The sequence below is a fragment of the Spea bombifrons genome, chromosome 4, assembly GCF_027358695.1.
Source record: "Spea bombifrons isolate aSpeBom1 chromosome 4, aSpeBom1.2.pri, whole genome shotgun sequence".
NCBI lineage: Eukaryota > Metazoa > Chordata > Amphibia > Anura > Pelobatidae > Spea > Spea bombifrons.
In genome coordinates, this window is record NC_071090.1 from 93467920 (window position 1) to 93531356 (window position 63437).

At 42.6% G+C, this 63437-nt stretch overlaps 3 protein-coding genes across 5 annotated transcripts; 1 reads left to right on the forward strand and 2 right to left on the reverse strand.

Moving 5' to 3' along the window:
• Nucleotides 1–4141: 4141 nt before the first annotated feature.
• On the reverse strand, nucleotides 4142–14263 carry CTDSPL2 (CTD small phosphatase like 2). The gene is made up of 13 exons (XM_053463206.1): nucleotides 14110–14263; nucleotides 7993–8209; nucleotides 7561–7699; nucleotides 7238–7387; nucleotides 6937–7152; nucleotides 6728–6806; nucleotides 6382–6493; nucleotides 6216–6302; nucleotides 6067–6129; nucleotides 5842–5921; nucleotides 5580–5706; nucleotides 5070–5165; nucleotides 4142–4215 (listed from the first exon to the last, which is right to left on the reverse strand). Exons 2-13 carry the CDS (start codon nucleotides 8185–8187, stop codon nucleotides 4150–4152), a joined length of 1410 nt encoding a protein of 469 aa, XP_053319181.1. The 5' UTR covers nucleotides 8188–8209; nucleotides 14110–14263; the 3' UTR covers nucleotides 4142–4149.
• Nucleotides 14264–16562: 2299 nt separating this feature from the next.
• Nucleotides 16563–27015, reverse strand: GOLM2 (golgi membrane protein 2). Of its 3 annotated transcripts, none has more exons than XM_053464515.1 (10): nucleotides 26554–27015; nucleotides 24069–24123; nucleotides 23588–23690; nucleotides 23421–23499; nucleotides 21312–21447; nucleotides 20581–20661; nucleotides 20397–20498; nucleotides 20133–20267; nucleotides 18560–18724; nucleotides 16563–17848 (listed from the first exon to the last, which is right to left on the reverse strand). In XM_053464515.1, exons 1-10 carry the CDS (start codon nucleotides 26878–26880, stop codon nucleotides 17781–17783), a joined length of 1251 nt encoding a protein of 416 aa, XP_053320490.1. In that variant the 5' UTR covers nucleotides 26881–27015; the 3' UTR covers nucleotides 16563–17780. The 3 variants fall into 3 exon arrangements, with proteins under 3 accessions (XP_053320490.1, XP_053320489.1, XP_053320492.1); XM_053464514.1 differs by having other exon boundaries at nucleotides 16563–17851; nucleotides 26554–27014; XM_053464517.1 differs by lacking the exon at nucleotides 18560–18724 and having other exon boundaries at nucleotides 16563–17851.
• Nucleotides 27016–33099: 6084 nt separating this feature from the next.
• On the forward strand, nucleotides 33100–60224 carry FRMD5 (FERM domain containing 5). The gene is made up of 14 exons (XM_053464696.1): nucleotides 33100–33223; nucleotides 44220–44324; nucleotides 47822–47864; nucleotides 48387–48465; nucleotides 49136–49233; nucleotides 49749–49872; nucleotides 51166–51253; nucleotides 51826–51914; nucleotides 53414–53477; nucleotides 54402–54493; nucleotides 55054–55128; nucleotides 55410–55478; nucleotides 55835–55941; nucleotides 59083–60224. Exons 1-14 carry the CDS (start codon nucleotides 33119–33121, stop codon nucleotides 59628–59630), a joined length of 1686 nt encoding a protein of 561 aa, XP_053320671.1. The 5' UTR covers nucleotides 33100–33118; the 3' UTR covers nucleotides 59631–60224.
• The last annotated feature ends 3213 nt before the right edge of the window (nucleotides 60225–63437 follow it).

Genomic DNA, 63437 nt, shown 5'->3' on the forward strand with positions numbered 1-63437 from the left:
GTCCTCCTACTTCTAACGGAAGAGACGCTGCTCGCGACCGGTAAGCAGCATGGCCCCAGACATTTTTTTGGGGTCTGATTAGAAGACGACCCCGATTATAAGACGAGGGGTATTTTTCAGAGCATTTGCCGTCTTATAATCGAGCAAATACGGTATACAGCTGTTCTGATCGGCCCCAGAGTCTGCACCAGCACGGAGCAAGGAGCTCTCCAAACAGGTCAGGGACAACATAGTGGAGAAGTACCATCCCACAGTGAAGCATGGAGGTAGCAGCACCATGCTGTGGGAATATTTCCTTCAGCAAGGACTGGGAAACTGGTAAGGAAGGAATGATGGCGCAAAATACAGGGAGATTCTTGAGGAAAACTTATTTCAGACTCCCAGAGATTTTAGATTGGGATGGAGGTTCACCTTCCAGCAGGACAATGACCCTAAGCATTCTGCTAAAGCAACACTCGAGTGGTTTAAGGGGAAACATTTAAATGTCTTAGAATGGCCTAGTCAAAGCTCAAACCTCAATCCAATTGAGAATCTGCGTTATGACTTAAAGATTGCTGAACACCAGTAGAACCCATCAAACTTCAAGGAGCAGTTTTGCCTTGAAGAATGGGCAAAAATCCCAGTGACTAGATGTGCCAAGCTTATAGAGACTTAACCCATGAGACTTGCAGATGTAATTGCTGCAAAAGGGGGCTCTAGAAAGTATCGACTCTGGGGGGGTTACTAGTTATGCACTTTTTTTTTCAAAGTGGTCAGCCTGCTGTGTAAATAAAATTATAAACTCCCATCAAATTCATTTTAAGTCCAGGTTGTAATGCAACAAAATGACGGAAACTGGATCAGTTTAATTTCAACACTATTATTGTAGAGCACAAAAACAAAGAAAACTGCATTGTATAGAACTGTGGTGAATTTCATAAAAGTTCTCAAAGCTTAGGTGCTCGTCGTTGAGGGCTGTGTGACTCCATTTTTAGGGATACTCCTGTCTAAGGTTCTTATACATTTCAGAGCAAGGTACAGTCTACATACAATGCACAAGAGCTACAACAGTATATTTATTGACAATATCACTGGCCGTAAGATACTGCTGGCTAAGCAAACACCATGCTTGTGAGTGGAAGGTTATGTATCTGTACCAAAGCAGGAAAAAGGAGTAGAACATTAAGATACCATATTTGCTTGATTATAAGGTGACCCTGATTATAAGATGACCCCCCAAAATCTGAATATTAATTTAAGGAAAAAGAGAAAAAGCCTGAATATAAGACGACCCTATAGGAAAAAAAAAAGTTTTACCAGTAAATGTTAATTCACGTAAACCATTTTTTTCCCATGGATGCAGACAACCCCCACTGCTAACTGCACCTCCTTCCGGCTGCAGTGGAAGTTGCCTATGCGAATCGCGTAGACGTGTACACGCTGCCCCGGCTACACACCGGGGAGTCAGAAGCACCGGTAAGTTGGGTGGGGGGCATAAGACAGGAGGATCCAGGTCCCCTCCAGCACTGCGGGGATCTGGATCTGAGTCTCATAGTCAGACCTATTTGAGGCCTGATTATAAGACAACCCCGATTATAAGATGAGGGGTCTTTTTTCTGAGCATTTGCTCTGAAAAAAACTTGTCTTATAAATCGAGCAAATACGGTATATCCTTGATTCTTATCTCAATTATCTCTCATTAAACTTAAAGGCTGTAGATTTCTAGTATAAATAATAAAGGTTTTCGTAGTTTCCCCACAGGGGTTAACTTCACAGCTGATCCTGCTGATAACTAGTTTTAGAGCACATATGATGGATGTCATTGTCTTTCCAGTGTTTTAAGGGAACAGACTGCAGATAAAAACATGATCTGAACTATGCCTTTAGGCTCAGCTTAAATAATAAGGCAGGAGGACATTGTTGTGGCAACAACTAGGATCAGTTTTGTAACAAACTCTGATTTCTCCCAAGGTAATTAGTGCAGCAGAAGATATAGAAACGCATCTCTAACACTAGCACCATGGTAGAGAGATATGTTCCCATGCTTACTGCATGATTTTAATAATGGGTTCTTTTGACTCGATGATGCTTGTGAGACAAGGTAACCTTAGGGATACAATAATAATGTTATTAGGTTACAATTGGATACAAATCTTAAGACACTTTTCTCTAAGGAGAGAAGAGCCCTAGAATTCCTGATCATGTTCACACAGAAAACCAAGGTAAGACCTCGATAGAAAGACAAGTGTTTGTCAAGGTTTCCATGCAGCTGTTATCCAACACGCACATAATGTCCACAAACATACACACACAGTACCTATACTGTCAATTCAGGACAATGCATAAAATAACCTAATGTTCTCAGCAGCCTGTATTAGCTGTGGTATTACTGGGTTTCCAAAGGAATTTACACCTGTTAGAATACCTACAAGGAGATATTGATCGCAGCTGTTGGGTAGAAGGTCCAGCCATAGACATGAACGCAAAATCAGATTAAAAAGGTAAATGTCATGAATTTTATTGCCAGTTTTGTTTTGGCCAAGAAGAACCTGCAGGTTAAATATCTTGTGTCCATTTACAAAAATGTTATATATATATATATTTTTATTTTTTTTTACAAAATCTCTCCTGACCTGTCCGATTCTCTTTCACAAAACATACATATTCCACCAAGTTCATCTGCACGTCAAAGAAAACAGCTCACTTAAAAATCCATTATCTGATATCACACCAGTAACACGCCGATCATTTATGGAATAAGACAGCCACCAGCAGGAAAGGTTAAAATCTTCATTAATACACTGAAAATATGACAGAACTCATGCTTTTTCTTTAAAATCAAAAATACAAAAATTAAATGTTTTCCTAAAAACTTACTAAAAAAAACCTCCTTACTTTAAGGAGTGACTTGAAAATGAATCCATGTGTAATTTATACAATAAATGGCATACAGTTAAACAGGTAATATACATAGAAACAAAAGGATGGAACAGCCTCCTCTGTAGAGCTCTTTTAATTTCCAATACTGTACTCTCTGAACAAGCTTACAAAATACAAACCTCTTTAGAAAGAAGAAAAAAAAAGTGCCATCTCTTCCATCTGAAAGCGAGCGCACAGCCAAACATTTACAGGTACACCCGCCAGAGAAAGACGTTCCAGCCCCATCCACTCCTACAACTCTTTATGTAGGGACAGAAGACCACATCATACAAAAATACCCATCCTTCAAGGAGCTGCATCAGTACCAGAGCTGTGGATGGGGAGGGCTGTGTGTACGCACATGCACCTAAATATATATATATGTATATATCGGTCGGTGTATGGGTGGTCTTCATGTACTGACAGAGCCAGTAAGGAGAGTAAGTGAGTTCAGAGTTTCTGCTCCCATTATCAGTTAGACATAAGCCCACCGTATACCCAGCTGTGTTCAGGAATACCCCCAATTTGTAAGGAGCCCGATGAAAGTACACCCCTCTGTCTCTTTACACAACCTCACATACCCATGTGTTTCAACTTTTTCTAAGAGTTAAAAGAAAAAAGTACTAGGATTGTTACAGATGATATAAAATATATATGTATATATATATATATGTGTGTGTGTATTTCTAAAATGGAGCTTACATGGATTGAACCTTTTGTCTTAAAAAAAACAAAAATACAAATATACATTATGCAAGCAGAAAAATAAGAACAGCCAAATATATAATACACAAAAGAAAATAAATTGATAAAAATAAGTTTGGCTACTACAAGAAACCGAAGCAACTGAAATACACGGAATGGATAATGTAAATCTAAACTAATATGGATTGATGCGTAGGAGGCTGAATCCAAAAACACGAGCAAAGCGCTCACTGGCCGTTCCGGTTGACATGGACGGGCTAATAGAAAGGATAGCATGTGCCCTGCGGCTCCAGACAGCACAGGGTCTCTCAGAAGTGAATTCCTGGGAGTATGAAAGCTGCCTGGCGGCGTAACGTCACACCAGTCACAACATGTCACTGTGAAACCGTTCCTTTTTCTTCCCCTACACAGCAAAGAAAAGAAATGCCTTTTGCAGTTATGGCAAATGGTTGTGTACATGTCCTGGGGTCCGGCAGCTCAGCTCCCTGCAGGCATCCGATCGTCGCCCTAGTCAAGGGGGATCCTGCAGGGTCACTGCTTTCCTTTTTAGTCTGGGGGCAAGCAGTCATGCAAGCGGAATCTGTCTCTGATGTGAGGTCGGACATCTTCATTCTGCAGAGGGGAGGGAAAATAAACCACTTAAAAGAAGAACCTGAAATACCATAAAAACAGATTCAAATTCGATACCTACGCCAAGGAAGGATGCAGCAACAGTTGGCCACACATATATAAACTAGCTTCTCCAAGTGTTTTATAAAACATGCGTAGGAAAACACAAGTTAACGTATAGCACTGGAAACAATATGCACGCTCGGTTTGGAAAACATGGACAAATACTGGGCTATCTTCCCACTATCCACGTAAATTCTCTTTCCTGTACTTGGAATATAACTCCTGTTTTTTTGTTTTACTTCTGTGGTCTACCCTGCCCCCTCAGCTATATATTTTTTTTAATCCTCATTATATTATTATATATCTATCTATCTATATAGATATATATCTATATATATATCTATCTTTGCATTCTGCATAGTATACCCAGCAAGCGTTTTAATAGTCTCTTCAGTATGCGCCCCTTGGTTATGGCGCATAGAGTGTCTATTATGTGAACTGGATTCCGGTTTCCATGTCTGTTCCAGGATTAGTTACGCTTCAGTCCCTTTGAGTAACTCAATCTTCAGGCATTTTCTCATCATTGCTGTCATTCTATTCTAAAAGGTCTCTATTTCTTGTTGCTCACTACACCTCCATCATCCTCGTTTCCAAGGAGTATAATTTTTCATTCAAGTTCAGTATTTAAGAACAAATTTAGCAAAATGCAGATGCAGCTCAATCCTGGATAAAATGATGAATGGGTATGTGTACGCAGAGTGACAGATCTCACTTTCTTACAGTGAATTATTGACAGCAGTGCTTCAACATTTTACACGTATTTCCTGTTAAGTAGAAGAAAAGATCAAACTCACCAGTTCTACAAGCTTTTCCAGGAAAGGGACAAGCTTCAGTAGCTCCTGGTCATTCTTATCCATGAACCAGCTCTCAATGGGTATCCCGTTTGAAAGCTGAGAAAAGAAGAGTTGCCATTTGTACAGACAACACTAAAAGCTTTAGGAGATGCCAAAATATTCTGCACCTTTACAAAAAAACTCTTAATAGCCAACCAACTAGCTGTCTAGCATCCATCCCAAGAGTGTGGGCCACCCAACAAAACCCTACACCGTAAAGAGCACGAGCCTTTAAAGTAAGCCTCTGGGAGCTGATCGCTGGTTTTTAATGTCCCAGTAAAGAGAGCTCACATAGCAGTTTATAGCATAAACCCATCTGAGTTCTTTCCCCACATATCATGTATACAGTCCTGTAAAAGAAATCATGAAGAAATCTCTTTGCAATTTACTAATCTATTTTGTATGGTAAGAATAAAAGGATTAAACATTTTATTTCAAATGGGTGTGCACATAACCATTTTAACGTCTCACCTGGTATGCAAAGGCTTGTGGTGAGTTATCAATGATGATTGTTTTAGAGAGATCCCTTCCGAGGATGTTAAGGTCCTTAATATAGTTCCCTTGGACACATACACAGTGCTCACGGAAAAGCCTGTGCCTATGGATAAGAATGCAGGGGAAAAAATAAATAAAATGGGAAAGTATATTGAATCCATAAAATTTAAGCAATATATATGATATATATTAAAAAAATTAAACGAACATAAAAAATATCCAAAAAACAAAAAATTACCTGACTAGTCGCTTCTTGGGATCCAATATATTCAATAATTTGTCTGCATAGACTTTCTTTGATGCAGTAAAGAGGATTATCTGTTAATATGTGGAACAAAACCATGAAAGGCACCTGTTTATTCATATAATACACAAGTCCATATTCTGGAACATTTTCAAAACTACTACTATTAAAACTCATTTGATAAACATCCTTTCAGAGGCGTATCGGATCTCAACATACCTCATAAATCTGAGACATACGCTCCAAGAACTCACGGAAAAAAGGTCTTAACCGCACGTAGACCTAAAACAAACAATAAAAAAAAATGTTTAAAGGCAACAGAGACAAACCTGTCCAAACAGGGCTGAATGTGTCCTTTGCGACATTACCTGGTAAATGACATCCTGGAATAAAACGGGGAACGTGAGGGCTGCATCTTCCAGTTCGTTGAGACTGCAATGCACCAGCGTTTCATCCTGCACGGGACAAACAAGGAGTTACACAAGAGTCCACAAGTGACCTGCCGCTCAACACTACTAAGGATAGTCCCATTACCAGGTCCAAGACAAGAGAGAACTCGGGGGTGCTCCTGGTTTTCAGAGGGAGGGCAGGCTTCCGATTGAGTTGTTCTTCAGTCAGGGGTGGGACATGCTTGATAAAGTAGTATCTGTGAGGAGACATCACATGAAGCTTATCGTAGGAAGTAAATAAGGGGCCGACATGCACCTCTAGGACTGAAGCATGTTTACATCTATGAAATGATTCTGTTACTCTAACAAGTATCAGCTGTTTAGCGTAGGAAATGCTATCCTTGTTAATTATTTTATTTTAAAATACCACTTTACACATTTTTCAAAATTGGTTTTTATACGCAAATTTCTCCCACAAAATAAAGACTCACGGATCAAAGACTTCCCAATCCTCCTCATAAGCAGCCTCTGCATGTGCTGACGAGTAGCCACTGTCGGGGGACACTGGGGCTACAAAAAAAAAAATAATATATATATATATGTATATATACACTTTAATGACCAGAAATAAAAACATTCAATTATTCACTTGGTGGAAATCCTAAATGTTACAGAAGGCAAAACTGAAGAATCTCATTACCTGTAAGAGGTGGTAGGTCTCTCTCAGGGGGTTCCTCTGCCCCCTCCAGCCAGCTGCTGCCAGTATTACGAACAGGTGCCCCTTGGCTGGGGTAGGAAGCCCCGTTAGTTGATGTGGTGGTGCTGGTGCTAATCTCATCCACCTGCTCCATATCTAGCTGCTTCACAATCTCCTCTGCTTCCACCGCTTGTCCTGGGGAGTCCGACCCAGACGTGCCTAAAAACATGGGAAATTGCAACGTCATAAGCTCTTTAGAAAAGATACTGGATGGTATATCAAGGCCTTGTGCGGAGAAACTAACCATTTTTATTTGCTGGTGAAAAGAAGTTGAAGACAGGAGAGAATATGGTCCCCAGCAAGGTGGTCCTTGGGGGGCTGGCTGTGCTGGATAGGTCCTCCAATTTCCCATTCTGTTTTACGTGCTGACTTGTCACCTCGTAACCTCCGGCTTCTAAGAGAATCAAGGGATAACCTAAATAACATTCTACAAGCGAAATATCAAACGTGCACCTTTTAAAGAAAAAGATCCAGAAATAAGAAAGGGCTAAAATCCCACTGACAGGAGCAGGGTAGACACGGGGTTTACACAGGAGCAAAATTTCTTCTTAAAATACCGAGCCTTACCCCCATTGACTTGGCTTTTCCTCCGGACACGTGCAATCGGCTTGCTTGGCTTGTCACCAGTACGTGGAGTTGAGGTGATGAGGTTGTTATCAAGGTCACGCTCCACCCTGCTTCTCTTTGGAGGGTTCTCTCTATCCTCCTAATTGCGTAAATATAAAACATTACTCCATGGCAGCTGAGTGTTACCCTTTACATCTCCATTTGGTTTCCCACAGGAAATACACCTCGCTGCTAAGGTAGATGCATGCTTCATGTTGCTAATCAAAGCAATTAGCTGGGAAATCCAGAAAAGTATTGTCATTTGCATCAGACAAGCGAATCGGCAGAAACTAACGTGCGGCTGCTACAGTGTTTTCCATAACATTATCACTTAATAGAAAATTACGGAGTAAAATTAGCATTTTAAGCCTACAGTTCTTATGTACAGCCTACCTTGGGTGTGTTGCCTTTGATGAAATTTTTCAAGGTGGACAGCAAGCCGGTTTCTGGTTTGGACAGCTTATCTGGTACCAGAGGGGAGCTCTCCTCTTCCTCCTCCTCTTCCGAGTGCTTCCTCTTGCTGCGTGCAGTGCGTCCGGCGGCCCCGTGACTGCTGCGCGGAGACCCCTTCCGCGTCCTTAGCCTCATCTTTACGAATGCCACATAAAAGCTTAGGAAACAAGATGAGAGCGGAAAATCAATAGATTGAGTAAATGAAACGGCACATTTTTAAAGGGGACCTCTATGCTTGGTATGAATTTGGGGATTGCCTGACATCTTCAACCAATATATGTCCTAAAGTCTGCTTATCTTGTAAAGACCTTGGATGAAACACACTAGCGGAGCCACTTGTTCCACGTTTGTCTTGATGGCAGGTTGGTCTTTAAGCCCGGGTGTTTATTGAATTCTGCACCCCGTCACCAGCGGGGAGACACGCAGCATGGCGCCGACCGCCAGAAGGTGGACAGCAACCACCAGGAGTACCACTACGTTTTACTCCATCAAAGTGCCTCACTCATTTATTATTTATTGTTTTATATAGTGCCATCAAATTCCATAGCGCTGTACAATGGGTAGACAGGACAAAAGTAGTATGTAACATATGACGTACAGAAACAGGTGAGGAGGGCCCTGCTTACACGGCAGCACATCATACTAATTTAAACATGTAGAAATGTGAAGAAAGGGACATATGATCTAACTCAGGGGCCGGGGTACACGAGAAACAAGTGAAAAACCGAGGAAGAAGAGCCAGATGTTTGCGTCCACACGCAGTGATATGAGGATTCAGATAAGAACGAGCTTCTCGTCTAGTTACATTAACCTATAGAACTAGTCCGTATGCCATTTACACTCACCAACCGTATTATAGATTATGAATAGACCAGGGCCAACCTAACACGAGAGCCGTCTAATATCAGCCATTCAATCACAACATCCTACATTATCTATACATATTTCTTCTATGCATTAGTTATGAAAAATACTATAAAACAAATAAAAATGATACACAGGATGACTAACAGTATGTGGACACCCAGCCACCATCACATCTACATGAGCTTGTTGGACATCCCATTCCAAAACACGGGCATCGATACAGAGGAACTCAAGGGGCATGAAACATAAGAGCAAAGAGGCGGCAGGGGACTTTAGCTTTAAAAGTCGTATATAGAAGTGCTTCCTGGGACACCGGAGCGTCCGTTTACGGGGTCAAAATTAATTTCCTGAACTTATGGCTTAGTGAAAACAAAGCACACCATCATAGTCATGTAAATGGACGCCAAAATCACAAAACAAGCCACAGCCTCCCGCCACATCCCGGCGATCGCCGCAAGGCACATTCTAATAAAGTACGCTGCCAGCGGCACTCCACGCTCCGCCACATACTAAAAGAGCGTCCTGGAGCTGCTCTATTATACTACATTTCCAACAATGGTAGATAACCGTAAGATAAGACAAAAGGAGTGTTGGGATGGGAAGGGTATGTAAACAGGACAGAGAGCAGCCATAGAAAGTGCAGAATTTTATCCAGTCGCTTAATCCCCTGACGGCAACAGAGAGCGGGTTTGTGATTTATTTCAACCATCATTCTTTTTGGTGTTCAGTGTAACGGTTTAAGTTAATATATATAAAACATATACAGCACATGTATTCCTATAACAAAAAGTTTATTAGACGTATTAAAACAGGACTGATTTTTCACCCGTTTGGTGATGCTGCAGAGTACGACGATATCCCACATATATAGGTTTATCAGAAAGGGCCAAACGATCACTTTAACCCTTTTAACGAGGGTGTTTTGTGGCCAAAAACAGCATTTTTACACTAGGTTTCCGTGGTTCTTTTTCTGTGTCATGCACCCACACAATTTATATATTTTTCCATGGACAAATACATCTTTCTCATGATACTATTTTCAGTTGTAGACTCCAACATTTAGTAAGAATAACCAAATATTTTACACTATGAAAAAGGCCCCTAAACCAGTTAAGTTGGCAAAATACATTAATGTAAGTGTCTTTTTTTTTTTTTTTAATTCAAGCAAGGTTTTTTACAAAGTTTTACAAAAAAAAACCTTTTGGAAGTTACAGGGCACACTTTTTTGGTGAAGCCCATGTCTCATTTGGGACTGATTAGCAGTGGAGTGAAGACAAGCCAGGGTATTTCCCTAGGAACATTTGGACACTTATCATGCAACCCCCTGGTCAGCAATCCCTGGCAAAGAGAGTCGCAAAGTAAATTTCCAGTGGTTTTCTTTTTTTTTTCAACCAAACTTTCGATGGATTGTTTTATTTTTGGGGATTGTTTGAACAGAGTAGATGCAACTGCAGAGAAGCCCACCAAAATATATTCAGCTGCATCTACAGACTTACCGAAATACCCCATATGTAGGTTTTTGTATATATATTTAAATCTACTGGGTGCCCATTTCACTGCGAAACAGCCCACAGAATAGGGCAAGGTAGGCACACAGAAAATAAAGGGTTAATCAGTAAACTATACAGTTTAGATAAGATACATTTTCACAGGTATGCCAGCCTTTTGCACTCTTGTGCCCCTGCTTTTGTGGGTGACAACACCCATCAGCAGCTTGATTTTGCATGATGGGAGTTGTATTCCACAAAAGCAGGAGTGCGAAAGAAGCAGAAGGCTGGGACCAGCTGGTTTACGGGAGCGCAGGCCGCTATTTTCTTCATGATGATCCATGCCGTCCTGAATGGTTTTAGTGCAGCTTTTTTCATGACGACATGGAATATCATGAAGGTTTTAAGGGGTTAATGCTACACTATTGTTTTTAAAACCTGCCGAGGGGTTAAAGGTTTTGTTGTAGATCTTTAGTTGAAGTGCATTAGGTGTTTGGGCCCTTTTTTTTATACTTTAAGCAGCCAATCAGCGGCAAAAATAGTCCACAAAAGGATACAGGGAGCTGCAGCTTCTCCATAAGAACATTTTTGTTACTTTTTTATATTTCAAAGACTGCATATTAAAATATTTATAGTACTTTAATACACATTACCTTTTGGCATGGCTGTATGGGTCATGAACTGTGAACAGTGACAGATGCTGTAATGTTATTTAATTCTTCTCGTTAATACTTTTGAATAGCAGGATAATACAGATTACCCAAAAAGGGCAGTCACCCCATCGGTTTTTATACAGGCAACAGGGAAGCAGATTGGAGTATATTAACTAAACTGTGCTTGACAGGAAAAGTTTGCCAGAGAAGCAGCTCCCGTTGAGACTTCACAGTCCAATGTCTGCGAGCTTTGGTTGGCCATGTATTAGTCTCATCAGTGAGATTATTTAGGTCCCGCCACTAATTGGACTTTGCTCTATAAGGGACGACTCAGCCCTTCTTACAGGGGAAGCTTGCCGGGGAAGGCTCCTTACCATCCATAATAAATTCACAGCAAGCTGAAACCATCATCAGCTCCTGCTTTAACTTAATAAACCCAGACGGGCGTTTTATTGCCCCGGGCCCTCTCAGCAAGGTCCATTCAATAATAGAGATTTTCCCTCGTGTTTGGGCTCTACCATGGAAAGGGGGGTTATAACGATTACACCATAAAACAATGCTGTAGAGGACAGCTCCTTTCACCTGATCTCTTCATATCGGCCATTGCGCCAAAGGTTATCGAAAGGACTCCTTCTAGAGCTAGGCGACTACCAATGTCACTTCAAAGACCTGGTAGCTGCTTCCTCTGGACACATCTCTAACCTACAAAGAACAGATTGGTCTCCAGGAGAAGAAGCAGCACAGACAATACAGACTGCACACAGCAGCACAGATAAGGGGTTAAGAGCTGCCAGCTGCTGTAGGTGTGTAAAGAAGGCAGATTAAAACCCTAAAAACAGAAAAGTATAGCTAGAAGGTTCAGTGATGGCTTCAGAGAATATAACTGGAGGATATTAACTGGGCCAGTCTCTGTATTTTTTTTATTTTCACGTTTAATAAGTTATTCAAAATACACCCTGCTGATTACATGGATCTATGCTGATCTAGCCACGCAGAGCTTTTGTTCTCTTTTATAAATGTGGCAATAGGAGTTCTATATACTTATTCTCAAGTAAAGGTCACATGGGCTAGCTCAACATTCTTTCACTTTTCTATAGGTCACACACATACTGGGTGGTGGTGGATGTCTTCAGCACATACATCATGCTGGACAATCCAACTTCTGCTGCATCCCCCCCCCGTAACAAGGATTCCCCCCATCAGACACCTGTGTTATATCGCACGAGACCCGCCACCCCACATCATCACCGTGACCGGGTCTGTAGGATTGAGGAAACCGGCAGAACATTTACCAAGGCTTTTGTTTTCCGTGTGAAAAAAAACAGTACATCCATAGAGTTCAAATAAAGAAGTCGGTTGTAAAGTTTTAGGAGTCACAGCCACCAACTGCAGGGATCTGGTCCATTGATGTCCGGCAGATCCTACTCTCAATCTCCATGGCTTTAATTTTAACGTCCAGAGCTGTTTACATCTATAAACGCCAAATTTACAATATTTTGCCACAGGTGCAAATCAATAATGTGTGTTGATGCCACATCCAGGCAATTGCACAGTGGGGGCTATTGGAGAAGTTCTGGTGTAATGTAAAGCAGTCACTCAGAACATACGTGTTTCCATGGTGACTGCACCAGAATAGATCTTTCCATACATACCCCATTATCCTGGAGAAAGAGCCCTTAACAAACAATAATAAACTTTTATTTTATTATTCAAGAATATCAGAAGCTCCTTGAAAACACATACGGGAATCCTTATTTACAGCATCCTCTCTCCCGCTGATTTCTCGCAGTGCTAATTACTGCTGGTTACACGCGAAGTGAGTTCGGTGCCGTGTTTTAAACACGGCCTGATTACCAGCAGGGAAGTCAATCGGTTACCATGGTGATAAGACCACTTTTTACAAGTTGTACCAGGATGGGGTTCTTGAGCCACATGTGTCTGGTATACACCGCGCACAAGTTATTTTATTTTTAAACCATATTCCATGGTGTCCATCAACTGCATGAAAAAGGTAACGATATACACCTCATCGTGGTTCCCAAACGCCTGGTCAACCCCTTCCCGGGAATTGTAAAAGTTCAGTTCTTTTTGTAGGTTTAAAACACTTTAATAATATGGTTGAAAAGAAATCACTAGGAGTTATCAGAGTTTTGCAAAGAACTCTGGCAGCGGTTTAAGAATAAAAGGGTATTTAATGAAGGACGGTATATATATATATATATATATATATATATATATATATATATATATATATATATATATATATATATATATATGAACCGAGCCCGCCGTAGCTCATCATACAGACAGGTAATCGCTGTAAAAGGGCGTAAGGGCCAAACAGACACATGACCTCTAACCCCAAGGACCCGAAAGTAAGGAAAGAAGCCATTGTATGCTTCCAAGATCAAGGCCCTCTCCTCCTCCCGCTCCGGTATGTGTTCATGTGTGAACGTTAAGGCAATTTTAAATGGTTTGTGTTATATTTTCCCTGCCCCCCTTTGTAACAGCGCTACAGAATCTGCCGGTGCTATACAGCCACATGTAATGCATATTCGCGGTACATACAGCTAGTGTATATAATGCACAATCTCCCCGATACACGATTTCTTCACGATCTAAATGCACGGTTTTACACACGCCCCTCCCCCATGCCGCTATATACAATATCGGCGGGATATCACCGGGAGAAGCGCCGTTGTTTCTACGTATGGATATGGGGTCTATGTGCGCGATGTGTATACAATGCCTCCCACCTGGATGCGCGCATTCTATACATTCATGGGAATGCTGGCTGTGCGTATACACAAACACACCTGCCCCGGCCGCTCTATAATCGTATGGCCCCCTATCCTGACCGTATACACATATCCCTCGCATACACACCACGGGCGCATCTTATTTCTACGGGTATATATATACACATATATATATATTTATATATACACCTACATACAAACAGGGAGACAGACGGCTCCTGGTTTCCCTCCCTCCAACCGAGGCCTCTCCCGATCCGCGGCCTCCCTTTCCTACCGTGCCCAAACCCTTACCTGCACTTCCCCGGCGGCTTCCGGGTTCTTTATCCTAAGCTCCTTAGGTTGAATCCAAGCCCTCTGCGTCCCCAGGGGTCCGGCTTCCTTGGTATATCCGGGCCGCGGTCGCTAAATCCCGGGCGCCATTTCCCGCCGACCGAAGGAGCGCAGGACCCGGATACAGCGCAGCGCGCATGCGTCACCCAGCCAGAGGGAGGGGGAGTGAGGAATGAGAGGCTCAGAGTCCCAGTCTGTACTCGTTACGGGGCTCCCGCAGCGCGTTATTAACCCCCCCCGGCGGGAATACACAGAGCAGCGCGGCCACCTTAAAGGGTTAAAGCTATGTGTACGCTAGGTGAAGATGCGTGGAGGCTGTGGGGCGCGCATAGCCTCCGTTTACATACAATGGGGAGTGGTGAAGGCTTTAGGAAGGGTCCCTCTTTCCTCCCCTGATGTCCTTGTTTTCCAGGAGTTCGTTTGCTAGTTATGAGTGTAACGCGGTGTTTGTCACCCCATGACCTCAAAATTGTAAGCTTGCGAGCCGGGCTCTCTCCACCTAATGTATCGGTTTGTCTTAGTCTGTCAATTCTCGGCTTGTCATACCCCTTGAATTTATGTATTGTATTAAGCGCTGCATAAACTGTTGGCGCTATATAAATAAAAGATAACAATAAGCCCCGCATTATTCACTAAAGGGAGAGTTGTGGTTTCAGCTCCCCTGCTTCACTACGAAGGGGCATCCCTATCACGTTTCTCCAGCAGAAGGGCCGAGCTGGCCCTGTATAATTCAATGTGTAAGAATAGTTTATACATTATACAGGGCCTGCCAAGCTCTTCCTGCAGCACACAGTTACTGCTGTTGGCTCTTCATAATGTTTGGTGAAGTCAAGAAGCTGAAAGAAACTTTTTAGTGAATAAGGCCCCCCCCCCAAATAATCCCCTATTCACCCTCTAACCACAACCTTAAAACAGAAGTGGCCCTCCTCATTTCACCCTGCGTTTGAGGGAGGTGAAGGGCCCTGCGTTAGTGGCCATTGCTGCACTTTGGGTACTTTTATTACAAACTTGCTCATTGACCTTGAACCTTCTTTGAAGAGAATCAGCTTGGCTGTATTTAAATACACAGCGCTCTGCCCCAAACGCCCTCACCTTGCAGTCATGTATATTAACGTGCTTAGTACTTTAATATGCATTCATAACCAAAACAAAATCCACGTACCTGCTGAAAATGCTGTACCAGAAGCACACCGCTGCCTCAGCTCTCATTGGTTACATAAAGCAACTCAATGGCAGCACCCGATGTACGTGCGCGTTGGGCGTTTTGGTGGCTGGTACTTGCTGGCCAAGTAGTCTAAGGAGATGCGGTCAATGGAAGGGCAGGGAACCCCCATCAAATGTATAGAGGGGATTATTATGAATCCCTTTCTGTATTTGGACTAAAAATGTAATTATTGGGAAATGTACATCACAGCGCCTGACTTTTTTGATCGGCTATCATGGGCTTATCAGATTTTATTTTTTTCCACTGGATTCCTGGTGCTTCTTGGTTGAGGAGGACTGGCGACTTACTGGCACGCTTCTTTCTAATCCATCATTGACTGCATGCGGACACTAGTTGCACCCACCCATGGATTGTTGGGACTTTGGTTCTCGATCTGCACTCTGCGGCTGCTCCTGACATAACGCATGAAGTTGCCCAAAACATCAGGCCCTACAATATTATGGCGTCTCTCCTGGCCTTTCAAACGTACTGGAAGCATGAATGCAAGTATTACATATACAGATGAATAAACTGCTTGTTTTTTTGTTTTACACATTGCAACAAATATATAATTAAAAAAAAAATACAGATTAATAAGAAACATGTTATGCCTTTCCCCATCTCTGTAACTTGTAAAATAAATGATCATGCTCAGGGTGGCAGCTGTTTATTTGAGGAGGCTCCCAGTCTTTAGTTTCAGCATATACATTCCTGAACATGCGCATTATATACAGGGGGGGTAATCATACTCCGTATAACCACCCCACAGACTGATTAGGGTCTGAGTCCTTACATCAGGGAAATGAACAGACTTGAAGGGGTGAATGGTTCTTCTCTGCTAAATTCTATGTATGTGACGAGAAAGAAAATTATATCAAGTATGGATCCACCTATACTTCCCTATAGCATTATTAATCACGGGTAACATCCAAGCAAACAAAGCATACGAGTTGCATGGGATAACCGAGAGGATAAGAATAAGGGACATGTGAAGGGGGTTCTATTTAAGAGTCAAGAACCTTACACCTTCCTGAGCTATCACTTGACACGAGGGAAGACCCCATTCAGAACTTTGCTAGGGACAGATAAATTGTACAGTTCTATGTTAATCTGGTAGACAGTGGTTAACGGACATCCTTGACTTCCGTCATTTTATTCAAGGGGAAGTGTTCCACTTTGTAGTTATATACATACACACACACGCGTAACATTTTTTTTAACCACCTTTTTTTATTAAGCCTAGAAGGCCAGCTGCAGAGCCAGAACAAAACAACTTGGGTAGGAAAGGATCACCAAGGTTGTTTTTCATATTCTGGGCAGACAAATAAATTATAAAAACACAAATGGTAAACAGGGTCTCTGAATTTCAGAACTCAAATTGAAATACCCTTCATACGCAGTACTTAACCTAAAAAATGACAACCTAAAAAGCCTCAGATGAAGGCATCGGCTGCGCACCATCTAAGAACTCTATTCTTTAAACTCTGTGTACAATTAAATTCTGCCGGCAGGCAAACAAACCAATGTACATCACTGGGAAAATGAGAGCTATGCCAAGCTCTGAAATAATTAAGGTTTACATTATTTTCATTAATATCTCATTGCAATCCCCTACCACTGTTATTGACAAGGCGAAGATGACCCATCTTTGTTACCCATCTGCAGTGGAAGTCCATTCTGGAACGGCTTCTCTGGGTTATACAGTACAACTTGTGATTCCTTTCACACGTTACATATAATATACAAATATTTGCAACAAGAAAAAAACAAAAAAACAGTACTTGGCTATTCTGCACACTGAAGCTCTGACCCTGCTTAAGAGGGGGGGTGGGGAATATTTATGGCAGCCCTTCACCTCCCGCATTCAAACAGCCCTGCTACATGACTCAGGTTCTACATATGGCGTTTTGGAGCCATGAGGCAAAGTTCATTTAAGAACCATACAGTGTCCATATTGGATGGAAAGATGGAGTCATAATCATGGCTCATCACATTGGATCCAAGGCAGATTTTCCTTAAATCCATTATTCACAATATATATATCTGATTCGCCAGCTCACTCATTAAAAACTAGGAAGGAAGAAGGGAAAATTAAGTCCTGAATTCCCAACATGGGTTTCCTATTTACAGTCCCACTATACAGGCAGGAGTGTCAACTCCAAGCTTGGAGGAAAGCAACGCACTTCAGTCAGCACAGGCTGCCTAGGGTGGTATTTGTTAGACTAATTAATCCAGAGTTTTTCCAGCACAGGGTCTATCCATCCAACACCGAGAGAGGCGACAAGACAGTACAGATCCTTTCTTGCACCACTCCCATCAATAACTGTTCTTGGTCTTTGAGTTGCTTCTTATGGGACATACAATAGGCCATAGTGTCCCCAACATGTGGCACTTTTTAAACGGTCATTTGTTTGGTCCAGGCAGCTGGTTACAGGGTTTCACCAAAACGATCTTTTCGATATTCAGCAGCATCTCCCTGCCCATCATGGATATCATCTTCTACAAGAAAAAGAGCATTCTATAAAAGAAGCCTGGTAACCGCAATACTCAATAAAGGCATCACCATCTCTCATTACTTCACACATTAGAATATGCGTACCTTATGGCAAACTTATTTTTTAATATTTGATGTTGACAAATACGACTTTAGCTTAAGGAAAAGCCAGCAAGAAGGTCTCCACTTGCTGTGGGACTGCATAACCCTTGATGCTAAGTCTACAGCTGCCAGAGTATCATGGGAGTAGCAACATCACACCAGCTACAGATTGTCAACCCACATAAAACACTGATGTTACAGAGGAAGAGTACAGAGTGTCCAATACGTCTTGTTATTTCTACTTCAAGACTATCTAGTCCAAAAGGAATATATGATGGGTACAAACGTAATTTACAGCACCATACAAACACACAGGTTGGCAAAGTACAGAGTAGTCATGACAACGCACCATCATAAATTACCACTTCTAATATAAGAATAAGAAAACTATAATTAGCCCATCTAGGCATCATTACCCACAATAACATCTTCTGGAAAGGTTATAAAGAGTGAATATGTATCAAACTGGACGTAACTGGAACACTGACATGTTACAGCGTGACGTGATGTGTCCTAAAATCGTCTTGTTCTATTGTAAAAAGATCCTGCTCAACAAACACGATGGCGAATAAAGGGGGACTGTGTCATGCAGAGATGTAGCCCAAGCTCACCTTGCACATCTTCTCCCCCATCACCATCATCTTCCTCATTGTAAGCCAGCTCTGCCTGTTTGTCTGCCTCGTATTCTCCCACGTTCCCATCATCCCCGTTATAATCTGCCACTTTTGAACCATGCTGAGGATCTACAGGGGACTCATTCTCATCAAAGAACCGACCTGGGAAGTCGGGGTTGAAAGAAAGGAGCAGAAAAGATAAATAAAAGGAGGCAGATCAAGAGAAATAAGGAGATAAAACATGAAATATTAGCATAGTTTACAACAGAAGAGCCAAGAGGGTAATTCCAAAATTGTTGAAAAACAGATAACTATTAAAATAAAGATTCTTAGAATGCCTGATACAATGTATTTCATAGCAATGGTTTTAAACTGACACAGTTTGAGAAGACATCCAGGAGACTTGGCCTAATGTGTCTATGCATTTACCTAAGTGACACGTCCAGCTGAATTATATTGTATTCATGCTAATCTGTAGCACCGGAGTTGTGTTAATCTACGCAAATGAAGATTAAAGATGGCCCTCCCATGAGTTTACAAGAGATAGTCAGTAAAAACCTCTCACTGAGTAAGCAGGTAAGAAAAAATCATTGATGGGAAGACAAAGATATATTACACATATATGACCAGACTATTCAAAGAATTGGCACAATTCTGGACAAAGGGAGACATTTAGCGCAAACAGCACAAATATTCTGTTGGGTTCAATGATGATGATGACTTAAATTAAGCACTTTGTCCCAGAACTGCCCAACTTTACAAATATAGCTCAGAGAGCCACCATAAACAGAAGCATGAAAGAAAAGAAACACACCCGTCATCCCAGATCGGTACCACAGACCCCTAGACTGTCTAACCAACAGCAATGAACTTATGGTTATCCTACTACTGACTATACTCCATTAATTCCATCTGAAAAACTGGTGATTTGGGAAATGTATCCAGTTGCGTGGACAGTGGTGACATTGCGTGGCATTGCCTGTGTTGAGTTGTGGAAGATCCAGTGTAGAGCTATATATAACTATGTAATATAGATTAGAAGAGCATGCGGCCGCTAGAATATTTTATACAAAATACTAAGCTTTGGGCATTTTTATGAAAGAATTTCCTGATCTGAAGTCGGTTCCAATATAAAGTGTGTATAAAGAGATAATATATATATAGTAGATTGCAAATATATTGCATATGCAGTTCGTAAACATTTTTTGTGCACTGTTCTATAAAACATTCTTTTAAATGCAGGTTTCAAAATCTTAATATTCGATCTTTTTGGTAGGGTTTATGCAATTTGGGCAAATCGTAAGCATGAAACTGCATTGAAGCAGATGCACATGCTGTCGATCTCTATAATGTTTATGGACCGAAAACAAATTTAAATGGTGTAGATTGTAAGCTGTACTGTAGTGATTGTAGTAACACAACTCAAGATCCCTTGGTCCTACAAATAAAACATTAGTAGAAATAATAATAAAAAATATATATGAGACACACAAAAATGTACAACAGTCCCTGTCCCGTCACAATAAATTCAATCTAAAAACAAAGATCACAACACACAAGTCAAACTTACTTTGTTTAAGGTTAGGAAACTCTATTGCCTTTGGTTCTCTTGGACTTTGCTTGGGAACAAGTGGCTCAATGTTGAGGTCATTAACAGCCAGGGGAAGCCCAGACTCTTTCTTGAGAGCCGTTGGAATGTACTTTACTAGAAAGTAAGTGGGAACACGGGCATATTGATTTTACATACAAGCTCAAGGTGAAAGATGAAATAATAAAAAGCACAGAAAACAGATTGTGTTCTTAAAGCAAAGGATACATGCCGATATCCACATACCTTTGGACTCGGTAAAAGGGTTGGGTTGCATTGAGGGATGTTTCTCTGGTGCCTGCACTCCACCCTCATTGGAAAGCAAAGCTTTCTCCAACTTTACTCCAGCTGCACAAACAATTGAATGGTGCGTTAGTAACAGGTCGAAGCGTCTTCACTAAGCTCGTGACTTTTATGTGCCGACACTCACCAGTAGCTACAGTGTCTTCTTTAGCTGGGTCGCTGTCTTCTATCTCTGGCATTCCTGCATCACCATCAACTTTTACAGCATCTAAAGGACAAGATTGTTCGGGAGTTATTGCTATTATGCAGTTTACCCGCTTTGTTTCCCGAAAATATGTAGTTTGTGGATGCGAACAACGCCATCCAGCAATCTACAGTCCCATGGCTATCCACAAGTAGCAACTCATGCTCAAACAAAGCACAATGCCAGAAAGCGTTAGCAGTGATGGAGTCAAAAATAATGTCAAGCGGGTCTTCAAATTTCTAAAAACAAATATTCTACATAGTAAATCTTAATTTATTTCAGACAACTTGTTTAATTTAAAAAAAAAAAAAAAAAACCTGCTGAAGAGCTCAGACATTTTCCCCATAATCCAACCTCCGCTGCTAACCGCACCTCCTTGCGGCTGCAGCAGAAGTTGTCTACGCGAATCGTGTAAATGTCTACACGCTGCCCCGGCTACACACCAGAAGCACCGGTAAGTTGGGGGGGCATAACACAGGAGGATCCAGGTCCCCTGCAGCGCTGCGGGGGATCTGGATCTTAGTCTCATAGTCAGACCCATTTGAGGTCTGATTATAAGAAGACCCCGATTATAAGACGAGGGGTATTTTTCCAGAGCATTTGCTCTGGAAAGAAACTCGTCTTATAATCGAGCAAATAGGGTACATCTTATGTACTTCAGTCACAGCCCATACCTTTACTGTAGGCTAAGCGGTTGGCGGACGGGTCTTCTGCTTTGTTGTTTTGCTTCTCTATAGCTTCAGTGTGTACCTCGTTCTCAGCACCTTTGTCGACCAACACGTCTTTGCTAGATGTCTTCTCTAAGGTAGTCTACACAACACAATAATGGGTTGGCTGCTTATAGTGTTGTAACATTTCCAAACAAAAGCATTACTATAGAAGTTCAATAGATTCTACAGCCCAGAATTTGCCAAATCCAAGAAGTGAGTTGCCCCTGGAAGATACAAATCTACCAACCCATTTGGCACTCTAGTAATTTATAAAGAGGATCGATTGAAAGAGCGACTTCTTGTGCCATGTTATTTTTGCTCTCTAAAAGCAGACTGAACATAGCTGTGTTCTTACCCCATCGAATATCATGCACTCAAATTCCACAACTAGTAATACGTTTCTTGGCTCTTGATGTACAGTATGCATACTAAGTAACATACTTTAAGAAAGGCATGACATCATGTTCAATATGAATCATACAAATGTAAAGTATTATGGCTTAAGTCAGCAAAGGCCTATTTGAGGTCTGTACTAAAACCAATAAGCTCAAAATACATCATTAAAAGGTAGCTAGAAAACACATATTAAGGCAGAACACTGAAGCTAGACATCATATAGGATAAAAAATAACAGAATTAGACATATTATTGAGAAGAGGCTCAATGAGTATATAAGGATTTGAAACACGTAGCAGAATTATACTAAAGTGGGAAAATGGGCAGTCACATCCATTTTTCCCGTGACCCCCTGGACAAGCAGATGAGCGTGACAATCTACTACTCGAAACGACCAACGTCATTGAAAGGTGAGGTTATCGTTATGGGAGACTTTAATCTCCCTGATGTAGACTGAAAAATACGAACAGCTGCGTCAGCCAGGAGTAGAGACATCCTAAATTCCTTACAGGGACCGTGTCTAAAGCAGTTGGTAGAGGAGCCAACGATGAAAGAAGCTGTGCTGGATTTAGTATTTACTAATGGAGACCCGATTTCAGATGTCACTGTAGGAGAGCGTTTGGGCTCCAGCGATCATCAATCAGTATGGTGTAATATGAGGAGAGAGGTTACATTGCACAACACTAAAACCAAGAAAACTTGGTTTTTCCCAAAAATGGAGAGACTGGTAGACGAGTCTTTGATGGTCTGGACATCTTTTGATGGAGTCCAGGAGAGATGGAGCAATGGCAGAACAAGAGGTCATGGTCTAAAGCATGAAGGCCAGAGGCTTAGATGCAATGTAAGGAAGTTCTACTTTACTCAGAAGGTAGTAGATAAATGGAAAAGTCTCCCAGGAGCAGTATTTTATGTCATTAATATCCCTAATACAGTGGTGGTGGCTAATACAGCGAGGGGATTTAAACAAGCATGGGATAGACATAAAGCTTTCCTCACTATAGGTCCTGACCAAAGACTGATAGGGGTTTAAACCCCTTATATCAGGAAAAACGTTGAGACTAGATGTTCCAAATAGTTCTTATCTGCCGTCAAATTCCACGTTTCTATGTTAGAATAACTTTTCACTTTAAGTAAGAACTGGGCAACAATATAAAAAGCAGCCCCGTCACTGACCTCCCCTATTACTCTGCATGTCTGGGTACGCAAGAGCACACAGGGACCGGGAGAGTCCTTCCACCTACCATACAGGTTCAGGGGTAAACCTGGTGGTGCTACACATCTTTTCACATCTGGACAAACATCTATTTAAGCAAAAACTTTGTTGAACAAGACTTTTAGCACAATCTCCAAAGTGTTAACAGAGGACCATTGATCAAATTCTTTGTTCCTTGGCTGCACATCCAGGTGACCCTGCCTGGACCATACCTGTTCTGGTGGGGATTGCCATGTATGGCTAACTGCCCTATGTAATTTCACCTCTAAAACAACTGCTCCACCTTTATTCCGCACACCCACTCAAATCTTACCGTGGAAATGATTAACTTCACAGGATAACATTGTAATGTTATACATCGGGCATGTCGTGAATACATAAAATATTAAAAAAAAACTTTTTTCCTCTTCTAGACCCTCCCAGACAAGAATTCACCCCCCCCATGCTGTTTTATTGCCACTCACCTTCTCTTCCACCTGGATTTTCTTAAGGCTGTTCTCATACTCCCGTTTCTGATCCGCAAGCTGCTGTGTACACTGCTGACTGATATGGAGATCACAATTAGAGGAAAGGCTCGTTCCAGTAACTAGTTTTCCCAGCCATTGTTAGACTCCCAGTAACAATGCTCTACCTCTGTTCCTGTAGCATCTTCTGAAGTAACGTGTTGTTACGTTTAAATTCATGTAGCTGATCCTCTTGACGAAGGAACTCCTGTCGCAGCTCAGCGAGCTGTTCTGTAAAGAAGCGCAACGGGGATAATTACTAGAAGTTAGCGCTCGCCCTCAGAGTGCCGCAGCCAGCAAGCTCCACATCACAGATCGCTCGTATCATTCAAGTCCCACGGAAAAGAGTTCTCTCTCCTCGGGGATAAAGTACAGCACCGTATAAAGTAATACAGGTCCGACATTGACAACAATCTGGTTTTCTAAACCAACATTTTAAATATGACACCGGTAATGGCGGCAGTTCCCTTTTTTTTTTTTTAGAAGCACTTACTCACACATCTTGTTTTCAATCTGATTTATTCACAAAACACAAAGAACTGTAACAGAAGCTGAGATTCTCTTGTCACCCCTACGCTTCTATAAGATATATAAAAACATTCTACTTACCCTTTAAGTGATTGATGTCTACAATCTGACTGGATAAATTGGTCTGCAACTTGGCCTGAAAGAAAACAAGCGGCAACCTTATTCTTTCTGGGTAACACCCAACACAGTACCAGGAAAACATTTCATGTACAGCTCATAATACTAACAACAGTAACAGAAACCAATTCTAACAACAGGCATGTATGTGCATCGGACACGCATTAGGGTCTACCTCTCCACATCCAGCAATGAAGCAGCAGCCCTGGTGCTGCAGCTGCTGTCTTCTTCTGCGGTCAGACTATTGTTGCTGCTGATTAACTGTTAAAAGCAGCCAATCAGTGGCAGGAAAGCCATCCCACTGAACTGAACAGAAAAATCGAAAGGGACTACGTAGCTATCCTATGCAATACGGGGCACACGATGGCTGGAGTGTGCCATTAACATCAACTAAATCCTACACACAATAGTAAGAAGAAAAGCAGGGAAAGCTGGAAGCCCCACTTCTGCCACATCAGGAAAAGCCGGACATTTAAACTTGCTGGACTAGAAAAAGAAATAACTTTCCGAAGACAGTCGAGTCATAGGCGAAAGTAGGTTATTGCAAATTATTACTGAGCAAACCAAAGACGTGCAACAGACGTGAGAGACGCAGGAATCCAGAACCAGGGCGTTAAATTGGAGGAAGAGACACAGAAAAGAACATTAACCAAGATATGGGGCAATCAAACACAATATATGTCATTTTTCACTTAACTGGTAAATAAATATAAAATTGGGCTACTGAAAAACGTAAAATGTGCATACCTAGAGCCACACACCTAATTTCAAGGAAAATACTATGTGAACTAGGAGGCTCGGGGTCACGGCGCAATCATATTACACTGGTGATTAAGTCACATTGCCGCTTGAAAATAGGCATGTCCACTGATCCCTAATCATGAAACTTTAAACCCAGAAGTCACGTGTCTCCTAATTACCTAAAGTTCAAACAGAAAGCCAAGCTTGTCTGAAATGAGTAATGAGTAACGTATTTATTGGGAATCGCACGGATATCGTGTATGCAGCGTGACGAGCACCGTCACAAGGAAGTACATTTATTTACAACGCACCACGACCGGTCATCTGCTTCACAAACAACTTCTATAACATTAGTATAAAGAACACACGCAAAAAGCTCATAAAGCGGGGGTTAAAATCTACGGTAACGTGCAGCATAAAGGAGAGCTTGCACCGTATGGATACGTTGTTGTCCTGCGGATGTAAGGAATACGCACATAATATTTGTTGCAAAACGTTTCAAACACTAGCTTTATACTTTAGCTGTACGTATCGCTTACCCAGGATCCTCCGCTATTTGAGACGCTAATTCACCTGGAAAAAACAGCACTGATCGCATCACACGCGACGACATCACATAATACTGACGTACCATTAACTGCACACAAACGCAGGCACAATACACCAGAACATGAATGCATTCATGACAATACTCTGGCTTAACAAACAGTGACAGACACGGGTTGAGGCCAGTGCTGCTCCGCAGTGCCCAAAGTCACTGCTTTGGATGTCGGCTGAGGCCAGTGCTGCTCCGCAGTGCCCAAAGTCACTGCTTCGGATGTCACACTGGAAAAGTCAAGTTCTAAGAGATATCCATGAAATACTTTACGAACGTTTTCCTGCGCTTAGCACACACTGCTAGGCACCCTGACAACATAAACATGTCCCACTAATCAATATTTTTATTGATTTAGAGGTATGCCAAGCTCAGAGGACAGACATCAAAGTATGTGCAAAAATAGATATTTCCCCAAGCCTGAATTTAAGACAAACCCAGATGAGGGACAGATTACTGTTTGAGTCTTTCCATGATTTTTAGCGTACAGGCGGACTGGATGAGCCGAGCGGTTCCTATCCGCTGTCAGCTCTGTGTTTCGGTGAGTGGAGGTCTTCAATCAGTAGACTGCCCTGAGAAAGGACATCTGGGCAACAAAAAGCAGAGGGGGAGACAAAGCCCTTTTGTCTCGCCATTGACTTCCTGATGTTCTCTCTGACACCGAGGCAGCGGGTGATCGCGGAATCAAAGAGAGACGACAGCGACGGTTTTACGTTAACAAGCATCTTGTTTACTTAGAAGCGCTTGTAACCCGGAGCAAACAAACCTGTGTCCATCCCGGTCCATGTCTTCCTAAACAATAGACGGGATGAGCTAAACATAAAAGGCATCTGCGACTCTAACGCAGAATGATGCGATTTACACAATACAGACTGCATTATTAGTAATATTAGTATTATTAACATTATTAGTATTATTGGTATCATCCCAACGCTGGGCTCTACATATGGCTAAAACCCCATAGAAATGAAGCCACACACAGGGCGGCTCGCGCTGCCCGGATAATTTGGAAAGACTCCCCCGGCGGCCCGCATACTAGCATTTATCGCCTGCAATGTCCCGGCCGCTCCAACACACGGACCCCGCCGCCCCCCGCACCGCTGCCCGCCTCACCATGTCCAGTCCGCAGCGCTGAGCCTGCAGGTCCCGAGCCTGCAGTCTTTCCTCCAGGCTGTGGAACTCTCCCTGGCGCTGCTCCATCTGCCGCCGGTGACTGTCCGCCTGCATCATCATCTCCGAGTTGCGCTTCTCCAGCCTGCTCCGGGCCACCTCCGTGCGCTGCACCTGCGCCTGCAGCGCCATCAGCTCGTCATGCAGCGCGGCCTGCCGGGCGGACACACTCCAGTAGTTAAACGCCAAAAGGCCAATCACTGCCAGGAGGGCGACCAACACGAAGGGTGGCAAGCGGCCTGTACGCCGCGGAGCTCCGAAGCCCACCATGCCGGCCAAGACAGCCCCCGCACAGCGGCCTATCCAGCTCCGATCCCGGACTGTCTTTCACACAGCTGCCCGCTCCGGCGCAACCGAGCCTGCTGACAAGGAACGCGAAGAAGAGACCGAGCTGTCCAATAGGATTTTGGCACTCAGACCCCTGGTTTGGTGTGATTGGCCCGCCTCTCAGTAATGCCTACGCCTCACGGGAGGATTGAGGTGCGGAATAACTAAGGTTGGCTGAAGGGTGAAAGGGAAATGGGTTTTTCTATACGCATGCGCAATAGTGTTCCGCATTCGTTGTCATGGCCGCGTTCTTGTCTCCGGGGGGTGTGACCATTGGATCCGGTTGCTGTGGTGATGTCGTTGCTTGTTCCGGCTCTATGGATGACATCATCCTTTTTTAGGAATCTCTATTATTCTGTCTTATGTTGAACAGCTCTCTACAGGAAATGGATATTTTGACCAAGAGACAATATGGCCACCCAGGACATTCTTTAGAATATACACCATCGCCAACATTTTATATTTTTAAACAGAGGCACTTATTGTGTCCCGGACCACTGTGATTCAATACTTTGTAGACATGGCAACAAAGTGTTTTATGGGGAACATCCATATGCACCGCAAACTTTGACATGGACATCATGTCTGTTGGGGTGACCGCATTGGCCATATTTTCCAGGACGCGTATAATTTCCACATATTGCCCCCTGCGGTTTGTGAGATGTAACTCCTGCCCTTCATGATGCAGGATCCCAAACCCTATGTGTGCTGATCAGCTATATGTGTTCTACAAAACATGGCCAATGGGGTCACCTTAGCGTCTGCGTTTGGACATCTCCGAGTATTTTCAGTGTTGCCGTGTTAAGTATTAATTTTATTATGCATTAAGAAGGGAGTTTCTCCAGCAAAAAAAAAGGCTTGTTGGCCCTATATAATCCATAAGTAAACCAATGATAGTTCTTCAAGATCATTTGACTGAACTATGCACTATGCTAATAAAACCTGCCAAGGTTGGCCCTTTACAATATATATCGAGGTCAATGGGTTGAAACCACAGCTCTCCTACAGACCTATACTTGTGTAAACAGCTCCCTTTGGCTGTGCCTGGTTCCCAGACAACACCAGCTTCTCCCACTTCCGTTTCCCCTTAGCTCTAAAAGGGCCAAACCTCCCATCTCAGAGGAGTAACATCCGCCATTTTCTCTTCCGGGTTTAGTAGACTACTCCAGAACCCTCTTTTGTCACCTTAACCTTGTTTAATTGTTACTCTTTTGTTCGTCTAGCCCCCTTGAAAAGGCATAGCGGGATTCTGTAAACCCCCCTATGCTTTACCTCCAAATACCTATAGATCATGGTTTGAACCCTATTTAACTTATCATTCTTTAGAGATGGCCTAAACGGTCCATTAAAGCTCATAGTGCTAGAAACAATTAGTGTTAGAAACCATTATGTCTAACCTGCTCCTATGAAAATGTGAATAATACTATTACAGACTAAATGAAGGAATTCCTAAGTGTGGACAACCCTGAAACTTATCTGGGGTCATCTCATCTGATCACTCTAAAACGTTCCCTTTAAAGACTTTGGATTCATTGTTTTTTTCCAACCACTGGACATTAACTGGGTTAATTTTAAGGATGGTTAACCCCTGAGATGTTTCAGATGCCTGATCATTAAAGCTGAAGAATGCACATCTTTTTCATCATTGTAATTTAGCATCTGAACCTCTAGCTTTTGACATTGCGCATGTTGGACAATTGTATTTGTGTTACTTTGTGTAGTCATTTGCATACAGGACATCTTAGATCACTTCAGTAACTGTTTAGAGTGATCATTATGCGCACCCTTGTGAGTGCCAGTGTTCTGCTTTTAAAGTAACAAATCTTTAAGAAAGCTCCCGGACTAAAGCGTTCTTCAGAGGATGGTTGGCAAAAAAAAAAGACGCAGCAATTCAATCAGAATAACAAGAGACTGGTGCTTTGAGATTTAGAAAATGGGTATAATTAGCTGCTGTAATGAGGTCATATTTACAGGATGGAACGCTAGGAATCTCAGATCCGTACGGGTCAGAGACCATTTGTGTGTGTAATACAGAAACAAATTTACCAGGTGTGTTACCAGCTGACGTTGGGGGCATTCCTGCTGACATTTCTGGAAACACCCCCATTAAAAGGTTTGAGGACAGTGACTGGGTAGCTACACAGACAGGTGGCACAGGAGCAGGTATTCAGGTAGTGTAGCCGTGGGTTTAAGAGTACTCGTAGTTATAGACAGCTGGAATCAGACACGGTAGTGGCAGCCGAGACATCCAATCCAGAGCACTATGAACATAACAAAGCCAAGGCCATGCACCATTTTGGACCACATATGGCACACATGTTTACACACACTTGCACTAACACATACTTACACAAACTTACACAGGCACATACATACTTATGCTAACACCCGTACACATATACACCCATGCTGACACACACCTACACATATACAATCATGCGCACTCATGTTAATACACACTACCTGTGACAGATACACACCTACACACTCATGCTAACATACTCACATAACTCACCCACTCCCTCACCCCTTTAACTTGCAGCTGAAGGTACATTGTGTACAAGCAGCTTTGTTTTCACCCTGGGGTGAAACCCAGGTCCCGTCTCCTTGCTTCATGACCTGCCCCATGGCAGATGGCATACCGAGAAAAATCGGCAGCATTACATAAATCCTGGTATGCTGAAAGTTAGGGCAGTGATTAATTTCAAAAGCACTTGATATGCTACTGGTAGCGAGAATCACTTTACACTAATTTTACTTAAATGGTTATAGAGCCAAAGCATATTCTGCAGCAGTGTATAATGAGGCAACTATTTATGTTAGAAAGATCTTTAGGAAGCAGAATACTGTATTTTATTATGCTATTTACATAGACTTTCATATGGTTTTTAGGACTGTAGAGCTAGTAAAGACAGACGCTCACAATCAGGCCATCTGGCACACTGGGCTAATGCTTGGTGGGCTACTCTCCGAGAAAGCCCAGATCGGGTGCTGCAGTATGCAACTGCTGGCTCGGTATGCCCACCAGCCTTAAAGTGCCAGTCCAGCTCATTATGCCCAGTCCCACCATCCTCATTCAAACCCAATTTTGACATATATGGCCACATTTACATTCCAGACAGCCCTAGGCAGATGGACTACAAGATCATATATCAGAACAGTTGTTGAACTAAGCTTAGATAACAGTTTTAGAAGAACCGTTCTATCATCCCCAAATATTTTTTATCCATAGGAGGGTCTATGATGCTGGCGCTGCAGACAAGGCCTTTGGTGTATATTAGGTACTATCAATACACAGAATATTAATAACCATATTCAAGCCTTATCTTTCACTATGAATAAGCAAAAAAAACCATCTTGCACAAATATATAACGTAGCTGTGCATAAATGTGCCATATTCACATGCTAAGCAAGGTCATCCATATTCAGTAAGGAATATTGGTCAAGTTTTTCAGGTGAGGGGATCAAAATATTAGCCCTATACAAGGGGCACGGCATAGACAGCATAGGGTGCCATTGTCAAGAACTTTCTATGGAGGGTTCTTGTGGCCTCTTCATAATGTTTCTGCATTACTGCATGACTATTTCTTTTAATAAATATGTATTTTTGATAAACTGTATTTATTTCTGATTGTTTAATTACGTTAACTCTATCATTGTAATGATCCTCTGTAATAGCTGATAGATAGGAAACTGTGATGGAACATATTCTATGACAATGGCCGGCTAGTCTAACCAGCTTTCCCGGCTCTTTCTCATTCTCGAATATGTGCACTGTAAGCACTTGGCACATTTCAGCAATTCTGTTCTGTTCTTACACTCTTGATATTCTAGTCATTCCACCCGCTCACTGTAAACATATTAGCAATGTGGCTTCTTCCCTCGATGCATCACCTTCTGCGTATGTCAGAAATGCCGTTCCGATCATTCCATACACCGTATTCGATCCATCATAAGGGCGGATTATGCAGTGTGTTGCTCACACCTTGCTGAGGAGTGCCTAGAGTGTAATTTTTAGAAATGATGTTCGCTAAGGCTTTACTGAAAGTACCTTGACATTGGGCAGTTACAGATACCATTGGTCAGTTGGGTGGACATGGAAGATAAAGCCCCAGTTGATCAGCCATCACAATTCACTTGTTCCAGCTTGCCTTTCTGTATGTGAAAGTATTCACCTGTGGTTGTACGGGATAAATTAATAACACTCAACATAACTTGAAATACAAATCTTTTATTTCGCTTAAACATAATGATTACGAACAAACCAGTTTGAAACATAATAACATATACAACAAACTCTTGGCCCAAACCCAGAGTTTCAAACTACTTTAGAACTTAACCTTAACTTAAACCAGACTACCGCCCTGAAGCCAGAAGGCCAACAAACTGGTTACCAGTTCACCCCCTGCATAGAGGCTAACTTTAACCCCAATAAATACCACAACAAATATGAAAGATAATCATCTTCGTTACATATACAGTATAAATATATTTTTTATATATATTGGACGGGAGAGTGGGCACCCGCGGCTCTCCTGCTTAGCTGCTGTCCACCAGACTCCTTACCTAACGGCCCTCTGGTAGCCAGCAGCCATTCTATAGTCAGGCAGTAATCACATAATACGACCGTGCACTACAACAGCCATTTTTTACAGAGCCCAAAAGGCCATCAAGAATCATAATCAGACACTGACCTCAGGTAAGTTATTTTGGCCAGTTGGCTAACTGGATTGCTAGCAGCATTAGTCAATAGACTCCACTGACAAGCTAGCAGAACTGACCTAAAGCTGAAGTCATTGGTGCCGATAACTTCAAAAAATGTACATCTTGTCTGGGCTGGTTTTTTTGTGTTGCTGTGGCTTCTATTATCAGATACTTTGCTATCCTCTACAACAAGGTGGAAGACGGGGTTTATATCAATGTATATTTGCGACGCAGGAATGTTCCTTAGCTGTGGTCTCTGCTGTTCTGTTCCAAATATGAACCAGGCTATTGGATGGACACGACGCTGCGGAACGTCCCCACTGACTGTGATGAGAATTAGCTGTTCTTTTGGTCTTGGCTTTGCATGTGGTCATAATGTTGCAGTCAGAGTGCCTGCCAATTGCCTACAAACCAGGCAATGTATAGAAACACTCTTTTAATCCGTGTTTTACTTTACTTATAAATATTTACACAACAAAGTTAAGACATCATATTGTTAGAATCCATCAGAAATCGTATTATCTCTACAAAGATGGATCTGAATAATTGCCCCAGGGACCAGTGGCCCAACAAGCATTTGCCCTGTGTGTCCACACGATGTGATTATGGGAGGGACCAGGACCCAAAACAGTATCAGCCATGGATACCGAAAGCACATATCTCCTGTTTGTAGGATGGCATGGTTCATGCAGCAGAGAATAGAAAAAAAAGTCACAATTGCCCTTGGGGTATGTGCACCGCAGTGCGGGGTTATGTGCGGTTGATCACCCATTTCCCTTTAGGGCCAGACTGTCGCCCTGTACACAGGACACGGATGTCACAAATACCCTTCTGTATAGCACCATAAGCAGCATGAAGTAGAGATGCCCCCACAGCACTGAGTGACCAGCATGGGGTGACCTTGTTGCTTTTGTGCCCCAGTATGCCACACGCCTAGGCCTGCACTCGGGATTCTAAGCTTTTCACTCATTGATCCTGTTTATAAATCAGCCCCTGTCTTTTAAGGGTTGATAATCTCACTTGATGAGACAAATCTCCATCTGATCAGTGTGTGTTCAGCGAATGCCTGGACATTATCCCCATTTAGTGTATAATTCGCTTGTCTATAGCAGTGTCTGGTATATATACCCTCGTTGTGCCCTTGGGGTGAGTGCATATCGTGCATGTACCCCGTCCTTTGTGCCCTACACCCGCCTGTTGGTACATGGCTCGATTTCAGCGTCCTCTCTGGGTACCAATAATGATTGTAGTGATGATGGGGATGCTGAGGCTCCGCCTTAGCCCCGCCCCCTGCCTTGTTATTAGTGGATTAGTGTCCTTTCTCTCCAGACTCTAGGATGCTAGCGGTCCAGAAGGTGTCGCTCTCCTTTCCTGCTGTTCTGATTGGCAGAGCCGGCTGCGGGGGCGGAGACTGTCTGCAGCGCAGCCCGGCGGGCGCACGGTGACCCGGAGCGGGTGTATGTGCCCGGTGTCGGGATGATGCTGAGTCGTTTAATGAGCGGCAGCAACCGCAGTCTGGACCTGCCCTGCGTGTGCACCGTACGGCTGCTGGACGACTCGGAGTATACGTGTAACGTGCAGGTGACAGGAGGGACCGGGGGGCCGGGGGAGGAGAGGGGGACCCGGGGCTTACGAAGGACAGCAAGGGCACAGATGGGCCTGTGTGTGTGAGACAGAGGGGGTGACAAGAGACTGCGATCCCTGTGTGAGATCCCTGTGTGAGATACATGTGTGAGATACATGTGTGAGATACATGTGCAGGCTTCACCGGGATCACTGTGTGCCGGGGTCATTGTGTTTGTTACACTAGTGCATTGAGAGGCATCTGCCCCTCCGCGTGTTAAACACCAATTCACTTCACGAGGCTGCAGGGCGCTTGGCTTTAGCACTGACAAGTAAGGCTTTGCTACAAAGAGCACTTTTATTGTTACTTTGCGCCCTGCTCGGTGTGCCCGGGAAGGCTTTGCACCCGCGAGCTCCTCTCTGCTGCACTTTTGGGTCTAATCGTTGTGTTATACCGAACAGTGTGTTTGATTTACAGACTGTACTCCTGATGCTTATTTATTCTCCGCTAATACAGTCCATCTGACTGCCCCCCCCCCCCGATTGTCACAGTAATGCAGCTGCACAGAGCCGGATCACTTCCTATTATGTTCTCGCCAAGGCCAGCGCAATCATGAAGCGAACCAGCTGCTTGTCTACGGCAGCAAAGTGCAGGTCTTCACAGTCTGTACATTCCAAAAATATCTCTGTGTGTCTGTATCTGTGTGTGTGTGTGTGTGTGTGTGTGTGTGTGTGTGTGTCTGTATCTGTGTGTGTGTCTGTGTGTTTCTGTATCTCTGTGTGTGTCTCTGTGTTTCTGTATCTGTGTGTGTGTCTGTGTGTTTCTGTATCTCTGTGTGTGTCTCTGTGTTTCTGTATCTGTGTGTGTGTCTGTGTGTGTATCTGTGTGTGTGTGTCTGTGTGTTTATATATCTGTGTGTGTGTCTCTGTATCTGTGTGTGTGTGTCTGTATCTCTGTGTGTCTGTTTCTGTATCTCTGTGTGTCTCTGTGTTTCTGTATCTGTGTGTGTCTGTTTCTGTATCTCTGTGTGTTTATCTGTGTGTGTGTTTGTGTGTCTGTGTGTGTGTCTGTGTGTCTGTGTTTCTGTGTGTGTGTCTTGGGGTTTCTGTGTGTGTCTGTGCATGTGGGTCTGTGTTTCTGTGTGTGTATATGTGTGTGTATGTCTGTGTGTGTCTTTGTGTGTGTGACTCAGTGCTCACCTGCTATATGATGCTGCATATGAGCTGTGTTCTCCTGCCCTTGATATTTTGTGCTATGCATTTTGCTTTGTATGGGAGTTATGTTGTCCTTTCCATAGGTATCTTTATATGTGTTTTTTTAACCTTGTCCCCAAGTACCCCTAACTAGCATTGATTTCCTAAAGATATCCGTTGTGTCCTCACAATAAATTGGTCCGATTGACTGAGACAGTCCCACTGTTGCCCCAGGTGTTTCATGATTTCCCTAGACACTCATCCATCGTCTATAATAATACCAACACACCTTTTTGTGTTGCGATGAGTCGTGTTCATACATTACCTCTCTGATGTAAAGATATATAGCAGTGCTGGGAACAGAGATCACTCTTGTTCAATGTTCCAATCCCTCAATGAGTGATTATGATTGTAAGAAACTCAGGCCTTGAAATACGTGTTAGGTGTTAGTGAAAGGTCACTTCTCATGGAAACATCGAATCAGTCGGCATTCGGCCCTAGTATGCGGTTTTTTTGTTGCTGTAGTCTTATGTTTGGGATAACCTTGTGTCTATCCCATGTCTGCTTAAATCCGCTCACTGTTTTCGCCTCTACAATATAGCAGGGAAACCATTCTACGGATCCACCACATCTCAGAAAATAAATGACACTAGCATAGAAACACAGAAATGTAGATTTTAATGGCAGATAAGAACCGTTTAGCCCATCAAGTCTGCTTGTTTTTTGCTTCAGTAACCAGTCCTTGGTCTCCTCTTAGATTCAGGATAGGGCTATATGCCTATTCCATGCATGTTTAAATTCCCTTACTTCTGCTGGGAGGCTGTTTCACGTATCCATCACCCTCTCAATCACGTGGATCTTCTGTATATGACATCTAAGCCCCTGACCCTCTAGTTTTAGATCTCTTGTTCTAACATTTCTCATTCTTTGAAGTAAACTTCTCTCCTGTAGTTTGGTAAATCCCTTTATGTATCACTCCTCCAGGCTATACCCTTTAGTCTTTCCTGATCATTTTTACCCTGCAAACCATTCTCAATTTTACTTAAACTCGCCCCATAATGGAGATGGGGTCTCCAGAACTGTCCCCAATACTGAGATCTGAGCAGAGATCTGTAAAGTGGCCAAACCAGCTCCCTATTTCTGCTACCGATGCCTCTGGCTATTTAACCCAGCTTGACTTTTCCCATGCATTCTTGCATTACCTTATTACTTTTCAGTCCTCGTAAATAAAACACCTAAGCCTCCAAACATTTAGGACTATACCTCCTGCCCCAATAGCTCTTCTCCTTTTACATATACTTCTCTCCGGTATGGTGTTCCTTTTATGTACTGATGACATGTCTCTGATATGGAAGTGACAGCTACTCTGTATGACCCGCTGGTGTAAAACCCCCTCTAATTTGTATCTGTTCAAATGTAAACATTCCTCACTGGCCCAGTTGTGAAGCCACCGGATGATCCAGGCACATTTCCAGTAAGGAACAAAAGCCACCTCACCACTTAGTCTGAAGCATCTGTCTCGCTGATTAACATACATGAGTCATAGATGGCTATGAATACTGTGGAATTTTACTGCAACTGCTAGAGCTAAGGAAGTACTGACCCTCTGCTCGGTGGCAAACTCCGGCACCGACTGACTAGTCCCAGGGGTGGGTAGCCTCTGTGCTGCATTACTGGGGCACATTGTTCTTTCTGAAGATCTGGCTCCACAATGCGCACTTTGCCTTGTTGGCACAACCTCCGTAGTATCTTTTCCGGTGTGACCTTCAGAGGCTCCGCACCATGATGTGATGTCCTCCACAGAGGATGTGTGGTGCGAGAAAAGACCCTCATTGAGGCAGGTTCTAGAGGAAGGCAATGGGAACTGCTCTGGGTTTGTTCTAGGAGAGCAACTTCCATAAATAAAAGTTTCAAGCAAATATGTTTTTTTTAACTGGCCAGTTTTCACATAATTTATCCCAGAAAAATACTGCCAGTGCCATAAACATAGGAAGAGAGATCATTACAAGAGGCCATCAGAGGTCTAGGGTAACAAACCTACCTGATTCCTCGATGCCATCCTCCGTAAGGCGGTGTAAAGGTTTACTTTGCCATGAGGGTGGTAGATAAACAGCCTCCCATCAGAAGTGGTAGAGGATGATACAGTGAGGGAGTTTAAGCATGCTTGGCATAGGCATAAAACTAACCTGAATCTAAGATGAGACCAAGAACTGATCTGAGTCTCTACAACAGGAGAAATGGGCAGACTAGATGGGATGAATGGACCTTACTTGCCGTCACATTCTATTTTTCCATGTTTACCTTTATTTACCTAATATTGTAGAGTTTTATTTTCTCACAATAATCCTTCACTTTATGTGAACACATTGGATTTAATCAGCAAATCAAACACTTGTAAGTTAACATGTAAATAATCATCAAATTGTGGCATTTAGAATGTATTGTCATGAATACTATTCCCGTATTGCAGAGTAACGTTGTATTACTGTATATTTCACACACAATTACACAAACGGATCACTGCATGTATTACACAAATGCAATTACACAGACAGCGATTACTGTGTATTACACTAATACAATTACACAGATTGTTATCATTGAGTGTATTGCACTAACACAATTATATAGACTGTTACTTCAATAGATATTGTGTTAATACAGATACGCATTTATCACCCTTCATGTTGTACGGCGTTCTGCATAGGCTCAAGCTATTATTATTATTAATAGTATTATTATTATTATTAGTATCTTATTATTATCTTTCATTTATATATTCATTTGGGTTTTTAGTTATTAGATGTTTATGTTGCTGGGCTGACAATTATTCCTGCACTATAGAAGATAGCCCTGTTTTGGGTATCTGCTCAGACCCACGCAGAACAACATATTTTCTGGATTTAGGGCAATTCTATTAAAACCTCAAATTCCGATTAACATCACAGTAGAAGATCAGCTTCGGCTTTTTAATCTCGGATATCAGGAGAACGGGCTGCTCAGATGCCAGAAACATGGTCTTACAAAAGAGATCCACTTGCCACGGTTCTGACATTTATTGGACTTCTGGCCACCACGGCCCCCAAATTCTTCACACCTAGGTACTGAGGAACTGAACTGGGAGGGATGGAATATTGAAAACAGTGAACATATTTAGTAGAAGTAAACTAGGCTTATATGAAGTTAACCATATACTTAATAATTAAAAATAGTTTGATCATGTTATATTTGGCAGCCGTACTCCTTCCCAAAACTCGATTTTTTTTCATATTGTTCTATGAGAACACAGAAAACTCTTTCCTTAAAGACCTTCATAATCATATGGTCCTCCTGGGAAAATATTACAGTATATATTAATAATTATATTATTATATATTAAAAAAATATTTTATATACAAGAGTGCAGTATGGTAATTAGGTTTAATTAACTAGTTAGACCTGCAAAATTCAATGGGCTTCATTTTATTTAAAACAATTGTAAATTCACCAAAGGCAGCTATTCATTATCTCATATATATATACCGTATATATGGTTTTTATTTATTTATTTTTAAGCACATTTGTTGCCTTTTTTAGTTTGCGTTAATAGGTATACTGAAGCAAGGGATTGTGTATTGTCTAATAGAAGGGTAATACTGCTTATCTGTTTTAAAAAATATATTTTGTGTGTTTATTATCACCCTTTGGATCCATGGTTCTGTGCAGAATTCAATGTATTGATGATTTCATTGATATTCAGACATAGATTTTATTTTTTTCCATCAAATGTCCCCCTTGTGTATTTTTGCAGGGAATTTGTGCTGTCATTTGACGGCACTGATAGGCTGAACGTCCCTCTTGCCTTAGCTGCAGACAGGGGCTGATTGTCCGGGGTGGGCTGTTAGGAGAAATCAGAAGGTCTCTCCTCAGCAGTGTGCTGCTGGAACATGAAGCTTGTCTGGAGCAGAACACAGTGTCCATGCCTTCTTGCCATGTCTCTATGATGTCATGACCTGCATGTGATGTAAAGCACTGCAGAGACCTTTACACACCCTCTCGCTGTGTTTATGAATTCATATACACATATCCACCTATTGGGGCTGCAGAAAAATCTTCTTTAAGCTTTGGGTTGATTAAAGAGAGGTTGAAATTACATATTCGCTTATGTTTCTTTGATGGATGCCATAGCTAATGTTAAATTGTTTGGGACCAGCACCGTTACGCCAAGTACACATCTGAATATTACGCTCATCCTTGCTTAGATGCGCAAATCATACAGATATTTGTCTACTCCACTGTGTCCAAATTTACATAGTCTATAAAACATTTTGTAGCATTTTATAATAACAGTTACGGGGAGGGGGGCTTCTGATCTGTAAGGATTAATTATTAAGTGGTGCTGGATCAGAGATAATAGCACTATAAGCTGCTCTTATCTCTGGGTACAGTATCACAGTGTCATGTATGACCGAGATTGCTCCACAAACATAGCAATATGATAACAGGGGAAGAAATACTCGCTCCAAGATTTCTGCCCAGGTAGCCACTTACTAGCTGCAGATTGGGGCAGTTAATGACGGTACTGGAGAAGGCCATTGTACAGAGCTGTGGAATATGATGGCGCTATATAAAACATTTAATAATAAACGTTTCTTCGTGGTGGTTGAGACAGGAGCATATTTTAGAGAAGATGGGAATATGCCATAGGTAAGAGAGAGGTTGAACTGCTGGGTTAGTGTAAAGACCTGAAGAGGGTAGTTAGGAGATGCAAGGGAATATGTTCAAGTGGGCAGGTAGTGATGTGAAGTGACGAGAGGACATAGGACACTTTGTTATAGGTGACACAGGAGCAGGACGTTATTCAGAAATATAGCTAGTAAATGCTTATATTGTGCAGGGGCAACACCGGGGTTTGAGGAGGTAGAGATGTTGGGAAGGAGGGGTAGAAGTTAGTAAGTTGTGTTGGGTTAAGGTCATGAAGGTTTATGGAGGTTTGTGGAGGCCTATTAGATGGTGGAGGTGTGGGGGGTATGGTTATGGATGCAGGTTATGGATGCAGGTTAGGAGGTGGTCGGTTTTTATAGAGAAGAGGATTTTGGAGAATTGGAACACATATTGGAAAACATATTTATGTGTTCCAGACACAGGGGTTCCTAAACCAGGGAAGCGGTAGTGAAGTGACCCACTAATGGCATGGTGCAGATTTGTTTTCTCTCAGACAGTAGCTCATAGTAAGACAGCAGTGAAAGACATAGAGCATTTAGAATTATTACAAAGCATAGTGAAATACTGTGTCATTGTGATGTAGGAGGGACATGCATGGATTGGTGACATCCTACGATAGCGATACTGTTTATAAAAAGATGCCCAGACATACTAGGAACGCTCAGTGTTGGAGGAGCACATGGCAGCACAATCTACTGAGTCTACAACTGGAAGAAATGACTTTATTTGCCTCAGAAGCTTTGTATGAGGTGCGCTACTGAACGTGTGTGCTACACAGAAGCAGACGTATTGAACAATACGGGTCCAATGACAAAAATTTTCAAATTGTGGTCATAATTTTTGATAATGTGGATACTGGCATCAGACACGATATATATATATATATATATATATATATATATACCGTATTGGCTCGAATATAGGCCGCACTTTTTTCCCCCACTTTAAGTTTTTAAAGTGGGGGTGCGGCCTATATTCGGGGTCTAGCGCCCGACGCCCGGGACATGCAGTCCCGGGCGCCGGGCAGGCAGCGGGGATAAGATACAGATCCCCCGCAGCGGTGCAGGGGACCTGCATCCTTCTCCCCGATACGCTGAGACAGCCTCCCCTGCCAGCACTTCCCACGGGGGGGGGTGCCGGCACGGGAGGTTATCTAAGCGTTTTACCTCTGCCCACCCCCGACTTACCGGAGCAGACTCCCGGGTGTCTTGCGGGGCCGGCGGGAGACATTTACGCAATACGCAAATGCAACTTCCGGTAACGGTACCGGAAGTTGCATACGCGTATTGCGTAGATGTCCCTCGCCGGCCCTGAAGACACCCGGGAGTCTGCTCCGGTAAGTCGAGGAGGGGGGGCAGAGGAGGAGAGCGGCAGCGTATCGCGGGGAGGGAGGGCAGCGGATCGCGGGGAGGGAGGGCAGCGGATCGCGGGGAGGGAGCGCAGCGGATCGCGGGGAGGGAGGACAGCGGCAGCGTATCGCGGGGAGGGAGGACAGCGGCAGCGTATCGCGGGGAGGGAGGACAGCGGCAGCGTATCTCGGGGAGGGAGGACAGCGGCAGCATATCTCGGGGGGGGGCAGAGTGGCAGCATGTTTTTTTTGGTGCTTTTTTAAAGAAAAAAAACTTTTTCTTTAAAAAAGCACCAAACTTTTAGGGTGCGGCCTATATACGGGGGCGGCCTATATCCGAGCCAATACGGTATATACGTGTTAAAGAGTCTCTCTTGCTTGTAAATGGTTACAATGTAGAAATGTCAGACTAGTTATTTCCGTCAGTAGTAGCACTTTATTACCTGTCTCAGATCCTCGTGCCTGGGAAGGAGTTTAGATCACTCTCTGGGGACAAATGTATCTCTTACAAAGTTCACACAACGAGCACAATTCACACTCGGTGCTTGCATGCGCAGTAAAAGCTTTCTCACACCAGTGAGTGATGGCTGGACCTAGGAAGCATGGAATGGTGATGTGATGCCAGAGGGGTTTCACAAGACATATATCAAGTAGTGAGGAAAGTTGGTGTCAAGATCTTCAAGATACTTGAATATTAAGAATTTTTTTCACCTCCCCAGACTTTATTTCCTCTTCTGCATCTTTATCTCCCTCTGGTCTTCTTTTAATTCACCGTCCTCTCTTCTAATTCACAGACTTTTCCTTTCTGAACGGGGGCACGTGGGTGACTTAAAGGGGGTAGGGTGTTAATTAGGATTCAGGTTGAGCTGTTCGTCATCACACAAATTAGTCAGGATGAATTCTATTAACAGAATCGAAAGAAGTGGTGCTGGGGGTGGGGGAGTCCTAAGCAGTATTTTGAAAGAAAAGCACATACAAAATTAGGGGCAGAAGGGACAAGGATGAGGAGCACAACAAATAAGATGAACAATGTTGCTTCCTGGGTGATCTAAGTACTTTTTAACCTTCTGAGTTCCAGAATAGTATACAAAGAACCAATAATCCAAGTTAAAGGTATCCAGCTATGCATCAATGTAGAGCTGTAGATTGCAAGCTCCAGTGGTTACCCTGGTGCAGGCAAAGTGTTCATACAAGGAGAGCCTGCTGCTGCCCATCACCGTACAGACCTTGTGCTGCCCCAAGTGCACTGATCATCACTGGTCTCATAGAACCATTCTTATCCGAGTTATACATAACTCAATGGTGATCACACACAGGCTGCTAACTCAAACCTTCTAAGTGTATTGAGAGGTTGCATAGGCTCCATAATCATAATACATCAGACAATCATTGTCTCTAGTCCCACTAGAGTGATTTGGGGTAATTAAAACACTGTTAAATAATTTGTGCTCCATTGATGACCCACACGGGGGGCATGATGAGGTTGGCACAAGGCTGTGGACACACACATTCTAGGAGCGGTTAACTATACTCCAGTATACCAAAGACATGTCATGGTGTGGGAATTTAATTCTGAGGGATTTAAGCAGGCTTAGAACGGTTATTATCCTTTTTTGTAATGTACAGTAATATTCTGCCAGCTGAGTACAGTAGATAGCAGATTTATTTTAGTTTATCCCACTGATGATAGCCAGGTATCTGGTCAATGTTATGATTCAGCACCATCCTAGTTACAAGATAGTACTGGATATATATTTTTAGGGGTTGGGGTCATGTGGAAGCTATTTATTCCATCATAGCGTGGATACCTGCCGACCATGTTCGTCATCTCCAGGGTCATTCTAATTGCTGTCTCCAATAGCACCTGCAAAATACACAGACCAGGGATGTCTGATATGCAGGTGTGATGGCATAAACTGCTGTAACAACACTTACTTATCTTAAAAGCTAATACTGCAACCATACGGCTGGGATGGCGCCTGGCAAACATCAGTATCACTCCTTCCTCTTTTAAATACTGGATTCTGCTGCTTTGTGATACGTGGACTTCAGATCCCTGCTTCAAGGGGCTAGGGTTACATGTGCCTGCCGTGCCTTTTGATATGGTTACATAGCAGTCTGCATAGTAATTATTGCAGGTAGCCAACAGATATCCTTCCAGATGTTGCCACTTTCCAGTGGTTAAAAGCCAGATCTGCGTGTGGACGTGGTACTTGGCGTGTGTAAATACATGGTCGGTGAATGTGTTGTTGGCATAGATGTTAATACCGGTAGTAGTGATGGTAATGCTGTCATAGCGGCTGAAGTAGGCCAGAGTTATAGGATGTCTCAGCATCTGCTCAATGTCTGCAGATATACTCAGCAAATGCACCTGTGTGAAATGAGTACGATGTGTGCCAGGCTCATATATTAGACAATGTGTGGTATAGCCAAAGCAAACCTTGTGACCTAATGATGTGTACCATAAATTAAACCCCAGCGTAGGGCAGATGGTACCTGGCATGCAAACATAGCCTTGGCTTGGACAATCTTCGTTGTATACAACAATACATAACATACAAGGTTATTTGTGCTGGTCCTGTGTAATGGTCGATAGGTAGGCTGGTCAACACATCTGTAGTGGTTCCTCACACCAAGACTAAACTCTCCAAACCCTAGCGGGTACAAGATGAGCTTCCTCTGGATGAGTGTTTGGCCAAATCTGTATCCCGCTATGATGTAAGTTGCACTGATCATGAAAATCAGTTTACAAAAAATACTGTAAACTCAACATTGACATAGAACTTAAATTACGGTCCTAAAAGTTAAAAATTTGGCCAAATGCTGCTATTGAAAATGATCATTTATAAAACAATAAAGCAGTTTGTCTGCCCTGTTTGTGTGACTGTTTCGTGCACAGACGTGGTTAAAGTGTTATCTGTGTGTCTGTGTCGTTACGTGGCTGTATACTGCATTATTTATGTTTCTCAGTTGTCTCATCCTGTTGAATCAAAGTCAAGCAAGAACTGCTTGCAGCCCAACACATAACAAAATGCTTTCGCTGATGGATAGCGGCTACCGTTAATCCCTGTGTATAGGAAGAGCTTTAAGGAGGCAGGTGAAGGATGTGCGTTGGACTCTCGTGCAAGAAAGATCAAACCTTGTACAGCGCAGAATTCCAAGCCCTCCGCCTGCCCTACACCATAGTCGCTCATGATGTTCTGTTCTCTTCGTGACTTGAGGTCTCCCGAGGCCCTCTCAGCGACACAAGATGAGAACATTTCAGACAGCAGCTTGACAGGACCATGACTTTTATACATTGATGATGATAATTCTACACAATGTCTCCCTCCGGTTTCTGATGACACAAATTCTTGTGTTTTGCATCGTGGTATTCCCTGCGTGTCTCTGCCTTTCCATTTATAACCTTTCTGCCTTTCACAATCAATTCCGTCACATTAACGCTCTTTCTCTTGTGGCTTATTTGGTCTGGATTCCACCCTATCCCTCATTCCACTCCTGTCCCTGTCACCTCAACGAGTGTGTTACTTGTAATTTACAATGGAAATGTTTTCACCCAAGTTTTGCGGTGATATCGAGGTACATAGCAGGGTTAAAACTTTTTTGTCCTCTTTTAGTTATTTAGAGTTACAGGTTTCATTTTCCTGCTCCGGTCTTACGATGCATTTTCTCCTCTGTCTCTTTCTTGTACGTCTCTCTTGTCTCGATGTCCGCTGTTTTTCTATTCCCTGTAATGTTTGCTATCACATAACGTGTCCTTTCTTACAGAGAGATGCAAAGGGGCAGCAACTGTTTGACCTGCTGTGTCACCACCTAAATCTGCTGGAGAAAGATTACTTTGGAATCCGCTATGTGGATCCTGACAAGCAGCGGGTGAGTGCGCTGTCAGCTGGCACGATATTCACTTAACAGCCTCTGACAGTTCTACGGAGTAATTGATGAGCTGACTCAATGTATCCGAGCGTTTGCTGATGTTTGAAACCTGTGACGGTGTATTGCAGAATTAGACGGTGGGGACACCTAGATACTTGGGACAACCTGTGACGGTGTATTGCAGAATTAGACGGTGGGGACACCGGGACAACCCGTGACAGTGTATTGCAGAATTAGATGGTGGGGACACCTAGTTTCTTGGGACAACCCGTGACAGTGTATTGCAGAATTAGACGGTGGGGACACCTAGATACTTGGGACAACCCGTGACAGTGTATTGCAGAATTAGACAGTGGGGGCACCTGGATACTTGGGACAACCTGTGATGGCAGACAACCTGTGACAGTTTATGTGACCGCGAGTGACTACCTGTGATAATGTATCACAACATTTGCTACTTTCTGACAGCCTGTAACATTGTATCAGAGCAAATGCTACATTCTGTTAAATTGTGACAGGGAACCAGTAGTATAAGATTTATCTTCTGCTCTGCCCTGGGCCAGGGATCAGCATGCTGGGGGGGGGGGGGCTGCCTCTGAGATTAGATATCTCCCATCAATGGAGGTGCAAAGGGGAGCCTGGTTGTCAAATAGGGCGGTTTGCCCTTTGGATTAGTGGCCAGAATGTGTTAGCCTTTGTGCAAAGTGTTATTAGAACATTTGGATGACAGCGTTTGACTGTGTAATGACCTGCGAGAGTTTAACACCACAAACCGTGACAGCGACATTGATCATTTTTTGGACACATGTCACTGTGACATATTGCGGACCAACATATGTTGAGTGCTGCCCTGCACTATATGGAATGAATAAACCCACAGAAAGGAATCAGTTACTGATCAAGTCCTTGTTGTGTTAGATATATTCATTATTGTTATTGAAATAAAACAGTATTTGTCATTGAAAACACTAAAGTTTCCACAATTTTATGTAGCCCTTTCAGGGTCACAGTAGATGAAATCGGATCATTACTGTTAAACTATACTCTGATTGTAACAGCGCTACGGAATCTGCCGGCGCCATTCAAGGAAATGTTATGTGAGATTCGGCTTTTTGTTTAGACCCTCAGCCCATTATTATGGATAAACTGCTCCCCCCCCACATCTCTTCTGGTCAGACTGGGGGAACACAAAGTGGTAGCCCAGCCTTTGAAGGTTGCGTGGTTAACCCTCCTGTGAGATTAGTTCTTGGATATGAAAGCCTTAGAGAAAAATACACAACTTTTGCCACTGTTTTGTTTTAAGATGTCATTTTATGTCAAAGGAATGACCAGTTTAGCTGTAACTGCAGGTGAAATAAGGTAAGAGATAAGAACCATTCCGCTCATCCAGTCTGCTAATTTTCCCTAATATCAGAACCCAGACCATAATCGCTCTTGGTCTTGTCTTAGATTCAGGATCGCTGCATGTTTATAGCATCTAAGAACTTCTGAAATTCATGCAAATCCGTTCAGCAGATTAAAAAACCACTTAAAATAGTTTTCACAGCTAAGGTTTCTAGTGAAAAACTCTTTTTGCAGCTGCTAAAGAGATGAATTGTAAATCTCGCACATCCGGTATGTGACGCTGGTTCGTTAAGATGCGTAGAAAGCGCGAGGGATGCACCGAGGAACAGCTTCTCCTGTTTGTATTGTTCTGCTTTCAGTCACCGTGCCAAGGGGATCGATTTCAAACAAATCTGAAGTTAATTAGCAGTAAGCAGGATACTTATAACAAACATGTATTGGTGCAAAAAAAAACAAACACATCTGATTCAGAATTAAATTAAATTAAAATAAATCAACAAATTTTAGATCAAAGCCAGCGGCAGATCACAAAAGAGTAATATTTCAGAGGGATTTGTAGCTTTTAGCTTTTATGGGCTTTTCCAACATGCAACTGCTTCAAGAGAGTTTGAAAAAAGAAGAATACGCCGTATTAACTTAATTGCGAGAGAGAGAGAGAGAACAGAGCGATTTAATATAGGTTGCATTATATTTTTATCACACCAGAATAAGATTTCGATCTGCACGCTGGGGATTAAATGCCTGGTAATGCCAATGAATGGGTTGCACACACCCTCAATGCATTTCTTTGCCCCATTTTCCTCCTCTGATGTTCCCTCCACGATGTTTGGTGGCTATGAACGAGTCCCCGTGTTCTGCTTCTCTAAAACCCACATTATGTGCAAAGAAACAGCACCAAATGTAACAGAAACAGCAATGTTCTACACCTGGCAGACCCAGAGGCTCCGATGGGGGTGTTTAATATGATGTCCGCCGTTGTTAAGGGGTTAAAACAGGAGAGAAATAACTAAATTGGAATGAATAATCACGCAGATCATGTGAACAGAAAGTCAAACAGAATCTGATGGCAGATAAGAACCTTTCAGTAAGCTCAGATCTTAGTCAGTGCTTGGTCTTACCTTCAGGATGCTTTATGCCTTCCCATACACGTCTAAATTCCTTCCTCTGTATTAACCTTTACCACTTCTGTTGGCAGGCTGTCCCAAGTATCTACCACATGCCCAGCATAATAAAACTTCCTTAGTTTAGGTTGATGCTCCTGTGGTATACACAAAAAATGTTTTTCTGATATTACTTATTTTTCTCCAGTGTATATTACTTTAAAGTGTATGATTTTAGGAAAGCGGCATATTGGCTTAAATATTTCATGGTTACAATATTTGCACTCTGTTTACAAAGATCAGCTAAGCTGTTTAGTCCATGTTGTCGAATGTACACAACACCGAAAGAAAAGTAACAAGGATTATTGAATATAAAAATTCTCACTACTGCAATGGCTAAGGCAGCGAGCCGCATCTTCACAATCAGTGTCTGGCATTTAAGAAACAATGCTGCTCTGTGATAAATAAGAGAGGACTGGACTTCTGGAACAACCAGTCTTTGTCATATATGAGATATGACTCCATGTCAGTAAAAAAGCTCCATGGAAAATGGAGCCTTTTGAGCCTTTTAAGGCTGTTTTAGGGACTATGCATGGAAGACACCACTCTCTTATTATCATTATTATTATTATTATTATTATTTATATTTATTTATTATTTCATTTTGCTTTTACTGACCCACAAATCATCACAGATAGAGCTCTGTCCTGAGTCTAGTGCATGGTTCAGATATTATAGAAAACCCGCTCGGTATGTACTGCCCAGAACATGTTTACAGAAATGTGTAAAAAGAGCAGAGAAAGGCTGGAAATCCTGCCTAAAGTCCTGCTGTAGATACTCTAATGATGGATCTGCAAGTAAGATGCTGGGGCATCCCCTGGTCATGGCTACTTAAGTGTGTGAAATGTGGCATAAATGTCGTAGCCTATTGTCAAAGCACTGTGTATGAAAGCCAATGATGGGAGCTGTCAATGTTCCGTGTTTAGGATTTATAAATGAACGTGTCGCAGGAAATGCATATTTAAATATGACTGCATTTAATGATTTTTGCAGCACTGGTTGGAGTTTACAAAGGGGATAGTCAAACAATTGAGAGGTAAGTGGTTGCCCGTTAGTAGGTAAGTGTGTATGTGTTGGTTGCATTGTATAACTTAGTGTATAGGGAACATGAAACTGCAGCTGTCCTGCAAACTCCCACCCTCGTGATTTAGTATGTTTGACAAGTGTTTGGGCTCCTCTAGAGTGTTATGTGACAACACGGCTTCTAGTTAATAATCATGCCTTTAGTGCATTACCCTACTTGGGAACGGACTGAGTTGGACGCAGAGTCTCCGGGTAAAGCCCTGCTTCCTTGGGTCTCAGGGCTGGTTTCTCCTTTATCTAGCAGGACAGCAGTGTTTGGCCACACCCACATGCAGCCCACAGCCCGCCTGCTCCCTGCCCACTTTTTCAGGCGCCTTGTCCAGTTCCCTCCCACTCAGGCTGTCTTGGGCTAGTCCCACCCCTATGCATAGCCAACTCCACCCATATGCACAACCAGCCCCGCCTCTTCACAAAGCCACCCCCAATAAGATGCAGTGCTTTAAGCTTCCATTGATTCTTTATTATTCATCAACAGCTCGCCCTCCATATATCCTGTGCTTTCGAGTTAAGTTTTATCCCCCAGATCCAGCTGCTCTGAAAGAAGAAATCACCAGGTGAGTCACATGAAATACATTTTGATCTATACTAAACGCTATTAAAAATATAGAACAAAATGTGTACTGTCCCATGTACTTATAATGACTTACAATTGTCTGTACTTTATGATACCCTTATGGAAAGGGTACATTGGACTGGGTTTCACACTCTATGTAGTGTAGAATGTCTTTTTTTTCTTCTATGGCTGACATTTTGAATATAGATTGTCTGTCCCTGAAGTCTGAATATTTCTTGCAAATTCTTTCAGTAGATGCTCCTGCTGGTTTATTATGGCAAAATGGGCAATAATTATATAATATGTAGCAATTGCCTGTGAGTTAGGAGGAGAAAGTTATCGGAGGAGATAGTTGTGGGAACTAAAAAAAAACAAAACCTAATAATCCATGTCAGTGCTAATATTATTAAACAGAAGCTACATAGTTTTTAATGCTTTTGGGTCTAACAATTCTCATCTTCCTCAATAATTTTTTAGATTTTTTTAGTAAGCTGAGCAGCAGAAAAACCCAAAACGATGGAGACTAACCTCCATCAACCTCGCCAGCTGGTCTTTGGTTCTTCTAGTAGAATATGACTATATAATTATTCATTAGTTCATTATTATTGTGTACACGTGTATCAAATATGTAACAATCTTTGCTAAAACAAGTCTGCTGCCTCCTCTTATAGGTATATGGTTTTCCTGCAAGTAAAGAGGGATTTGTACCATGGGAGGTTACTCTGTAAGACCTCGGACGCTGCTTTGCTCGCAGCCTATATACTGCAGGGTATGTATTGCTCATGAAAGTATTACCCATCTACAGCCGTTTTGGGACCTTTAGCCAACTAGTTATTTATTTAATGAATATATCCTTTATTTTTGCATTTGCCTCCAGTCCTTCCAATTCCCCTTCTCTCTGTTCCATTACCTGCCCTGATCTTGTGTTTCTATTTTGATTGTTTCACCGTAGTTACAGGTTACCGTTCCTTGTTGTCTGTTTTTGTCTGATTTCGTCACGTGCCTTATCATGACCATCATTCACTCTTATTATGTATTCTCTCTTAGTTTCTCATTGTTTTGCAGTTATTCTCTTATTGCTCACTGCTCCTCTTAGTCGCTGACCCTCAGCATCATCTACCTCTTTAGTTTCTACATCTATCGTGCTTGCAGCTTTCCAGATCCACACCTTCTCCTTTTATTGATGCTCGCACTGCCATTTTCTTTGTCTTCTCTTTTTTCCTTGCCATCTTCTCTTTCATTCTAATTGCACCATCTGACTTTCATCAATGGTCTCTCCCACAGCCGAGATCGGGGATTATGACCCTGGCAAACATCCAGAGGGCTATAGCTCCAAGTTCCAGTTCCTTCCCAAACACTCAGAGAAGCTGGAGCGCAGGATTGCGGAGATTCACAGGAATGAGCTCAGGTGAGGGAGGATGACTGATATTAATGAGTAGAGCTGGGTGAGCCAGCATAGGCTTCAATAGAAATCAATGAAATACAACTGGATGATGATAACCATTATGTCATTCTTTTTTCAATAAATGTCAGCCCTTTTGTAATTATCTTGATTAAAGCAAGTGACATCTACACAATATTCAATGGAAATATTCAAAACTTTCCATAGATGAAACCCAGCTGTAATAATAGACAACTTATTTTATCACCCATATGATCCTGTAGACTGGTGCCTCTGGTGAGTGTGACTGATGTACTGCTCATCCCTTAATTCTAATGAGGGAGCCTCCATCTATAGAACCATCTATACTATATGCCCCCCATACCTGTGTGAGAGGTGGAGGTCTGTGCCAAAGTAGGACACATTTGTGGAGAGACAGTCCTCCAGGCCTATGATAGCTAGCAAATGGGTCCAAGGGATGGCAGCCATTGGCCCCTAAGATAAGTCTGGCCCAGGGCATCTGCCCTTTTGCCCCATGTTAAAGATGACCCTGTCCATCTGGTCGCCCATTGGCTCCCTAGCTATTCTCTTTTCAAGGGCCTCCAGCAACAAAGAGTTGAATATGACAAAAAGGGTAGTTAAAAAATATTGCTTAGGTTCCACAAAAATATAGCAACAACTCTATCCCTATCATTGATTTATTACTAGTTAGAAATAATGACTATATTGGTAGCTATTAACAGCCAAAGAAAATTTATGATATAAATTGGAGAAATGCCTTCTGAGTCCCTTAAATAAACGTGGTTTGGGTGCAAAATACATGAAAGAGAAGGAAATCCAGAGATCTTAAAGTTTGATAACTGAATACTCATTCTAGAAAGCTGAGATAAAAATATACATTTGTTACATTACATTTAATTGAATCCAACACAAAACTGTTAAATGCAGATCAAAAAATATATGGGCTTGGGCTGATCCAACCTGCACACTTTTATGGTACCTGAATGGAAAGGAAACACTAAAAGTAAGTAATAAAAGTAACCAGTAGGTGTCACTGTTGCTTTGAACAATGAAAGACCATCATAAGTGCAATGACAAAACCAACCAGTAGATGTCACTCTCATATGTGATATACAGTAGTTTAGCCATATGGTGTGTTCTGTGAACATCTTATGAGAGAAGGGAAATATTTAAAGGGAATATCATACAGCATTAAAAAATATCTTAAAATGTAGAAATGCTATCAAAGATACAATCATCTGCTCTGTGTGCCTCCTTGTTCTCCTGATGACTCCCATATGTTTCTCTTTCTCTCTTTAGTGGTCTTTCCCCTGCAGCTGCAGAACTCAGTTTTCTGAGGAAAGCGCAAACCCTCGAGACATACGGAGTGGATCCTCATCCGTGTAAGGTATCTTATTCTAAGCGCCTGTTGTTCTTACCTTCACTCTTTAACTCTTTCCTTCCAACAGTGTATCACAATCATTTCCTTCTTCTATTCATTCCCTCCTCTCACTTCCCTTCTTTGTCGCCTAAACGTGCCCACCATGTTTGTTTGACAGCTTGCATCTCTCCACTTTCTCTGCCAGGTTGCCTGTCTCTGTGTTTCGGGGGCCTTGTTCCCTGCATGGGAGGGCTGGCAGGGTAGAAACGGGCTGGACATTTTAATTGTTTGGATTACTGGGATAAACCTTTTTTTTATTTTTTCATCTCCACTTTGCCTACATTTTTAATCAGGCATACAGTCCTGTTTGGGGAGCTCTGTTGAATATTCTATAGCGCTGAGCATGGATTGCACTTGTTAGTCTCTCTTTGCTCTGTTAGCTCGCTGTTTTATCTGCCAGCCCGTCCCACTACATTGCCCCACTTTATCATTTGCCTTCCTCCTGTGTTTGTTTCTGTCAGTCTGTTGTCTGTCTCCCCTAGCTCATCCCTCTCTCCTACCTTACTCTTTTCCTTTCCTCTCTGATTACTTTCTTTTAGGATGTCTCGGGGAATTCTGCTTTTTTGGCCTTTACCCCATTTGGCTTTATAGTGTTGCAGGGCAATAAAAGAGTTCATTTTATCAAATGGTGAGTGCTATAGATTGTTATTCTGTTTGCCTCTCTGTCCATGTTTGTTTTGCATGTACCCCTCTCTATCGTCACACTTTGTCCTATAATGTTCACTCCTTTCCCCTTTTTCTTCTATCTATCCAAACTAATTTTTGCCTGTTCCTCTGTCAATGTCTTCAATGTTTCTTGCAGTCTTTAACATGAAATTGCAGGGTAAAATAATACCTTTTAATTAGACCATTATAAAAGAAGAGATATAAAGTCACACACGCCTTTTGGTCCTCAGAGGACTCTTCTCCCGATGGAAAGTTCACGTTTCTTGAGATCGTTGTTTCCCAAAGTTGTTCGCTACACATTTAGAATCTGCCATGGAACTTTGATACAAAAAAGGTCTCTGTCTCTGACCATTTATGTTTTCTGTTGTTTTGTATTGTGTGTCCTTACTTATGATCCTAGCCCAAGCCATCAAGAAGCTATCTAGCTGTTATGAAGTTACAGCTCAGTCAGCCATAAGCTTGCTCTCTTTTAGCATGCAACAATGGGAATGGGAATTATATGTGTTGTCTATCCCTGCCCTGTGATATCTTTTCACGGTCTCTGTGCTTTGCTAAAGAGTCAGAAGAGATCAAGAAAGAAAACATTATTTAGTGTGGTGCAGAAAGAAGTCAAAGTACTAAACAGGTCACTTCTAGTTCCTACAACACATAACCTGCCCAATGTTTCTTATTCCACAACCCCAAGTGATTCTGCAAAGCGGATGAATGTACAATCTGGTCATTTCTACGAATAGCAAGATTTATAAATAACAAGGCTATGGGCATGCATCTATTTCCAGAGGAAGACAACCCGAACTGTGAGATGTAAAAGTAGACACGTTAATGAGATGAGATATCCGTTCAGGAGTATGCACTGGGCCTCTAGTACCATTACCTGAAGATGTTATTGGCAGACCTCTGTAATGCATTTGGCACATTGGATAAGATCAGACACAGTAGGTGTAATATGACTCTCCTTTAAATACAAAATTGACTTAATTATATTGAAATGATATTTCTTGAGTGTAACTGAACTAACTTTGGAGTAAAACTTTCCCGGACCCCTGAGTGCATAGAGCCCTGCCACGGTCTTTACAAGCTGCTTTGTTACAATGTACAGGAGTATTGCCTAAACCAAGGTTTCACTGGCAACAGCTTTGTTAATAGATCCCATGGCTGATGGATTCCTGCCACACCACATTGTTTAATTGGAAGCTGGCAGATCAGTTTATCATTACTTTATCAAGTAGTCAGAAATCAATTTGGCAAAGTGGGATTTGGTATTTTTACAGATGCCCGCGTGAAATATCCACGCTCGTCCGCATAGTGTTGGAAGTGGCTAGTTCAGAAGAAGTTATACCAACCAACTACGATCTGAAACATCCCTTTCTCTTTTTAGTAGCAGCTTGGCATTTAAGGCAGCTGCTTCTGCTTCAGCAGTACATTATTTTTATTATTAAACGCATTATCTTTTTATTGCAGGAGTGATGCGGCCAAAATGAAATTTGAAGGCAAAACATTCAATTTATATGTGAGAGAGAAAGAGGTAACATATAAGTATGAAACTTCAGAGACCAATATATGGGGCTTGACAAATTTAGTTTATATGTATGAGCCAGGCAAAAAATCTAGGAGCCTTTTTTTTTGTTACCACACATACTGATATATTTACACACACTATTACACACAAACATATATATACATGCATACTAACACACGCTGACACAATAACATACTTACACACAGTAACATGCTTACACACACCTACTAACACACACTAACATACCTACACACACTAACATACTTACACACAGCAACATACTTACACATGCATAGTTACACACTTACAAACAGTAACATATGCACACACAGTAACATCCTTACACACACTAACACACAAAGTAACATATTTACACACAGTAACATACTTATACACACACAAACATACTTACACACACACATGAATACTTATACACACACTAACCCACATACACACTTTCTTAGACCTGTAACTTTATTGGCTCAGGGCAGTTCTTCTGCTGCCTGCTCCCACACTGCTTGCCCCTGAGTGCAGGGAAATTAGGTCACCTCCCCGCACTCAGACACAGCGCGCTGGAGTGAGGGAGCGTGGACCAGCCATATGCGAAGTATGTTGACAGTACTGGGCAGAGGGTCCCTGCAATGCAACCCTGCAAAACCCGAGGCACCAAGAAGCAGTTTCATGTCAGCATGGCAACCTGGTGGTTGGTAAATAAGAATTGCATCTGGCACACAAAGCTAGTTTCACCTCAAATAAGGGTCAGATTTGTCTTTATATAACACATAGTTACGTCAGTAATGCATAGATAATTGATTGAAATGTTTCATCTCGCTGTGGCCACGTTGCGTGTCATAGGTTAGTAAATAACCCCTAGAAATATGTCTTGTAGCGGTGGTTTATGTTTATTATCCCATAACATTTTCTGTGCAGGAGAAGAGGCTGGTGCTCACGTTCATCGCTCCAACCCCCGAGGCCTGCAAACACTTGTGGAAATGTGGAGTGGAGAATCAGTCCTTCTACAAGTCAGTATTTCTTAATCCAGTTATGACACGTAGAACAGGACTGTCCCTTTTCCTAAATTCAAAGTAAACCCTTGCGGTGGTATTTACAGACCAACGTTAAGAATAAATGTATTTCTTCACCCATAAAGGTTTCTATACCCTGGTGTTAAGATGCTGACTGTTGGTGATTGGTTCTGACAGCCTTTATATGGGTGGGAAGAGGGGAGAAAACGTGCTTCTTTTTCCTCCTCCTTGACAGTTTCAAAAATAGTTTCCTTGGGGTAAAAACAAGTCTTCTGAAATAAGTATATCCAGTGCAGCTATAGGTAATTTTAATAAAATGTTGTTTATTTATGCTAAAATATGTGCCCACGACAGTTACCCTTAAAGCGGTGACCTCGGTGACACACCTTTGTCATATTCTTCCCCACAAACTCACCACAGATCTCTGAATAGTGCGTTACTACTACACAACTCCCAGCTATGTATTCACTATTCCTATCACATGACCCACATCAATACTGTCTAATATACCCAGTATATCTTTCAGACCCCATTTAACTTTTACATTCTGATTTCAGGCTGGAGAACTCCAACCAGGTCCGCACAGTGTCAAGCAGCAACTTATTTTTCAAAGGCAGCCGCTTCAGATATAGGTAAACGGCCAAACCTCCATATTATCTCCCAGCGCTATAACTCTATCCCTAGGTGCCATGTCTCTGCTCCTTCTGTCACAACAGTCTTGCCATATCCAGATTAGTCTACTCAATTCCAATAACCTATTTGTGTTTTGAGATGTAATGTTGGTCCTTGTAGCCCCTACGGTGCAGGAGCTCAGGTAGTGGTGGGCTGTCCATTTTCTGTTACTATATCTATTGCTACTTTTATAATGTTTTTTATAACATTATAACTTTTGTTTCTCTTTTATAATTCCTAGTGGCCGGGTTGCTAAAGAAGTGATGGAATCAAGTGCAAAAATCAAGAGAGAGCCACCTGAAATACACAGGTAAGCCGCATGGATCCCCTGAATCTCAACACAGTGCCACATGAGCTACATCCAAAAACACATCTTCACACTAATCATACACTGCTTCGTTCTCCATGAAGAGCTATAAACATTGTTATCCAACTTACCGGCCAATACTCAAACAATATGAAATGCGCAAGCAACCACTCGTTTACAGTTAATGGCAGAAGAATAACAAAACCGGGGCATGGTGCCTAAGTACGCCCTTCACTATAAACAGCATTAGCTTCTGAGTCTGATTCAAGCAAATGTTAGTTAGTTGCCCGATTAAACTTTTTACAAGTAAAAACCAAATCATCTCTCCCACCTCATTGTATTGTCCTACTCACTCACAGGGCTGGGATGGTGTCAAGCCGCAGTTGTCCCTCAATCAGTCATGGAATGAGGTTGAGCAGTGTACCTCGGACGCGTAGGAGAGCCGTGCACATATCCATCATGGAAGGTATAATGTGGGGCTATGTATATAATATGTGGAAGGTAACATTTCAGTAACAGTACTTTGTGTTTAGTAATCAGTTGTAACTCTTTGGAGAAATGTCTAACGATCTGGAGACCTCTATCCTTCTGTGAGATCAGTGATGGAGGTACCTGAGTTATCTGCTGCTGATCGCCAAGCCCCCAATGCGCTCAGCTTCTGTGTGTCCCATAAGACCCCCGTCTCCATTGAATTATTGAATTTCCAGAAATGGAAAATCTGTTCTCCTTGCTGATTCTGCATGGGCTTCTCATAGGGATGATGACCATACCACATAACATAGGAGGGATATCATTATTTCTGATGACTTGGGGTTATCGGTCAGAAAATAATGTACGTGCGGCCATATATTATATGCTTATATTGATGTAGCATGTGGCCACACACTGCAGGACCCAATACGCCAGCAGCTCGCACCGGACAGTTGCCCAATGTGCCAGATGGTCGGTTTGGGCCTGGCCACTTCACAGACCTCGCCTTGAGTACTGTGTACAGTTCCGAAGACCCTTCTGGAAGTATGTAGACTTTCTAGAGAGAGTTTGGAGAGGTGCTACTAAAATGGTAAATTGTTGGAACAGCCTCCAAGTGGTGCAGGTTAATACAGCGAGGGAATGTAAACATGCATGTGATGTGTATACATCTATTCTGAATCTAAGAAGTGAGTGAGGACTGCAGAAATACCGGGCCAGATGGTTCTCATCTGCCACTTTCTATGAAAGCAAAAAATCACACTCAAAGGAAAAGAAACATCCCTGATATTATTATATATTATTATTATATGTATTATATTACCTAGAGGTTAGTAAGCACCCGTGCATAAAATGTAAGACTGTAGCATAGAGGGTCTCCCTTGTAAGAAGCCTCCATTTTATTGATCCAGCAAAATGTGATACTGGATATTTTCTTTAATCTAGTAGAGGGTTTATCTTCATAGAGGTAGCGAAGCAGTCTGCAGGAGGGTAGTAGTCAGACTGTGTGGGGTATCTCTGCAGGGAGTACAGCAGGCTTGTTTTGGGGTTTGTGTGAAGTGTTGCCCCTTGTGGTATATGTAGAGTGATATATGGTAGAGTGGTATATGTAGAGTGATATATGGTAGAGTGGTATATGTAGAGTGGTATATGGCATAGTGGTATATGGCATAGTGGTATAAGGTAGAGTGATATATTGTAGAGTGGTATATGTAGAGTGATATATGGTAGAGTGGTATATGGCAGAGTGGTATTAGGTAGAGTGATATATGGTAGAGTGGTATATGGCAGAGTGGTATAGGTGTCAGTGTACGGTGGGGGTAGTAAGTAGTAAGTGACAGCTGCGCACAGTCTCCTACATCTGTCAGCTCAGCAGTAAATGCGTTTGCTCCCAAAATAGCTGCAGAGAGTCTGATGCTTCACCTTGTATGTCAGAGGAGGTGGAGAGAAAGAGATTGGGAGAGAGCGAGGAACTAGAACAACCAGGAACAGAAGGGGACAGCAAGTTAGAAAAGAGTGCAGTGAGTGAATGACGGAGATAGGAGGTGAAAAAGAGACAGAAAGACAATAGAAGTGTTGGACTATAAAGAGACAGAAAGTGTCAAGAGGAGCGGGCAAAGAAAGCAGGGAAATAGAGAGGTCGAGATACTGAATTATTTTTGAGTGAATATCTCCGAGAGAGTGTGATTATCCTGCATCATGGTCAAGTGTCTGATTCGTATTAGGACCAAGGTGAATGTTCACCTGCGAATGATCAATCACTGTTACCGCGATGTAAAGATCCGTGTGCTAAATCTGGGGCCTCGGCTTCTGGGCAGAGCACTGGGGGCCCTGCCGCTTTTCCCAGCTCTAACTGGAGGGGTCCCAGCGACAATGGAGGGCAACGGGGAGACAGCATTGTCAGGCAAGGCTCTAGAAACAACAAGCAGCGGCAGGGAGACGGGAATCGCAGGTGAACCACAGCCAGGGTGGGTCCCAGAACCAATGGACAGCGGCAAGGACACAGACGTATCCGGCGCGACTCTGCCAGAATGGGTCCTCGCAACAGACAAGGAAACAAGGGAGTCAGGTGAAGCTCAACCAGGATGGGCTCCAATGGACAGGAGTACGGAGACAGAAGGGGCGGCTGTACAAGAATGGGCCCTGGCAACAGAGGACAGTAGCAGGGACGCAAGGGGGTCAGGTGAGCGTCCGCCAGCATGGGCTCCAGAAACAACGGAAACCAGCAAAGAAGAGAACATAACAGATGCAGCTCTACCAGCATGGACCCCAATAACAGACAGTAGTAGCGAGAAGAGAGGTGAGTCTCTGCCAGGATGGGCCCAGGAAGCTACAGACATCAGCAACGAGATGGAAGAATCATGGGGTTTGCTAACGTCAGCAACAACCGTAAGCAGTAATGGGACGGCAGCATCCTGGGAATTCCGACAACAGCAGGAAGAACCTGTTCGGTACCTGCAGGGTAGGTATTTCTATACTTTTAACAATATCAGTGCTAATACATACGCACTGTCCCTATGCCGCATCTTCAAAGCAGTTGTGATTTTGTACAGGGTTACACCAGGCTGACACCCTGATTTTTTTTAGGTTGGCGGGCCCTAAATCTGGTACTTTCAATGTCTTTATCACATGGGTGTCAGTGCTATGCAGATGTGGAATAATCATGTTATGATGAGCATTTTTAGCGTATATTTGATAAGTTTTGGAAAACATTGGTATAGCTTGCCCATAGATATATATTGAAATCTGTTTTCATGTAACATGTTAGAGAAAAAGAAACAGTATCTAACTTTTATGTTTCTTGTTTTTCCGCTCCATACCGCAAGATTGTAAGCTTGCGAGCCGGGCCCTCTCCACCTCATGTATCGGTTTGTCTTAGTCTGTCAATTCTCGTCTCATCATACATATATATGTATTGTAAGAAGCGCTGCGTAAATTGTTGGCGCTATATAAATAAAAGATAAAAATAATAAGTGCTCCGTTTGCTATCAGACTTTTAACAATGCGTTAGTGTGCATAGCCACAGGGAGTATTTGTTCTTCTGCTCCAAAAGCTTTTGCCCCATTAGGACTAGAGACAGAACTAAGTTAGCTTTGTTCTCGGCTTTCTCTTCTCATTTAATTTAACTCTCTTTTTGCAGGTTTGGAATCTCTCCGTGACAGCGCACACTCTACTCCTGTCCGTTCCTCTGAAAATATTGATGCTTTCTCTCCTCGGTTTTCTCGGGAGGCTGTGTTCAGCGATGATGCTTACACACCATGCGCCAGCATACTCCCCACTCCTGTATGTGAACCCAATCAGGAACCAGTGTTTGGACAGCAGGTGAACGGCACTCCATATACCACCCAAGATGAGGAGAGCGATGTGGCTGTCCATAGTAATCCCGACACCGAAGCCCTTCCTCCTGCACTTCCTGGGCCAGAGGTATCCGGTCAGAGCGAATCCGAACCGGAGCAAGGAAACAAGTTTCTGCAAAGTGTTCTTCGGCTGCTAGCGGTCACATTTTGTCTTCTTCTTGCACTGCTCCTGCTGCTTGTCATATTGGCCGAGTCTGACCTGGAATTAGCATTTTTGAGGGACATTCGGCTCACTCCTGAATTCCAACAGTTCCACTATCAATACTTCTGTCCTCTGCGCAGATGGGTGTCTTGCAAACTGCACCCTCTCATCCGCCTCATAGACTCCTGAACCCTTGCAGGATGCGCAAAGTGGTCCTCTGTAACGTCGAGGAGTGATGTCTTCCAGCGTCTTCCCTTCCCCACCTTAAAAACATTTCCTGACTTGGGGGTGGGGAGGGGGTAAAATAATGCTCTACTGAGAATTCTGTAGTTGTGTGTGTGTGTGTGATTGGATTGGGAAATGGAGCCAAGTTAAAAGGGGCAGAAGTGCATCTTGGTCATTACAATATCTGCATGGGGATGGGGTTGGGGTCAAATTTGCTCTGTGGTCCCTGTAAGCTTTGCACCTCCACCATGTGGACTTCCCACATTTATGCTTGTTCAGCTCCAGGGAAAAAATGCTCAATGAAGAAGACATTTAAACTTATAGATCACTGCTCCCATTACATGCGACCAAATATTGAGCATGCTTCATCAGCATCGACTCAAAACAACAGGTATATGGCAGATCCTCATAATGAGAAAACATAAGTCTCCACAAGTTGTTAGCAGGCATGCAATGGCACGCTCTTCCGTGAAGTAACTTTATTTAATCCATGGAATTGCAGAGGCATACGCTATATCTACCTGCCGTTTATGTTAGTATATCCAAAAGAAATAATAAGCGTTAATGTAAAGGCATTGAGTGGATGCCATATTTCCTAGGAGCTGACAGACAGCATTGGTGGAGTTACCTGTTGAATGGATGGAGGAAGAAGATATAATCAGGTTACATTTCATAGAGATCCACAGACAGTCCCCAAGAGGATATCTTACAACCCATTTATAACGTTGACTGGATGTGTCTCTGTGAGGATATTACATATACATGTGCCTCCTGCTGGTGTATGTACTTTGAGTGGAAAGTTAGGTGGGTGCATCCAGAGATGTTTGTATTTGAGGAGCAATAGAAGTGTTTCCCGAAAGAAAGGCGGTATATGTCTCCGATGTCTGTGTATGATGAGGAAGTTTATGTACTGATGTTTATTGAGTTGTTGTGAGGGTTATAGGTCTGTTATGTCTGTGTATTAGGTAGCATTACGGGTCGGTGGAGTGCGAGAGTGTGTGCATATAAGAATGTGAGAAGTTTGTGTCTATTATGTCCAGGCCATCTGGCGGCAGCCACTGCCCCTCATGCAGCAGAACCAATCCTTTAGTGTGTAGCCGCTGGCTGGATACAGTTATCAGCCGCTTTGTTAAAGTACCAGGGCTGATTTTAATCCCAGTCCGGCCCTGGTGTCTACTATATGTCTTTGTGTCTGTACTTGGCAGGGGTAAATGATAAGCACCCTGTTGTATCTTCTTACGATCTGTATACAGCTGGACCCTTGTGTAATATATGAATTACGTGGTCCTGTTCATACTAGGATGTCACAGAATTGTGTCCTAATGTCAGGATATTACATGGAGGCAGAAGGAGATTTTTCTTCCAATTCTCAGTCCATTTCCAGTGTCCACACTGGATGCACATGCCTCAGACTGGTATATTAGGGGCATGCACTATTCACCCTTCCTAATACAAAGACACTGGGGATATGTACATCTTACCCTTTGCATATACGTTACATGGATAACTTATCCCTGCTAAAACCCAGATAGGGGTAGATAGCTCACTGATTCAGGGCATCAATGGTTAAATTATAATAAAGTGGTTATTACACTTTTGATCTCTTCACAATCTTAACACAAGCTATTACGTCCCAAAAAAATGGGGGTTGCATCTAGGATGTGCCAGAATGGACTACTGAACACCTGGCTGTCCACCTGTGCAGGTGACTGTTCTGCATCCAAGGCAGTTCCACAGCAACAATAGGGGATGCGAGGATCGTGTGATCACCCTGATCATCAATCACAGAGATCACACGCATTCCCGTGACGTGGAAGGAATGGCTCTTTGGGCTCCATTCACAAAAGAGTTGTGGATTCAAGTCCCTGAATTCACTATACATATATATATATATATATATATATATATATATCTATATCTATCTATCTATATATATATATATAGATAGATAGATATAGATATATATATATTTACATGAAGGTCCAACCCCAGCAAGCTTCTGCGACATGAAGAGCCTAGCTGGCCCTGTATAATGTATAGGCAATTGACCTTCCTTTACTCATTGAACTCTGCTTTATACAGGCCCAGCTCAACAATTCCTTGCTCGAGTTGGTCATTCGATAGCCAAGTGAGAGCGTTAAAAGCGCAGCTCTCCCTTTAGTGAATAAGCCCCTCTCTGTCCCCACTTTGCTCTGAGGCGAGATAGACATAGCAAAACATTTCTCAATTAACAACAAAAAAAGCCATCCAGTAACTTTTTGTTCCCAGCCGTTTCTGAGTGTAGTGAAGGAGGTTTAACGTTAATCAAGCATTTTTGTCACCTTAACACTGCTCTATTTTTAATATCTGATAAATCAAAATATATCAATATCCTTGAAAATAAAACCAATATATATATAGTTTGTGTGGGTCCTCTTAAAAAGTGCAATCAAACATAGGACAAAAAGCCGTAGTCTTTAAGGTACAAACTACCCTAATGGGTTAATGCCCACCTATCAGGGAGATATCCCCCAAGCTATCTCAGTTGGCGTGACGTTAGGGGACACGCGCTGTGAGCGCATGAGGGTAAGAGCTATGTGCATGTATTCCCAGCATCTTTGGAGACATGGGTGTCTGGCGACTTGCCATCCCTGTCTTCTTGGTACTGAAAGGGGTGAACGGAGCAGCTATGCCTGAATTATTCAGCATTATACCCGCTGCCCGGGTATCTCGTCTCTAATATCTGATATCTGAACATTATCATGCTATACATACATATGTTGAGAATTATGCCTCCAACGTCTGTGTACCGTGCTGTGAGCGTTTGTAGCGTACAATGTCTCTGGCTGTTTTCTGTTACTTTGTACTCGGTAGCTGCAGGCCATGCCTTGGCGTTTTTTCATCTATAATGGACCTGCCCTTTTCCCATATATATATATATTTATGGGAACAACTTTGCCTCCAGACATATTACCTTACTTTTCTATTGCAGAGACTGTTTCAAGGTTATATTTTAAGAAAATAGTATTATTTTGTTATTAATAATACATTTAGTTTTTTTAATTGCTTTTTAGAATTTTTGTTGGCGTGTCATGTAAATAAATGAACAAAATGCCGGAGTGACAAAGAGTCACGTAGCAGCTTTGTGGCAAGTATGCCAGGAGAAAAATTCACCCGAGAGAGCAACCGTTACACCCGCTGATCATCGTGCACAGTGTCAAGTGGCTTTTTAGGGGAACGCAAAGTCATTTTATGATGAGATATACTGTTGGTTTTAGAGATGGCCATTGGGTCCCAGTCCCTTTAAAGCATAATATTGTGACAGTATCTTAAGTGACTGAATAGCCCCCAAGTAGTGCGTCTGGGGGTGTAAATACTGCGGGCTCCCTTTTGAGTGTTGAAGGCATTCACCGTTTCATCAAGCATGACATCTAATTCAGCCTTTCTGCAATCTTGCGAATTCTGCAGGGCTTACTGTTCCTGGTTTTTTGGGGGTGTAGGCGATGGGAACCCTGCTTTCCTTATGCTGTGCTGGACTATGCAAAACCAAAAAGCTCTAGTTATGCTTTCAAATGTTTAAGCGACTTGTTAAACCCGCACGTTAATTGGATGACATCTGGCAAAGCAGTGTGTAGAATTATTGGGGTTGGATGGCTATAGCACAATGATCGGAATATGCACCCTTATTCCCAGAAGTTATGAGGCCTTTAAATGATTAGGAAATAAAGCCACACAGACGGAAAAAGAAATGTTATACCGGTACGCACTCAGCATTTCATGGTCGGCGCATGT

What these genes read in the sequence shown, in the direction of transcription:
- CTDSPL2 (XM_053463206.1), bottom strand. Translation starts at nt 8,187, where the DNA reads ATGAGGCTAAGGACGCGGAAGGGGTCTCCGCGCAGCAGTCACGGGGCC. An exon ending in TTCACCAGCAAATAAAAATG is followed by an intron (nt 7,153 to 7,237) that starts GTTAGTTTCTCC and finishes CCATGTTTTTAG; the next exon opens with GCACGTCTGGGTCGGACTCC. An exon ending in CCCAAGAAGCGACTAGTCAG is followed by an intron (nt 5,707 to 5,841) that starts GTAATTTTTTGT and finishes TCTTATCCATAG; the next exon opens with GCACAGGCTTTTCCGTGAGC.
- FRMD5 (XM_053464696.1), top strand. Translation starts at nt 33,119, where the DNA reads ATGATGCTGAGTCGTTTAATGAGCGGCAGCAACCGCAGTCTGGACCTG. An exon ending in TGGATCCTGACAAGCAGCGG is followed by an intron (nt 44,325 to 47,821) that starts GTGAGTGCGCTG and finishes TGATTTTTGCAG; the next exon opens with CACTGGTTGGAGTTTACAAA. An exon ending in GGCAGCCGCTTCAGATATAG is followed by an intron (nt 55,129 to 55,409) that starts GTAAACGGCCAA and finishes TATAATTCCTAG; the next exon opens with TGGCCGGGTTGCTAAAGAAG.
- GOLM2 (XM_053464514.1), bottom strand. Translation starts at nt 26,880, where the DNA reads ATGGTGGGCTTCGGAGCTCCGCGGCGTACAGGCCGCTTGCCACCCTTC. An exon ending in AGCGCTGCGGACTGGACATG is followed by an intron (nt 24,124 to 26,553) that starts GTGAGGCGGGCA and finishes GTTTTCTTTCAG; the next exon opens with GCCAAGTTGCAGACCAATTT. An exon ending in AGAAGACACTGTAGCTACTG is followed by an intron (nt 20,499 to 20,580) that starts GTGAGTGTCGGC and finishes TTGTTTGTGCAG; the next exon opens with CTGGAGTAAAGTTGGAGAAA.